Source organism: Cygnus atratus, chromosome 1 (assembly GCF_013377495.2).
Source record: "Cygnus atratus isolate AKBS03 ecotype Queensland, Australia chromosome 1, CAtr_DNAZoo_HiC_assembly, whole genome shotgun sequence".
NCBI lineage: Eukaryota > Metazoa > Chordata > Aves > Anseriformes > Anatidae > Cygnus > Cygnus atratus.
In genome coordinates this window covers 21,152,045-21,224,133 of record NC_066362.1, presented here as the reverse complement: position 1 = coordinate 21,224,133, position 72,089 = coordinate 21,152,045, and the positions used below count along the sequence as shown (strand labels likewise).

At 38.5% G+C, this 72,089-nt stretch overlaps 1 protein-coding gene across 4 annotated transcripts; it reads left to right on the top strand.

The window, feature by feature from the left end:
* Positions 1 to 16,713: 16,713 nt before the first annotated feature.
* IL17REL (interleukin 17 receptor E like) lies at positions 16,714 to 68,269 on the top strand. 4 transcript variants are annotated; one of them, XM_035559339.2, is made up of 17 exons: positions 16,714 to 16,915; positions 38,671 to 38,698; positions 44,328 to 44,477; positions 47,315 to 47,424; positions 48,895 to 49,009; positions 50,450 to 50,494; positions 51,316 to 51,455; positions 51,619 to 51,690; positions 54,344 to 54,398; positions 56,202 to 56,365; positions 58,689 to 58,733; positions 59,975 to 60,032; positions 60,397 to 60,542; positions 63,032 to 63,091; positions 64,166 to 64,223; positions 66,256 to 66,310; positions 67,271 to 68,267. In XM_035559339.2, the coding sequence occupies exons 1-17, from the start codon at positions 16,814 to 16,816 to the stop codon at positions 67,287 to 67,289; spliced, it is 1,422 nt and encodes a 473-aa protein (XP_035415232.1). In that variant the 5' UTR covers positions 16,714 to 16,813; the 3' UTR covers positions 67,290 to 68,267. The 4 variants fall into 4 exon arrangements, with proteins under 4 accessions (XP_035415232.1, XP_035415231.1, XP_035415234.1 ...); XM_035559338.2 differs by having other exon boundaries at positions 16,755 to 16,915; positions 58,686 to 58,733; XM_035559341.2 differs by lacking the exon at positions 63,032 to 63,091 and having other exon boundaries at positions 16,755 to 16,915; positions 67,271 to 68,269.
* The last annotated feature ends 3,820 nt before the right edge of the window (positions 68,270 to 72,089 follow it).

The following is a 72,089-nucleotide window of genomic DNA, read 5'->3' as shown; positions in this document are numbered from 1 at the left end:
CTTATGTGGTAATGCCTTCATTAAACTGAATCTGTATCTTCAAGAGGTTATCGTTTTTATCAAATGATGATTGGCTTTGGTTATGCAGAAGGTAAGATCATACTTCTATCACCAAGCTCAATTGGAAAAGAAATTAGCAGGAAGTGACACATTCTTAGGGAATTTCCTTTCCACAAAAGGCATCTACTTACAAGGCAAGGCACTGAGCGTCTTTAATCTCCTTATGAGTCCAATGATTTGAGATGCTCTCTCCCAAACAGTCAGAACTGAGTAAACTGCTGCTGATCTTCATTTTGCTGTCAGGAGTGCTCAGGAAGAACCTGATGACAGAGTGTAATAGGTGCTATCTACCTTTCTTTTGGGAAACTGAAGAGTTTTAATAGGTGAAGAAAACAGCATTCATCAAAAAGAAAGGAAAACAAAATGGGCTGTGGATATCGCTCTGGAAGTCAAATTTTCTTATCCCATGCAAGAAAGAGAATCGTGGAGACTTTTAAACCATAACCAATGTAGCACTGGCAGCTGACATGAAGAGCTTTTCTTAGGCAGACAGAGCTTCACTGTAAAACCTCACTCTGTGGGTAAATGCTTTTGTAATTCAAAGCAACACCCACCCTGTGGCCCCTGCTATCCCCAGCCAAAGGATTTGTGCGTTGGTGTTCACCACAGAGCAAATCTCATTGCTTATGGTGTAAATTAGGGTGTGCTGGTAGATGATCTGCCTCCGTGGCCCGTCTGGGAAGCTGATGGCGAGCTGTGGATCCACCTGCACAAGGATGTAGCCTGTGTAAGGTCACAGAGGCAGCAGCCAGGTGGGCGCAGGAGGTGCCAGGGGTGGGAAGCCCCCCAGCCCTGCCAGCTGGGGCAGGACAGGTGGGCTGGGGGCTATGAGCTTTTATATGTGCGCGGATAGCTTTGAGTTGGTATGAGTTATTTAGATCTTTCATACTGTTCGTCTGCAGCAGCTGAAAGTGGAGAATTTTGCGAGATACCCCAGCGCTGAAGGGAATTGTCTCCTCTGGCCTTTTCCCTTGTGCTCGCAGTGACTGGTATTCGATTAAACTGGCAGAAAATTATCGATTAAAAAAAATGAATAGTTTTCTGCTGATCTAGTTAGCATTCTTAGGACATTGAAAACTCATAGTGGCCCTTTTTTAGGTGTTAGATATGACTTCACTGGAGGTAGATCAGCAAAGTATTTGTTTTGTTTTAGTACTTTCCTTCTCCCTTCCCACCACATTCCTTATCTATGGTTTGCTTTAGTCACATGCCCCAGTTCCTGTTCCCCAGGAATGTCCCCCATTTGGAACTTCCCCTGTTCCAAAAAGCATGGTTGTACCTGATCCATACCAGGAACTACAGCTTTTGACTGACCATGTAATCAGTTGGTTTCTTAGTTGATGACTATTAATGCAGTTAGAGTTAAAGGAATTTCTCAAGTAAAAAATTGCATGGTTTCTGATCTCACTTTTGTGTTTCTGAAGAGAATCCATCAGATCAAAATAATAAAATCTAAATTAGTTTCAGAAACTGGAGTAGTCAGGCTTCCCTGGCAACTGATTTGCTTTTATAATAATTTCCTGTTTTTTCAAATGTTAGAAGTACTTTTTGTTTGTTACAGAGTGGGAAGTCCCTCAGGGAGAAACTGACAGTCTGAAGAAAATACAAGTATCGTTCATTTTATGACTAACTGTTCTTTAGGTAAAGTATCTTTGAAAGATGAATTTTGGATTTTTTTTCCCTTACCTTTTATAACCTGTGTAATACCAATATGAGGTGTTTCACAGTAAACTTTCTCTACGCCTAAATTTATAGGTAAAAGAGCCAAGGAGTGAAGTAACAATGCTAGAGCTGAGTGTGTCATGATGAATCAGATTTATGCAGAAGTAATGAAGAAAGAAATTAAGGTGAAAACAGTTTGTATTAGCCAATTAATTTCTAATCAGTATTTTGTTAATTTCAAATTATGAACATCAAATATAATCAAAATTTGCTTTTCATACTTCCCTTTTCAAGGCAGGAGAGGTGTCTCAGTATAAAATATCCTGGTGTAATGCTTACTGGAGCTTTCCCTGGAGTATTTTTTTAACATTTTTTTCTGAATTAACTTTTCTGTTTACAAGTTAGTGTTCATTCTCTTGAAGGTTGTACCTCTGTAGTGAACAGGTTATCATTTTTCCTTTCTGTCCTGTGAAGATAAACTGTTGCATGAGGAAAAAATATAAAACTGATACTTATTTTTTTTCTTTAACTTGAATGATTTTTCCCCTAGTTCACTCAATTTAAATATCTGATGTCGCTCCTAGTTTGAGAAAACACCTTGTTACATCAGTGCTTGGAAGTGGCAATTCCTTCAAACAAAGCACAGAGTTTTAGGTTTAAACTAGCCCTGCTCTTTTCTGTTCTGCTTCTTGTGAACTGGGGAGGCAGAAATCCAAATATCCAGAATTTTTAGGGATTCTGGTATCAGAAACCACCTGTGTGTCCTGCAATGGGAAAATAAATAGTTCAAACAGGAGGATTGCTTGGTATTGCACAGTTCTGTGCTTTACACTGTCAGGCTCTGGGCATCCAGAAGGAACTTGGAAACGTGTTTCTGTATTGCCAGCTTTGCTTTCCAGCAGCTACAACAGGCCAAGGGTTTCTGCAGGGGTTGAATTGCTAGAGGTTGCCCAGCACTGGTTGCTTTCAGAAGCCCCATCAGAGAGGAAATGCCGATGGCATGCCCCTGCCTCCCCTGTATCATCTGTGGTAGGGTGTAGCCTGTCTTTCTTACTGGCCCCAACTGACAGTGCAGGGATCACAACTGATTCTTGCTTGTTCCTGTGCGCATGGTTTAACAAATAACCAGGATTAATATCAACTGCTGTGGTATTTGTTTTTCTAGACACAAGCCTTGACTCACTCAGGCTCAGCGCTGAGGATATGTACTCTTCGCCAGCAATCCTGTTTTAAGTTATTTATGTTCTTCTGCTGCTCATTTACCCAGTTTCATTGAAGTCTATGGAAAGAGTCTTTTTTAATTCAATATGGTTAATCTTTCAGTCGTTGTGTTTTTTTAAATGGTCTTTCCAACATCTGATTTATATAAAAAGTTACAAAAAAATCAGAATAATTTTATCTGCATTATGTAAACACTGAAGTTCAAGACTGAAATGGAAAAAAGAAACGATAGCAGAAAAACTCTGACCTACTCTATACTGCCTGCTTCTACAGTTTCAGTTCCAGAAAGACACCTCTGATGCTTCAGCCTGATCTGCCTAAAAATACCCAAATCACTTAAATCACACAAGATCACTCTTTGTTCTGAATAAGTTTTAAAGCTGCATTGGTTTCCTTGTATAGTTTACAGTGTGGTTCAACACCCTCACTTCAACTGAAGGATTGACATGCCACAGCCCAAGAAAGCAGATGTAGTAGTATCTTAAGCCAGCATTGTTGCTGATAACTTTTAAAACCCTATCCTAGACTTCCTGTTTTTCAGGCCTGCATAACATCACTTTGTTGATAGTTGCTGCTCTGTCAATCTTTCCAGACTTCTCCGTATCACTGTCATCTGCTGCTCCATGTTTTTCAATGCAAGATGTTTCCCAGATTTAGTGAGAAAAGAAGAACATGATGAGAAGCAGCTTTCCTTTTTTCTGTAACTCAGTTCATTTTTATTTCTTCTTTGGTCCTGATGTTAATACAGCCTAAAAGCAGAGATCCTACCTTGCTGACCTCAGCTAAAATTTTGATAACTGGGAAGGAGATTTTATTTCAATCCTTCCACATTAAGGGTTACTTTCTATTCTAGAAGCTGCTTCTGTCCTCACGTGAAGCATCTCTCTGTGTGTATTATGACCCAATACTTCAATATCTGTTTTATTCATAATCTAATCCATAGATCTCATACCTAATCACAGAGTATGTATTTCTCTCTGTAACCTCTAGTCTGTCCCAACAATGATGCAGTAGGACTTTAAAGGCGAGTTGTAATCTACTCATGGACATTTCAGAGCACAAGGGAATTTTGGAGTTAACCACCTCCCCAACTTCCCTCCCCACCTTCCAAAACAAAACAAAACAAAACACCAAAAATCAAACCAAAACAGAAAAAAAAATAGCATCACCAGAATGAAGTAGATTTTTTTTTTAATAATCCCAGAAGATTTTTGCAGAGTTTTTTTCAATGAAAATAGCACAACTGAAAAATTTTAGTATCTGGTGAGGTGGAGAACTGAGAGGTTTTGGTATAACTGGATCCAACATAGTTCTCTACAGATGCACTTGGGTCTGTTGATTCATGAATGTCACTCATTGCAATTGCTTGCACTGGGGAGGGTATACTATTTAAATCTTTGTGCCTGCAAGACTTGTTGACAGGTGGGATTTTGTACATTTGAGAACAAGTGGGCGGGACAAGGGGCTTCAGCCTATGTGCTTTCTAAATCTGTGAATCTTAAATGCACTAGAGCTGTTTAGGTAAGGACAACTTCTAACTCACTCAATAGCCATATTCCTTTAAGCAGACATATATGAAGAATATTTGTGGGCATACAGAAAACCACAATCAGATAAAATTTTTTATTGCTAAAATCAAAGCACCAAAGTATTTCAAGTACTTAGTTACACTCAGAGCTCTGGGCTGGTGAAAAAAAAAAAAAAAGAAAAGAATGATATTAAGGGTATTTCGTTCCTAAGAACTCGCCTTCAAATGCTCTTCTTTTTCCATGTCATCTAATTTTCTTTCATCTGTTAGGAAACTGGGTTGATGTGAGCACATAGTAAACTCAGGACATTGTGTTGTATATTTTCAGTGTGGCTTTATTTATATTTCAATTTTATAACATTATACAGATGTCAAAATCAGAGATGATAACAAAGTCAGTATATCTATCTGAACTCAAGTAAGGTAATATCTTTTTAGGTTTTTAGAAAGTTTAACACAGACTTTACGAAATTGATTCATCACAAAGTTTATAACCTTCCCTAGCTATCATTAGTCAGCAGCCTCAAAGTCCAGGTGAAAATATTTTGCATCAAATCTGAAAAATTCTGTCTTTTAGTACATCAGTATTAATGCAAGCAATAAATCTGAATAAGTAGATAAATATACTCCCTCCACAGAAATCAGAGGAAACTTTCCAGTACTGCATTCATTCATTGCTGCTTGGATTATGGTTGCTATGTTAAACATAGTTTGGTATTTGTTTGGTATTTCTGATTGAAAGGACTGATGGTGAGGGGCTGCTGAGAAATTCCAATGGTCCTGTGTGGAAAACAGGAGGTACATGTGACTGAAGGAGCAGAAAAGAGAGAAAGTGGTTTAGCCCTTCATCACCATCCCGTGGTAGCTGCTGGGAAGTCAAAGTCTAATGGGCTAGATGCAGGATATGTCTTCTGTTTGGAAAGGTGTCTTGAAAGATCAGTGTTAGTAAACGAGTGTTGCTTTAAACACCTGTGCCCCTTACAGAAGAATTTTCTAATTTGTTGTATGTGAAGAAATTCATCTCCTTACCGTTCTGTAGGAAAACCATGGGATTGAAGACTATATATATAAGATATATTATGCCCAGCTTGATTTAGAAGTAAAACTTTGCAACTTGAGCCTGAAAAGTGGAAGAACTCAGTCCTGTCCTTTGGTATAACGTTTTGTATTTTGATGTGGGGAGATGGAACCCTAAGGGAAATAAAATATGAAGTGTCTCCTTCTGAGCAAAATACTGCTAGTTCTAATCATAGCCAGTGTAGGCAGATGTATATATATGGCAACAGACCTTCGAGTGGCAACTGACCTCATGGTCTCTGTGTTTCTTCCAGGGTCATAGAATACAATCTATGCCCTCTTGAAATGATTTGATGTATTTCGGACTCTTGCTTGCAGGTGATGTAGGTAATTCCACAAAGGCAGCAGCTGAAGGGTGACAATTTTGTCTGTCCAAGGCTTTGGCATCACAATTCCATCTCTTTCTATGGCAAGAACAGCCTGGTTCCTCATGCTCAGGGTGACAAAATCAGTTTTGTCTGTGCTCTGAGATACTTTGAACTCACTTGGGTATAGTCACAATGGACCGAACTCTGAGAATCAGACACATGCCACAGAGCAGGTATTTGCCTGGAGGCCAGCAGAAAGAGATGCCAGTAAATATGTATTTACACTGGAAAAAACTTGGCACCGTATAAGCGCAACATGTAGTTGTATATTAAAGGAGTCACATGTAAAGATAATATTAATAAGGATGTGAAGCCTTGATTAATCAAGTATTGCATATCAGATTGCATTAGATGGATAAGTACAGAGTTAGCAATAAAGGTCAAATTTCTGCTTAATTTTCAGCAGTTAAGAAGTTAGATGATGTTACACAACAACCAAGTCACTATCTGTGGCACATGCTTTGTCTTATATACTTGCAGAAGCCAATGTCAGTGTCCCTGTTATACACAACAGGAAATGGAAGTTCTTTGCTTTTTCTCTAGAAGTGAAGATTTATTGTGCCTGGGAAGCAGACAGAACTGAAAGAGTTCCTTTGATACAACAGACCATACGTAGGCAATACAGTGTGCTATATAGTATTTAAAATTAGCTCGAGCTTGCTTCATAGTCACAATATTACTGCAGCAAGCGCAGGAACACCTAGCACAAGAAAGATGTGGACCTGTTAGAGTGGGTCATGTCGTCCTTTCTTGCAGTCAAGAATGAAGAGGTATCTTCATTTCTTACCATCCAATAATGATATAAAAAGAGAATTTGTATTATGATCACATAAATATAAGCCCTTGGAAATTGCTAACTGTATCAGTGTTAGACTAGAAAGTTATGCACACTATTTCTGCACAAAGCCACAGAAAGTATGAACTAACAATCATTTAGTCAGAAGAACATGTTCTTTTCCATGCAATATTTAGCTGGCTTTATAACATACATTAAGAGCTCTGATATATGGGCTCTCACTCCAGAGTACAGAGCAGCCAATGCTGCCAGAAGATAACGTTCACCTTGCCAGAGGTAGGATGTCCACAGATTATACACATACAGTTACACCCTTATAAAGACAGCCCAAATCTGAGTTGGATTCAGAAAATTTAGCACCTCACGACATCAAATATAGTCAGATACATTCTGCTGTTTCACTGTCTGTCTTCACTCCTGCAAGAGAATATGTGTAAACAGAATCTACTATTTGAGATCTACTGGTAACGTGCATCTTATCATGGTATTGGAGAGTACGGAAATGTTAATCTTCAAGACACCTCATTTACCCCCAGGGCCTTTCAGAAAGGTGAAGTAGATTCATTAGTCATTCAGTTACTTAACTCTAGCATTTAAGCATAATTTGCATAACTAAAGAGTTTGGCCTTAAAGATGCATTCCATTTCATTGTATGAGAAGAGGATGAAATTTTCTTGCTTTTCAAAATGAGCTTCTTTTTATTAAGTTGCACATATTCCATGGCTGTTGTAACTTTTACAATGCATGTAAGATGGATCAGCTAATGGATCATAATCATAACCTGTGTTTTATTTCAAAAGTGCATACATACTTTTTTTCGTTATTTTTCTAAAAGCTATGCTGCTTATGTGTACTAAGGCTGAAAATAGCTGCATCCTCTGAAGGCACGGTCTTTGTTTTTAAATTTTTAGAATAAGAGATTCCCTGCCACTGAAGGATGTTGCTGGCATGACTGATATTCCACACACAGCAAATAATTGGTACTGCAAGGAAAAAAAGTATTTTCATTTTGTACTTGGGGAGCTAATTTAAAGTAGTTTTATCTTACTGATATCACATGCAAAGGAAGATCAGTGATACATGAACATGCATAACAACTACACAGAGTAGTGAAAAAGTCAAACAATTTAAAGGGGTACATACTGCACTGTAAGCGTAATTTATGGAGTATATATCTTTGCTTGAGGCTTGTCCAAAGTTCCATACCCTATCAATCAGCTGACTGGATTATTAAAGCATCTGATGTTTTTTAAAGCTTTAGACAGAGTCACCAATGCTGATTTTGCACCCCTAAAATGTTTTGCTGTACAGGGAGAATAAGTTCCTGCTAAGTTTTCATTGTTGGTGAAGTGGAAAATAACCACAGTGTGTAGGATGATCTTAGGAGATATACACAGTCTTAAAAAACAAACAAACAAACACGGCTTGTTTTTTTTCTTTTTATTTTCTTTTCCCTTGAGAAAAACAAAGAGGCAAAAAAAAAGAAGCTTCTAATCAGAATAATAGGTTGTTTCGCTGGACTTCCCCAGAGTCTAATTTCCTCCCTTTTCAGTAGGGGGATCGTTGTTAACTATAAAAACAAAGATTATGCAACAGTTCAGAAAGTATGGGCACAGATTTACTGTCTTCTAAATGTGCAAGACCACACATACAGAAGATTTTAAGTGAATGTTATTATTATCTTTTTAAAGTGTCATGTGAATGTCATTCTCTCTCTTAAAATGTATTTCAAATGCCTGAATGTTTGATGATATGATCAAGAGGAACTTGGCAGGGTTTCAGATTTAGAGATTGATATAGTTCAGACAAAAGCTACAGTAAGGAGGCCAGTGCCACTGCCCAAACTAAATATGTTTTCCCTGTAGTCTAAGGGTTAGTCAAAGGATTGATTTGCCAGTGTTCCATTTCCAGAGGGCAAGTAGGCAGAGGAATTCCTTTAGAGTTATTGAGGTATTGATTAGATTTAATGAAACAGAACTGAGAATAACATGATTTATTTTCGAAACTTCTAGAATAGAGCAGCTTCTGTATTCTTCTTCAAGTGGGTTGTTTAAATGCCAGCAGTAGAATACCACAGGAGGCTGAAGAAAAAGGAAACAAGAGAGATGTGCACACAGATAAAGGTATTTATTGAGAATTATTATATTTTGTAGCCAAGGCATAGCTTGCAATTAATACATTTTTGAGGGACAAATACTGTTTTTTTTCTTTCTTTTTTTTTTTTTGTTTTCCACTGATGAAACTAAAATGGTTGCAATTTGAATTTATTGCTATCACAGCTGCTTACACAGTTGTACACACTTACTTATAACAATTATGGTATAATTGCAGTGATATACTGAGAACTGTAGTGAGGGAGGAAGAAATATCAGAAAAGTCTAGTGAGGGTCCTGAATCCTGTTGTAATTAAAATCTCATTTTTGAAACAAAAAGGTTGAATAAGTTTAGTTTGTCTGGTGTATCTAGTCCATTCTTTTGCAATCCATTGGGTAATTTTTCTGATGAGAGAAGACAAGAGTTATGGGAACAATATAACTCTTACCTACTGCTGGCATGTACTGGTGTAACTCATACTGCTTTATAACATAATGTAGTTGCACAGGTTGCCCTTGGCCTAATTCTATTCCTGCCTTTTGTGTGGCTTTAGTCTTCTTAAAAGCTTATACGTAAAAATGCCTTCTGACTAAGCAAAGAATTCTTTAGAAAGCTTGAGGAATGAAACTTGCTTCCATTGACAGCAGCACTAATCCTTGCCATCAGCTCCAGTTCAGTTAGATCAGGGATGATGGCTGGGTATTTTAGAGCTGGATAGGCACAGAAACTTGGTGTTTATGCATTTAATCAACTGTATGTGGCATTGGTTTATGACCTGGCGCTTCCCACAAGATAATGAGTTAATTACATGTACCTGGGTACTGTGAGGTGAAGGCTTGTGTTTTGGATATAACCAGGATATAACCCTGCTGTTTGAGAATTTTTCAAATTTGATGGGAAACGGGGATTGGTGGCAGGTTGCTGATAGAGTAGGTGTCCAGGGAACTGCAGAAATAAAACAAAAATCTACTCAGGAGAGAGGAATATTGATCCAGTGAAGGGCAGAATGAGGCATGGATATCTGAAGAGGTATGTATTGGAAGAAAATTATGAGAAAGAGAGGTTGAACTCCAGTCCTGCCATAATCAGGCACATATTGAGCTCTTCACTATTGGATTGCCAGGACAAATTTGTGTTAATGTTTTCCTATTGCTAGGCAATCCTGTCTTTCAGTGGATGGTCAGGAAGGGCTTGGCAACTGTGAATATTGTCTTACACCAGCAAAATTAGAAATGTGCACAGATAATTTATCGTTAATCTAATCGTGCTTCACTGAGTCAGGAAGAGCTGAGTGGATTTCTCACTATTTACAAAAGCTATTTTTATGCACTTGATATAGTCTGTAGTCAATATATATGCCTCAAGACATCCAACGTGTGAAGAATGGTAAACGTTTGTCATGTGTCAAGTGTCATTTTCTGGGTGAAGGATGGGAGTATGAGTGTATTCTAATTTTTCTCTCAAATTTGGTGCTGAATCTGTTTTGTATATGGCATTCTCCTTGTGACTTTCACTAATGGATGTTATGAAAAACAATGTTTTTTTTTTCCAACTGAATTTATTTTTTACAAACCTCCTGAACTAAGCAAATTATATACCTGCTTAAACAAATTGTTGAAAGATGCTGTGAATATCACTTTTTAAAAGTTTATTTTTAAGGTTCTGAATGCTTTAATGAGAAGAAGGTTGAAGAGCTTCTGGAATACCAGTAGACATGGCTTGCCTTGTGAGTGATAACTTACCTTGAGCAGATGGTGTTAACAATTCTGTGCAGCATTTGCTACATTTCTGTGTGCATGGGTTGCACAGAAATGCACTCAGAGGCCCCCTGGGTCACAGAATTTTTCTTCTTTTTTCTTTTGTGCTGAAGACATTTACAGAGTAGCTGGCTGTTCTGCCATACTCAGTGAAAAGAAATTAATTACTTGATCATTACTATTCTCTTGTTCAGTAAGTTTTCACTGCTGCAGTTAACTGCTTTAAATTCAAGTCCTGGCTAGAAATTAGATTAGGACAATGAATAGGACTTTACATGGCAAATGTTTATAAAAACAAAACAAAACAAAAAAGCATAAAGAGAGATTCTGGCTGTTTTTAAGCATGCTGAAATTGTTGGTATACAAACTTTATATTAAATTTGTGTTGCTGTCATTGTTCCCTTGGGATTTACAGGGGGGGTCTTCTTTCTAAGTATATTACCAAGTATACCATAACAATGTGTCTTTTACGGCAGTTTGCCAAGACCAGGAAGAAGTGAGCTGATTTGTTGCCATCTAAAATTTTGTAGTGGAAGATTTCCTGTGCTGTTGAGATTCCCAGAGTGATATATGATACATGCGTAGCAAATGCATTATTTGGGGGTTCTGTGCATGTAGCTGAGGCATGTAGGGAAAAAAGTTATGTGTAGAAACTACTGTTGACCAGGGATAGATCAAAATAAGAGGCTTATGCCCCTGCTGGAAATGAGGAGCATAACATTTATCCAGGCTAGTGGTGGGTGTAGAGTTTGTTTCCCTGTATATTTGGATAAACCCTTTTAGGATACCATGTTTCACCAGATAAAAAGTAATTTAAGCATCTGTAATTTGGCATCCGTTGCAATGGTTCAAAAAGATCCATCTGAAAGTCAGCATTTCTCAAGAGTCTAGGAAGAAATAGGTGGTGTTCTGCCCCCAAACCTTATTCTAAAAGCATGTTTAATGCACTGTTTGGATCAGGTCCTGTTTTAAAAGTGTTTGTATCTGCTTTAAATAAAGTGCCAATGCCCATGTATAAGTCTAGGGATTAGAGCACTCATCTGAGAGGAGGAACACTTGGAGCCAGTGTTGTTCTTACCTTGGAGGGGTTTTTAAATTTCTGTCTCCTGTCTCCAGACGGTCAGTCCTTTGGTGACTAGGCTGAATCGTATGCCACCATGGAAGTATGTATGTATCTAGTCTCTGCTTTGATATTATTTGTGTGTGGTTTTGTATTAATCCAGTCACTATTAAAGCAAAATGTCTCGCTTCCATTGTTTAAGTGCTTGAAGGGAAGATATATTTTCCTTTTAAGAGACAAACTGTGGGAACAAAGTATATTTTTACAGTCATCATCTCTTGAGGGGGCAAAGGGTTTAAACACACCATCCTAGCATTTGCTGATAGACTAGCTCTAGGCAGTTCTGTTCAGGATGCTTGCAGATTTGAACACTCTTCTCAACCTTTACACAATCTTCATACAATAGAAAAGGAGCCCTGGTATCTAACTCAATTTATTATTCCTTTCTGATGAAAATGTGCCTGAAATGCTGCTTAAGCAGCCACAGCTATTGAAAGTCTAAGAGCACTCACTACATGTAGGCTGCTGTCATCCAAACATATTATGCCTCTCTATAACAAGTATTTTCAAGCTGTAGAATTCAACTGACACGAGGTTTCATGATTCCTTTTTCCTCTTTGAAGGTATGCAGAATAAGCAGAAGATGCCATGCTTTGTATCTGGATGGGGAGAAATGAATACAAGGAGAATACTCCATTAGTTGCAGGAGAGGCTTCCTTGCTTTTACAGGGAAGCCACAGCACTGGACACAATACTCCGGTTAGTAGTTCTGCCTGGAAGTAAATCACTTCTTAAGTAGGCTAGTTAAGACTTAACTGCTCTTACCCTCCACTCAGGACCTGCCCTGGCTGCGCAGACTCATTCAGGGTAGGAGATAAACTGTAAAACTGCAGCTCCCAAGCAGCTCTGAATTATTGTGAATATTTTGTTGTGATGACAGTAACACCCAACCCAGCTCTACTGCGAAGCTTGCTTAACATGTCAAGAAGCTGTTAAGTTATAAACACTCAGCTGTCTTGTGGTTGGTGCAAGCGGCCCTGAGGCGAGGTGTCTGTGGCCTGGTGCAGGCAGTGTGACTGCACACCATGTTCAAAGGGAAGCCATGGGGCTCTGCAGGCCACGGCCCTTGATCTCAGGACAGCTGGAATAATAATAAGATATGCGTGCCTGTGCTGGTGAGACATGAAAGTATGTAGTGCTGTACCACAGGATACTCTTGCAAAATGTAGCGTGAATGTGGCTGTTGTGCCCTGAAGAAGGCTGGGACTTCTCCAGTGTGGATATGACAGGGACATGCCTCCCAGCCCAGGCACCTAGGCACTGACATATTCATCTCAACAATGTCAATACATATGTAGCCAAAGTAGATATCTATGTAGATTTCAGTGCCTAAACTCCTACAAAAAAAAAAGTCACAAAATCCATGTCTGGATGCTTGGGTATGTCTGGTGATAGGTCTATCCTAATATTTATTTCCAGATAATGCTGCTTGAACACACTTGAGCTATGGTGGTCTCTTGAAACAGGCCCAGTGTGTAGCCAAGCATGCAAAATTTGTAAAGCCAGAAAGGAATTAAGAAGAGGGAACCTGAGCTGATGGTCCACAGATGAAGCCTGACATGAGAGAGTGCAGAATGGGAAATACTGGATTTTGCTCTGCACTCCAGAATCTACCTCTGCATTTTATTAAAAAACAAATCGAACCAAACCAACCAAGACTGAACAGCCAGACTGCCATTCTGAAATGTGCAAGGTCTGCACACAAACTCTATATGGACTGAGAAGTGTTTAGATTTTGTCTTTTCTGTATCCTTGACTAGTGCTCTAATAAAGCTTTAGGGTGCAAATTCTCTATTGCCAAAGTGCAAAAAACACACTTCCTATTAAAGTTTCTTTTTTTTTTTTCTTTCTTTTTTTTAAAGAGTTTTCATTTTTAAGGCTGAGGGAAAGCTGGTAGAAGCAGGACAGAATATAATTTGCTATTATGTGTTCTTCAGTGGTGAAGTAATAAAAGTCTTAAACACAAGACAAATGTTGACTAAAATGTAGGTAAGGTATAGTGAAGGCCAAAGAATAACAGAAAATTGTTATCAAGAAACTTTCTGAGAATTATTATGGACAGTCAAAGTCCATTTGAGCAGGGAGAAAAGAGGTAGTGCCCATATAAATTTCACATGCATAGATGCTTCTACATAAGTGATAGTTTAAAAAAAAGCAAACAAACACATGGTATGGGTCTATTATACTGCCCAACTTTTAATGACAATATTAGCCTAATGAGTTTCAGTAACCTGACATAATAAAAACAGTGAATGAACACTGTAATTCCAGGCTACAAATTATGTAAGAATGGAAAAGTAAATTGTTCCAGTTGAGGCATGATTTTTAAAAGCTGTCAAATAAAGTAAATAACAACAAGGTTGTTGCCTGCTGAACCTAGTAGTGGCTATTACAGAAAATTCTGGGACTTAAAGAGAATACTGTCAGAGCAGTGCTACTGACTACTTTACTCATAGGGTGACAGAGGTGTGTTAAGAAACATCAGAGAGAGTGAGAGAGGAGAGAACTTAATGATAGAGACATCAGTCTTTTCTATGGAAACTGAAGGAGTGTTACCACAGGGCTTGATACAGAAACTTAATTTGTAAACACTATAAATGACTGTTGCTTGGAGCAAGTAATCACAGACCCCATAGGAAGAGAAAGAACTCTTGGTCACTTTCCAAGCAGCCACTCAAAAAAACACTCTTCAATAGTGGCACAAGTTCAACATCCAAAAAAATGTGCTATGCTAATCTATAAGGAAAAAAGAAACTATATAAAATGAACAAGTCTCAAAAAGGAAATTAAAAGGAGCAATTGAAAAGATAGAAGCTTTCTAGGCACAAGAAACTTGTTTAAACATAATACAGAGAAAAATCAGAAGAGAACATAAGATATCCCCCAAAACTCCACCAGTAAGAGGATATCTTTTAGCAGCTCTCAGGGCAAGAATAGTTCTGAGAAAGGTAAATACCATCATTTTTTAACCAAAAATGAGAGGGAAGACCCCTAAAAAGTCTATGGAGCTTACTAGTAATGGAGATATGAAAGGACACCTTATGCTCAAGGCATTTATTAACACAATAAAAAATGAAGCAAGTTCATTACAGGGAAACTTACCGAAGTTGGAGGAAATGTCTCACAATCAAACAGTATTCTACAGGGTCCCATAAATTGCAGTTGAAATTGAAGTTGCAAAACTATTAACAGTGGTGTGTGCTGAACTGACTTGTCTGCAGTAGACATGCTGGTAAATGTCTAAGGGAGAAGCAAAATGGATTTTTGGTGGAGGGAAGTCATGCTACTGATGATTCAGTCAACATCAGTCTGCTATTGTATAAATGATTGTCAGTCTGGTCGCTCCTTGAATACTGTGTGCAGGACCCCCTCTCTTACAAAAGCATATAGTGAAAATGCAGAGGTATGTTCTTCATCTTGAAAAAAAAAGGGGGTAGGGGGGCATACTAGAAATCAACAAAACCGTGATTGTTTTGGCAAAGGTGAGATGACAATGAATGTTCTCCATTACTTCCAATGCAAGAATAAGGGGGGAACTCAACTGAAGTATTTGGAAGCACTCATAACTCAAAACAAAGCAAACAAACATAGTTTAATTGTGTAACTCATTTCCATGGGATGTTTTGAAAACCAAAAGGATAAATAGATGCAAAGTGTTATTGTACAAATTCATGTAAGAAAGACCCAGAAATAACTATTAAAAATAGTGACAGGCACATGGCTTTCAGTTCAAGAAATCCATAAGCTGTGGGTCACTGGAATTTGGTAACATTTATGTAAAAATAATCCATGGAAGCAATGTATTATATTTAACTTATTTCTTATTTTGTCTAAGCATATACTATGAGCCTCCTTGTCACAGGAGAGTGGACTGGGTGGATCTTTGGTTTGATGTATGACAAAATGTATTATTTTTTTAACCAAAATAATTTAATGACAATTTGTTCAGTACTGTGACAACATTCGTCTTCCAAAAATAAAGTGTCATTGGAAAATTGACATACTGGACTCACATGACACTATCTAAAATACAAGAATAGTAGATACATTGGCAGAGTAGACATTGTCTTCTACCTGTTTCTTAAAAGAAATATTGGTAAAGCTACATCCTTGCAGATGGTATTAATTGTGCATTCCCTACTGTAAATGAACTGAAAGGTTTAACTTGAGCGCTGAGGACTTGGTTTCTGGCACTGACCTGCTGGAAGATCTCTCTCAGTTGTAAGCAAGCCATCTATGGAGGAATTCTTCCCTGCTCCACATAACACACCATGTAGCCTCTATGTGAACTAGAGAGTGTGGTTTTCAGAATACTTCTTCCTTGTGATTGGTACTGTGTAAGATAGCTCCAAGAAATGCATTCCTGATCTAAGTAGTGTTGAGGTGCTGTAGCCCTCATACCTTGCTTTCAGAGCTGGAGGCATTCAGCTTTTTTGGCAAAGCACTGTACTTCCCAAGTATGATGAAAATCAAAAAACTGGAGATAGAATAGAGAATGGAGATAGAACAAGAGGCTTCAGTTGATAAAATCAAATAATAATAATAAAAAAAATCACAACAGATTTCTAGGATAAAGGAGCTGGTTTTCTTGTTGATGAGAAACAAGAAACCAATCTTCCAAGAATACTGACCTCAACACAGATGCATTTTTTTTTATTTTTATTTCTATCTTTATTTATTTATTTATTTATTTATTTTTATTTGGTTCATTAGAAAACCAGGAAGATAAACAAACACAATAATGCACGTGGATTTCAGTGAACCTGTCTGCTGCATCACTGCTGGAAACAAAATTCCCATTTATAGATGGAATTTACCAAAAAAAAAAAAAAAGAAATTTACTAAAACTCATCCAAATCAGTCATGATGAAAACCAGAAGAAAAAGGCTTTTATTGTGATTGTCAGAAATTCATATTTCCCATTTTTCATTAAGGAACACAAGAAATGAGTTGAACATGATTTTTATTTCCCACAACTAGCAATTTTCTGTCTTTGCAGAGGTTTAAAGGGAGGAGCTCAGAGGTGCTGTGGGAGGGACTAAAATTCTTACTAAAGTTTTGGCATGAGAGAGAGAATTGTCAGAGTAGAAGACTTCTTCTGAGGTTTTGATTTTTTTTTTTCAATTTAGGATGATAAATATTCATGTTCAGATTCTTCTAATAATTCTTTTGTGGAATTCTGATTGTCATATTATTCCCAGGATTGAAGAATGTGGACTTTCATGTTCTCAGGTAATCTCTTACTTGTTCCTATTTGCTATCTCTTAATATAATAGTTGTATGCTGCTAAAATAATTGTAAACAGAGCAAGAAAGCAGAAACTGAAAAAGTATTTCAGCTGTCCTGACCATTTGATTTATATTCCTGTCATTCTCAATTAAGTATACAAAGTGGCAAAGATGACTGTTGTAAGGGAATAAGAAAATGCATTTCACACTATTTCCAGCTGCTGTTGTTGTTAGTACCTTTTAAAATCTGTCTTTTGTATTTGAAAAACAGTAATGAAAATGATTTAGTTTATATGAAGTACTTTGAAGATTAAGTTTTTACAATAAGTAGTGGTGCCAAATAGATGACAGGGAGGAACGGGAGGTTTCAGAAATTGCTCATTATGTTAGGAATATAGGAAACACTGACTTTTCTGTGAATAAATGAATTAAGCTTGAGAAAGAGTAAAACCTGTTTTTCATTTTGTGGAATGAATGTAACTGGACTATTAAATTTAATGACTTATGTATGTGCATAAAAGTGGAGTTGGAGCCATACCATCTCTTTAATAGCTTTGAATTTTGGATGTTTCCAAATATCCCCACAAAGGGGCAGTATAGAGATATTTTGCTTCTGTTGGCATTCTGGACGTTCAAGAGAAAATATTGGAAGATAAATAAAAAATAAGATAAAAAGAATAGGGTGTCTGATATTTTCAGTCTGAATAGGGGATGATAAGTATGTAGTTACTTTGGAGAAGTGGAATTCATAGCATGAGAGAGTTTGGCTGTATGTACAGAGTCCTGCTTGAAAATGTCACAGTATTATGTAGCCCCTAGGATAGGCAACTGAGACTTATTAAACTTCGTCTACATGTGGTGGTACTACCCAGATATTAAGTTAGTATGTTATAGCATTTTATTCTATATTTCATGTGTATCCTAAAATGTATCAGGAATAAAGATGCTTATAAAATACTAGAGTTGAGGGGAAAAATATTTGAAAAGTTGTCTTATATTTCTGAATTCAAATTCTGCAGTCTCTCCCCACTTAAATAATAATTTAAAAATAATAACATATAGTAATAAGAGATTAATCTCTAGATGTACCTGAGCACTTTTCAGCAACAGTTATGTACTTAAGTTTATGAGTGCAAGAACACAAGCATTTTAAGTAATTTATTCACCTTGCAATGGGTCTCCTTGGTCTGCTGCCAATGGGTGGCAATGGGTGTTTAAAATAGATCTCATTTACCTTTCTAATTTATTTCTCCAGAGAGTGCTTAACTCTCAGACTCAGAATGTAAAATGCAAGAACAACTTCTAAGGTGGGATCCAGCCTAGGGGACAGGTTTCACCTCTGTAGACCTTGAAAGGCACATTTCTCTGTTGTGTCTTAGGTATGTATGTTAGGAAGACTGATTCACGAGTTGCCTAAGATGTTGGCAGAGGTCTGAGGTTAGGAAGACTGGATCCCTTTCTTTGCTTTCAAGATACTGTCTTACTTTTCCAACACTGAAGGCTGGATAAGTAAGAAAGACTTTTTTGTTGTTGTTTTAAATTTTCAGGGGAAATGCATTATTTCCAGTATAATAGAATGAAGTATCAATGTCATTTCTGATTGTAAAAGACAGAATTCAGTTTATGTTCTGTATGTAATGTTTCTGCTAGATGTATTCAGTAGAATCTTGAATGCATTAATGACTTTTTAAGACAAAAATGTTTTCTCACTGGAAACAATAATGATCTCAACAGGGCAAATTACTGCCAGCTTAGGATTTTCAATCCAATGCAAAGCATTTTAGCCACATGAATGTTAGAGTCTCATGACTAGGTTCTTAAAGAAAACTCCTTCCTTTTCCATGGGAAGTAACCTCAGTTTCCCTACATAACCCATCACAATCCTATGGCCTCAGTCCCATTCCTACCTGAGTTACTTTAAAAGGGAGCAGTTTACCTTCATAATTCACAACTAAATGTTCTTTATAGGGGCACCAACCAGAGGTTACAACTTATCTCTCAGTATATGCACAATATATGTCTGCTGCCTTCTATTCTAGCATATCAGGTCACAAGTTAGAGAATTTAGAGTCAAAGGAATTGCCTTTTCTAGCAATTTACTTAATGAGATAGTGAGATATTGTAATTTTAAAGCCATCAGAAGTTTTCTGTAGCTACTATTATTATAAGTGTATGTTACAGGGTTTTTTTCTTCCTTTATGAAGTTTTCCTGTAACTCTATATAGTGAGTTTCTCTTCTGCAGAGTCAATACTGAGGTTGTATGGTTCTTCATAAAACAATAGGGGAATTAAAAACTTTTGGATTTTTCTGCATTTTTCAATCTGTAGATATTGCCAGAGGGTTTTTGAGCACGTTTAGTAACTGAAAATGTTGAGTTTGATCATCAGACTAGATTTTAAGGTGACTGTGCCCCTTGAGTATTTGTAAGCAACTTCTTGTACTTAGCAAAGTAAAGCATTAGTTGTACATAATAGGGAAATAGTGACATAACTGTTTTGAGGTATGTGACCTAATAAAACCTTCACACTCAACTGTTTAGATTTTGGATCCTATTACAACTCAATGAATCATTCTTAGTTTACCAGGAGTATTCAGCAAGACATCTTTGCATTGGCTTATAAGATATCCAGGTTTCATTACTATACCACAAATTACTTTACTCCTATCCAATACAGAAAAGGAGAAAACAAAAGATCATTGGATGTTTATGCAAGTATCACACGACAATTTAAACAGCATGAAAATATACAATTGTGGATTGAATGACAGCAAAGAAAACACCAAGCTTTCATCATGTACTATGTCTTTTTTTCTCCTTCCTTATTTTAGTGGCTTGGCTTTAGAGCATGTATGATATTCTGGTATTCAAAGGTTAACTACAATGGGCTTGGTCTCCAGGCCTCATCCAATAGCAAATAGAGTTATCAACCATGCTTCCCTGTAAAAGCATAGGGGAATCCCATACTGCAATTGAAATTGGGTTTGTGCCCTACTCATTTTACAATCCACATTGTTTGCAGGCTGTACAGAAAGAAACAGGCCTACGCCAAATTTGACTCAACAGCTGGTAAAGATCAAGTGTGCTACATTAAAAAACAAAAAGAAAAACAACAAAAAAACCCCAAACCTTTCCAGAAAACTATGAAGTAGTATTTGTATTGTCTGCCATTAAATGCAGTAGCATTTCCAAAGTCTGTGAATAAAGAAGAAAACCCTAAACTGAATGTGGTATTCCCCTGCAATTATAAAGATTATTGGCAGCAAATTCTTGATATAGCTGCTGCCTGCTCGTGCTATTCATAGATGAAGTGTGTAGTGTTTCTTGACTGGATATTTATGCCATGGATCAGACCATTCTGACTGAATACTACACATTGCAAAACCAGTGTTACAATACAGCTCTCAGGCTGCTAACTCAGCTAACATAAATTGGCATTCATTCTCTTTATCATGGTAAGCAATTTGTATTTTAAAAGTAACCCCAAGACTTTAAACAATGCACGTGAGAATCTAGGTGACATAATTCAGTTTTTCTCTAAAATCTGTTTGAAAAACTGTTTTTAGACATGGTAAATGGAGATCAAGATCAGAGACCTGTTTTTCTCAGAGCGACCAAGTGAGGGAGATACCACTGTGAAGTCCCAGGAAGGGAAGATGGTTTACCACAGGCTTTTTTGTGTATGCCAAGATATACCTAATGACTGGAGGAAATGCATAAAAATGTAAAGCATATCCTCTGCTAAAGTTTACAGTGATGCAGTGCAATCTATGGGAGCATACCCTAAATAGAAGGCCTGTGTTTTGCATCCCTGCCTGTCATTGACTTACTTGTGTGGGCCTATTCAAGTAATTTCACCTCTCCGGTTTTCACAAGTACAAAATAGTGCTGACCTTCCTGTGTGATATGTCTTAATTACAGGTTTTAATTAAGTGCTTTGAATACTATAATTAAGTGTTAAGTTTTCATTAGTCAAAGCAGTCATACTTAAGGGGCTCAATCATCTTGAGTCACTGTATTGGAGTGATATTAGCCCATTTGCTTAGATATCCCGGCTTGTCTTTTCTGCTGGTTGTCAGGAGAGTAGCAGTTTAGCAAGTTTAGGTGATTTATCTCTTGGTCTTTGTTTTACATGGTCAAAAATAGCTTGGCAATGACATGAGACACATTGCTTTCATGTTTCCTGCTGTGTCCTATGCCATTCATTGGTTGCCACCCCATTTCCTCACCCCCAACTAAGAAAACAGCCAGTAACAGATACATACAAAAACTTAAACTCTCCAATGTTTCTCATAGTTACAGCATTTACCACCACTTCTTTCAGGAGAGATGGAGATGGAGAAAGCTCTGCAATTCAGGACTTGCAAAAAATGCAATAGTAGTTCTTGTTTTTTCTTTCCCACTTCCCCCTTCTTCAAGAACTCTAGAAAAAGGTTGCAAGGTCTGGAAAGAAATGAGCCACTGGAGTACCAAAAGCCAAGGCACTACAGATAGTTATTAAAGTTGGGGACTCAAAGTCAGCTGATGTTGGCACTGGACTTTACAAGGTGTCCTGAAGTTCAAACACAAGGCAGTGCTAGAAGCTTCATCACCATCAGACATCAACACAAGTGTGTGCAATCAGTACCTGTACCAGGAGGTAGAAATAAATAAATAAATAAATTATCCAAGCTCAGCAGAAGATGGGAGCAGCTGACCTTTATTATTGGCAGGGAATTCTAGCTCATGAATATATTTGAGCCCTGAGCTTAGGGAGGGAATATATGCTTCAGCTTCATTTGGACTCAAATTTCAACAGGGAATATCGAAATTCAGGAGCAAGTGCTTTCCACATCTGCGTAATATTGCTTGTTGAATGACTGCTTTGCAGTTGGAAAGCTACTTGTAACTTGGTCTAAACTGTACCTTTTAATCACAAAATCACAGAATGGCTGAGATAAGGAGGGACTTCTGGAGGTCATCTTGTCCAACCCCCCTGCTCAAGCAGAGTCACCTAGAGGAGGTTGCTCAGGACCATGTCCAGGTGGCTTTTGAATATCTCCAGGGAAGGAGACAACTTAAGCAGGAAAAATTGTGCAGAGAGAGGTAATAATTTGTACTAGACCAGGTGGTGTTACCTTGCTGGAATTCTTGCAGAAAGGTCTAGAATTGGCTTAATTTGTACATCTGCTGGAGCTGGCAATGCTGTACCTACTACTTTGTCACATTGATTTATACAGTCTCATTCTCCTACTCTTGCCAGAATACTTGTGCTTGTGGAAGAATCAGGAGTGATCAAAAATGAGAAAGAACAAGAAGATGTTTTAAAGAATTTATTTCTAAGGATAGTTTTGGATAGTCTCCTGTCTGTTTGGTGTTTGCCTCAGCATTGAGGAGCTGGGCCTCAGTCCCAGATAGGTAGGTAACTTGGACCTAAGGAGGTCCAATGTTTCTATCCCTGACTAAAAATCATTTGATTTTTGGGAACCATGAATTCCCAGGTGCAATGCTGTGGCTACTCAGCTGTAAAAACCAGGAACACATTTAAAGTTATATGTACTATGTTACCATCATCCCCATGAGCTGCATACGTTTTATACATCAGCTTTGGCACTGATCAGTCATAGAATCATAGAACAGCCCAGGCTGGCAGGAACCTTGAAAGATCATCAGGTCAATCCTTTGGGAAAGGGAGCCTAAATGAGATCATCTAGTACTCTGTCCAATTGCACATTGAAAACCTTCACTGATGGGGACTCATCATGTCCCTGGGGAGGCTGTTGCAGTGACTGGTTGTTCTCACTGTGAAATCTTTCTTATATCAAGATAAAACCTTTCCTGGTAAAGTCTGTACGTGTTGCCCCTTGTCTTCTACATGTGGCTCCTTGTGAAGAGAGAGCCTCTGTCCTCTTTGTAAGCATCCTTTAAGTACTGGAATACTGTGTTGAGGTCCCCCATGAGCCCTCTTTTCTCCTGGGCTGACCTAACTACCTCAGTCTTTCCTCATGGGATGGGGTCTCCAGCCTTTTGATCATCTTCATAGATATAGTTTTTGTACTTTCAGGAAAATATTTTTCTTTGTTAACATTTACTTTTTGCTTTTTGAAAACCATAGTTATCTGCCTTCATTAAAAGTGTAAATAAAACACAAACTGGAAAATGTTCCCAAGCAGAAGTTTGTTACAAAGGAAGTTCCAGAGTAGCTCTGGCTAGGAATTAGTATACTTGGCTAGGAATGATTCCAGAACCAGTAAATTAATTTATACTGAGATGTGATATGGACACGTCACAACCCTGACTCTGCCTTCACAGATACATGAATTTACTGGACCAGAATTTTGAGAAGTCGTGAATGAGCTGGAAAGTCACAGTAAATAATAATGCTGAGCACTAGAATAGGTTGCCTGCAGAGTTTATAGAGATCTCCACACATGCTTGGAGAATATCTCTCAGATATGTCTCAGATAAAAATAATTCCTCCTAAGGCAGAAACTTAGAGTAGATGGCATCTTGAGTTCTTTTCTAACCTTAATATCTCTGCTTTTATGTGCAATTTCCTCTTTTTTGATCTAAAGATAGTCTTTCAAGTCATATTTAACTTACTGCTGCTTTGGAACAGTCAACGGAGCCAAAGACTTGCCTTACTGTATTGCATATGCTGCCCTTTTGGTATGCAAAGTATGGGAAAGTTCCAACTTACTGGAAAACTGTATGGAACCTACACTTTCATTCAAGAAGCATCTGTGCAAAAATGAGCAGAGTTTAAGTTTTACTTAGCAAATGATCTGTGGCTCTTTCTCCTGCAGAAAAATGTTTCAGCCTTGTTGCTTTGAATATGTGTGGTAAATTTCAATCACTTCTGGAAAACTGATGGTCTTGGTGTTGCCTCTACTTGCCTGCATATTTTCAGAAAGTATGAATCATATAAACACCATTGTATGGTGCTAGATGTACATTCATTGTCTTTTCTTGGAAAAACATTGAGGAAATAGAATTTATTGCAGTTAATACATTTCACTGTCTTCAGTTTTGTTTTCCCCTTTCATTCCTAAATATGCAAACTTCCTTGATCTTTTTCCCACTTCCTCATCTTCCTGACCTGCTGTTCTTCCTTCCATGACTGCAATGACAGGTTTCTCCATTGCTTTTTAAATGTTGATATTGTTGTACTGTAATTTTCCCTGTTTATAGTTTTTTTCTTGCATTTTAGCAATTCTCATTAGAGTATCAAGTTTCATGCTAAGTTTTGGTCAGTAGCATGAGTTCTTTTAATTTTTCCCCCTAGTTTTTCATATATTATTTTTCTATAGGATATAGCATAATAATTTTATAGAGTGTGATCACATCAGTGTTAGCATTCAGTCTGCCTCTGTAGTTTATTTTTCTCATCCGCTTTGGGAAAAAAAAATGTATATTTTTTAGGAGAATGTGTGGCATAGGTGGTTTTTAGTGAGTAAGGGCTATCATTAAAAATGAGACATAGAGTGAAGCAACGTATGAAGGTACTGAACACTGATGGGATTATTAAACTGAGGCCGCGCCCAGGAATTATTGCTGCCTCTAGGGACAACTGTGCGATCAGGAGAGTCAGGTGAAACAATGTGGCTGTTGTAAAGTTGGTGGAATCCTGCCTCTTTGGAACCACTTCTTTTGGACCTCTGCCACCTTTAATTGGACCTGTGCTAACTTTAGCAATCTACAGTATGTGAAGATACGCAAGATAAACCTAAACTAGATGATTATCCCTTAGGTTTTTTTTAACCCCCCTTCCCTCAAAATTATGAATTAACAGTTAAAAGAGAAATAGGCTATGTAATGACTTTTAAAGTGATTACTTATTATTTTATATTTTATAAGATTTATTCTTCCTTAGAATCTCCAAATTTATTTATAACTAGCTCCTGTATTAGTTATCTCGAACTGCAGATATTGCAACTAAAATTCATAGTATAGATATTTTCATTAGAGCTTTTCTACACAGCAAATTTTGATTTTTTTTTTTAATTTTTTATTTTCCTGTACTCACACAGTTTCAGGGGAATATTTTTTTTGGCTTTTGTTGCTCCTGACAAGAGAGGCATATATGCAGGGGTTCTGGTATAAGTTTCTGATGTAGGATTAAGAATTTCAGATGCCATAAAAATCCAAATATTAATATTTAGGGAATAAATCCTTTCTCTCCAAGATTTTCAAGTGTACAGCTAAAAACAAAAAAAAAGTTTCTCATCTACATGCAGTAAGACAACTTTTCTCTCTCTGCTGTGGCTAGAGAAAGAAAAGCAAGCACAATTATAACTACTCATATATCTTGGATGCCATCCAAAGGGACATGGACAAACTTGAGAAGTGGGCCCATGTGAACCTAATGAGGTTCAACAAGGCCAAGTGCAAGGTGCTACACTTGGGTTAGGACAATCACAGACATGAGTTCTCTAGGTGGAGAACTCATTGACAGCAGCCCTGCAGAGAAGGACTTGGGGGTTCTGGTAGACAAAAAGCTCAACATGAGCCAGCAGTGTGTGCTTTCAGCCCAGAAGGCCAACTGCGTCCTAGCCTGCATCAACAGAGGAGGCCAGCAGGTCAAGGGAGCTCTGCTCTGCCCTTGTGAGGCTCCATCTGTACTGCATTCAGGTCTGGGGCCCCCAGCACGAGAAGGATGTGGACCTGTTCAAACAGGTCCAGATGAGGGTCACGAAGATGATTGGAGGACTGGAGGAGCTGTCCTATGAAGAAAGGCTGAGAGAGCTGGGGATGTGCAGTGTACAGAAGAGAAGTCTCTGGGGGACACCTCATTGTGGCCTTTCAGTACTTAAAGGGGGCTTATAAAAAGATGGAGAGTGACTTTTTACACAGCCAGATAATGACAGGTAAAGGGGGAATGGGTTTAAACTAAAAGAAGAGAGATTTAGATTAGAGGTTAGGAGGAAATTCTTCACTCAGAGGGTGGTGAGGCACTGGCACAGGTTGCCCAGAGAAGCTGTGGATGCCCCATCCCTGGAGGTGTTCAAGGCCAGGTTGGATGGGGCTTCGGGCAACCCGACCTAGTGGGTGGCATCCTTGCCCATGGCAGGTAGGTTGGAATTAGATGATCTTTAAGGTCCTTTCCAACCCAAGCCATTCTATGATCCTATCATGATGATTTTATCATCTTTATCGTGAAGTCTTAACGGAAGCAGTTCCTTAACTGATGATATGGCACCAAGGAGGAATGCAGTGGCCTGTCAGGACTGCCGTCTGAGACTACTCTGCCACTGCTTCCAGTATGGCCCGAGGGATCATTTGCATGGCCTTACATCCTTACACAACAGCATAACAAGCTAAGGCTAGAATAAAAACAAAATCAACATTTAAAAATACTTAGCACTAAGAGCTGTAATCAGGAGTATTTCTAAGCTTATTTCAATTTAAAAAATTTCTGTGTCTAAGGACAAGAGGGAGAAACACCATTTTTATGAGAGCTGCAACCAACAGAAGCATGTGCTCCTTTGTTTCTCTCCATGACTTTGAAGTGTGTCTCAGGACTGACATATGGCCTCCAAAGTCTTGAAACTTTTACAAGGAATATTGCCAAGTCTGCTTTCTTGTTCTAAATTTTGATATAACTTTGTGAACCACACTGGCAGGGTTGGGAAGGGATTAGGAAGCTCATTTTTGTTTTTAAGAACTACTCCTCCCCCCTCCCCAAATACAATAAAATAAAATAAAAATCAGTATAATATCTGTGTGACATTCTCACATTCCGTGACCCTGTCCTTTTCCTATGGCTCTAGGTTATTAAATGCAGATTAAATGGAGATCATGAGATAGCATTAAACATTTGTCAGGGCAATATGAGAAACCTGCATGCTCAGCGGGGTGCTGCCTCAAGTGAGCCAAGGGAAAAAGTTAAGCACAAGGTTAGTTTTAACTCCACTCTCTGGAGCCCAGACACCCAAGTTAGAGTAGCTTCTGAGACCCACTCTTCCAAAGTTTTTTTTTTTTTCTTGATGAATGCTTAAAATAAAATGTAAGTAGCCTTTGAAGTAGGAAAAAGATCTCCCATTTCAATGTTGAAAGCACTTGACTTTAAAATTTCACTCTCTCTTGCCTGTCCTTCTTTCAGACCGTTAGTCTTTCATTTCATCTCTATACAGTATCACTGCTTTGACAGGAGGCCTGGGAAACTCTCAATTACTGGGCAGCATGGCAAAAAGATAACTTGTGTAGAGTTAGAGCAGCTTCAGGTTAAGGAGGATGTGGCTGCCCCTTGAGGTTTGGACTTGAACAGCTGGGGTATAACAGTTGGAACATGCCCTTATTCTGCTTTTCTTCTCTAACACTTCCCTTCTGAAAGGGAAGCTAGGCTTGAGCTTTGTTAATTTGATCTCCGTTACTATTAAATCTCCTCCAGCCACCTGCTACACTGGGGGGACATGGTTGTCTCACAAGTGGATGTACGCTATCCCAAATAACTTTGGTGTGAGGTAGGTGTCATTCCTGCTCTGTACTGGTCTTGAACTAGGTACCAAGTCCCAAACATCCAGGGAGCTTTCAGGTCTGAAAGAGAGCTGCCTAATAAGCTTAGGTGCCTTTAGGGTTAGGTGGCAATTAATGGGGTATTATGGATCATGGTGTTTGGCTGAGATAATTACAGCTTGCTTAAATGATGTTTCAGGTATCTAAAGCCTCTTTTAGATTTGGAACACAAAGCTGACTTAATCTCATTTTGCAAATGACTGCAAACCACAGCTTCATTTCACTATCAGTAGTAATGTAAAATCCACAAAGAGAAATTGACTTACTTGGAAATGGTGTTAGTGGCACTTTTCTCATGAGCAGAGCTAAAGGTTTTATAGGCAAAAAGTTCTTCTCACATTTGGATCTGATCCAAAATTTATTCAACTGAGTGGAAAGATTTTAACCGACTTTCAAAGGTTTGGAGTTAAAACCAGTCTTCCACAGTCGTGAATGTGAGGAGGATGACATTTATCATCTATAAAGGCCACAGTGTATTTCAGGGCAGTGTTCTGCTCCTGGAACTGACTCTAAGCACAAGAAAAATGAATAGCTGCCCAGAGCAAAATGGTGAGGGCCTTGCTGTGTATGCCAGAGCATGGGAAAGCCAGGCCTGCAACATATTGCTTCTTTTGCGGAGGAATAGTGTTGGGATGTATGAGAAGACAGTAAGTGGAATGTAAAAAATGTTAAGGCCTTCCAAAAAAAAAAGCCACTGCCTCCAGCAGCAGCAAGAGGGGCCAATCTAGCCCATGGGGTCTCTTTTCATAATCTTCAGTTCTTGCTTTTTTTCTTTTCTTTATTTTTTTTTCTTTTTCCTTTTCTGTGGAATCTCACTGCCCACTGGTTCCAATGGCTGCAAGTCACAGTCTTGTCTGTGCTGCTGAGGGATCTGTACTAAACTTTTCTTGTACCCTCTTTCGGGCAGCAGAGATCATTATATCGTCCTAACTTCAAAGTACTGGGCACCAGCAATTATCTGGAGAGGTTGTGGAACCTATGTCCTTGAGTTTTTCAAGGACTGGTCAAATTCATGCCTAACTTGATCTAGTATTGGCCATAATACTGCTTCTAGCAGGAGGCTAAGCTTGGTGACCTTCAGAGACCTTTTCCACCCAAAATTTCCTTGATTCCATTTTATCGTCCTCTGTATGAGAACTTCAGTCATTCATTGAAATAACCATTAATGCTGTGTTAGAATGTCCCTGTCTCATTGTTAGACTGGAAGTGCTGATTTGGTACATTAGTTTTCCTTTCAAGTAGCTGAGTGGTCTGAAATTTTTGACACTCTATGTATGCGATGGTGCTGATTTATACCAGCTGAGGGTATGGCATTCAAAGTGCATTTTAATTTTACTTTGTCTATTGTATGCAATTTTGTTTTGTTAACAACTTGTATTAATATTTTAGGAAACATGAAATCAAAATGTTTGACATTATTTATTTATTTTTTAAAAAAGAAGAAGCTAGAGCATGCTGTTGCTCCAGGCAAATCCTGCTTCTAGTCCTGGAGTTGAAGCACACAATAGATCAGGCAGCTTTTATTTCAGACTGTCATAGCTCCCTTTGGTCCAATAATTTTAAAAGCAGTTGGCTTGTGTGTAGGCCCTTTTAGTATCACAGCATTATTTTTACGTACAATTCCTTTAAACAAAATACAAGGGGGGAATATTCTTCCCAGTTGTGAGACCTCAAAGCAATACTATTTTGACTGGACGTTCACTTATAGGATGATTGCATGCCACTGCAAAGAGTTCCCAGACATACAATTTCTGTGCTGCCAACTTTCACTTGTTCTGTCCTGCAGTAATGGTCAGGTGAAGTTATATGCCACATGCAGTCCAGTTAAAATATGGGGAAGTCCAGTTAAAATATAGGAACAAAGTTCTTCTGCATCAATATAATGCAGGAGGAAGTATATGCTGTCTTGACACAAATCTCTGTTACACTTGAATAGTAAAAGTTAAACGGACAAAAATCTAAGGGGCCTGAAGGTCTTGTGTTAGTCACATGCTCCTGCATTACTGAAGTACTGGTAGGCTGTAAGGGAAATGCTGGCCTTCAGTTTTGACAAACAAGAAGTTGTGGGGTCATTGCCCATTTGCGTATACCACTTAAAGGGCAAATGGTGCAGCATACAAAAATTGGTAAGATGCTATGTCTTAGATCCCTGTGAAGCCTTGCTGAGGATTGTCCAATATTCTTCAATAAACCCAATAATTTATTCCCTGTTTGTTCATTGCCAGCTCAATGTTTAATTGGAAGCATGTCAACGTGGTATTAACGCAGGCAGAATTTAACTTGTGCTGTTGGACATGGAACTGCTCTTATCCAAAAAATGTGTGGCCTCAATTAGCCCAGTTCTGAGGCTGAGCTTAACATTCCACTTCTCAGTTGTGCTTATCCTCTCAGATTCATCGCTGCACCCATGTGATGGGATGTTTTTTGTTCAGTTTGGTATGTTTGCAGACAAAGTTGCTGCTCAGAGTTGGATAATATGTAGTCATGACTCAGAGATGCTTTGTTTTTAGCATTCTGTAATAATATCTGGCAACATCCAGGTGGTCTTGTAAAAACAGTAGTCCAAAATAATGCTTTGCCTTAACTTCTAGTGCCTATTTCTTCTCTGCATGGATAACAGTCCAATTGTTTTCTTAGCTGATCCCACTATATGCCATTGATGTGTATCTGGTTACAGTGTCAGTAGAAGCTGAAGAACAACCTTGTTTGCCAGAAAGATAGTTTTACCTTGGCAACGAAAGTAATTACAGATGACATCAAGACAAAAAGACAAATACAGATGCTCCTTTTGAGAAAAGGTCTTTCAGGGACAGTGTATCAGTAGAACTAACTGTGAATCCTTAACAATTCTAAGTGTTCATATTAAGCATATTAATTCTTATAATTCCTCTAGTTCTTTGTAAATATCCTCACAATTTTATTCAATTTCCAAGTGTATTCTGTTGGCCTATTATTTTTCATTTCCACCCATTTCTAATAACATGCTTTTTAACATGAATACTTGACCTTGATGTATTTAAGACCTTTTTTTTTTTTTTTTTTTTTTTTTGTGGGACAGGAACCATTATATTATCCCTGTGCTTTCTCTTACTGTAAAGGTTTCTGTTTCCTTACATATGGTAAGATAAATACAGGAGTGATATTTAAACATGGCTTAAAATGAAATAAAATAGAATGGGGAAAGCCTTCTGAGGTTCCAGTTCTCACCAGCATCAAGGATATGTAAAATGCAAAGTCATTATCTCCTTTGTGTACGAAAATAGCTCTGTGAAAAGCTAAAGCATACTCAGTTGTTTCCATTTGTGAAGTTTTCCCCAGATGACTTCTGTATCTGAAAGTCTTTGTAAGAAATTATGGTAGTGTGTTGGAAGGCTTAGGAGTTCATGATACAGCTCTGAAATTTATCTGTTTCTATCCAAATTTCTCAGGCTGCATAGATCCACAGCACTTTGGCTGTGGCTGTCCACCTCTCAAAGACCTTGTCTTTATGGAGGTGACTGAGATCATCTTTGTCCAGTTTTTCACTAGAGGCCATGAGAAATCATTTGGGACTCTTAAAGCCCAGCACATCTGTAGGATCTTCCTTCCACAAATTGAGTGGGGTAAGCTGATGGACAAAAGAAAAGCTGATCGTGGATTACTTACATGTAAAGGGGTAAGCAGCTTCCTGTCAGTATTGCAGGATGGCTACAGATATAACCATATGTTTGTGGTGCTCCTGGTTGAGACAAAGAGCATTACCACTTTACAAGGCACTGAATAAACCCTCATAGAAACTGTCTTCAGAACTGCACAATGGCTCTGGCCACCCCATTAGAGGAACAGAGTGGAATGGAATGGAATAGGATAGGATAGGATAGGATAGGATAGGATAGAATAGAATAGAATAGTTCAGTTGGAAGGGACCTTCTAAGATCATTGAGTCCAACTGCCTGGCCTCAGGAAATACGTGTTAAAATAGAAATAAATGGTGAGGAGGATGATGGTAGGAAGGAAAGGCTATTTTATTAGAGGAGAATAAAATAGTTTGGCTCTTACGGCCTTGCAAAACAAAATCTGAGAAAAGATGTTTTACTGGCTGTGGATAAATGGGAAGTAAATTCCAGGGTTGAAAGCATCTATTTAAGTGAAAAGGTAATAAACACAATCAGAAGTCAATACAAACTAACCATTATTATGTTTGCCTTCAAAAATAAAAGTTTTGTTGTTGTCAGAGAACAGGGCTTCTGGAGAAGCTTTGGCATTGGAGCAGTACACACAAAAGCCTGTCTTATTTTAAAATGTTTTTGAAAGGTATTAGGTGATGTGGCACCTGTCGTTATCAGGGGACTAGGCCCAGTGATCTGAGAGATCCCTTCTAATTCCACGTATTTCCATGAATTCCATGGAATTTCCATGGAATTTCCATGGAATTCCATGTATTCCATGAATTTGTGCAGAGTATCCCCTCTTGGCAGGAAATAATAATAATAATAATAATAATAATAATAAAAACAACAACTTGACTAGGTTTGTCATCTTCATCAGCCTTTTGGCTACTATTTGAGCATTGGTTCTTGCAGACCACACTGCATTAAGACAACCCACTCACTGTGCTGTAAGAAAACATACAGCCTCTTGCTTGTTTTTAATGGTGATCAAACAACATAAGTTGCTCGAATAGAGGGAAACTTCAGAATATGATCATGTTCCTTTTTCTCTGCCCTCTCCGACAATTTGGCTTTAGATAGTAGTGTAGGTAGTAGCTTTTCTGCTGAGGATATCTCAAAAGGGGGAAAATTTTTTCACTTTACATTCACTGACATTAGTGTAGGCATTTTGAATCATAGAATCATAGAATCATAGAATATCCTGAGTTGGAAGGGACCCATAAGGATCATCAAGTCCAACTCCTGGCACCGCACAGGTCTGCCCAAAAGTTTAGACCATGTGACTAAGTGCACAGTCCAATCGCTTCTTAAATTCAGACAGGCTTGGTGCAGTGACTACTTCACTGGGGAGCCTGTTCCAGTGTGCAACCACCCTTTCGGTGAAGAACCTCTTCCTGATGTCCAGCCTAAACTTCCCCTGCCTCAGCTTGACACCGTTCTCACGGGTCCTGTCACTGGTGATAACGGAGAATAGGTCCCCTGCCCCTCCACTCCCCCATGCGAGGAAGTTGTAGACTGCGATGAGGTCCCCCCTCAGCCTCCTCTTCTCCAGGCTGAACAGGCCAAGTGACCTCAGCCGATCCTCATACGTCTTCCCCTCTAGGCCCTTCACCATCTTCGTCGCCCTCCTCTGGACACTCTCCAACAGTTTAATGTCCTTTTTGTACCGTGGTGCCCAGAACTGCACACAGTACTTGAGGTGAGGCCGCACCAGCGCAGAGTGGAGTGGGACAATCACTTCCCTCGACCGACTAGCAATGCCATGCTTGATGCACCCCAGGATACGGTTGGCCCTCCTGGCTGCCAGGGCACACTGCTGGCTCATATTCAACTTGCTGTCAACCACAACCCCCAGATCCCTCTCTGTGGGGCTGCTCTCCAGCATCTCATCGCCCAGTCTGTATGTATAGCCAGGGTTGCCCCGTCCCAGGTGCAGGACCCGGCACTTGCTTTTGTTAAACTTCATGTGGTTGGTGATCGCCCAGCCCTCCAATCTGTCCAGATCTCTCTGCAAGGCCTTTCCACCCTCATCAGAGTCCACAACTCCTCCAAGTTTGGTGTCGTCGGCAAATTTGCTCAAAACACCTTCTGGTCCTACATCCAAATCATTTATAAAAACATTGAAGAGGACTGGTCCTAAAATGGAGCCTTGAGGGACCCCACTAGTGACCATCTGCCAGCCAGATGTGGCCCCATTTACCACAACCCTTTGAGCCCTGCCCGTCAGCCAATTGCTCACCCATCGTATGATGTTTTTGTTTAGCTGTATGCTCGACATTTTGTCCAGTAGGATCCTATGGGAAACCGTATCAAAAGCTTTGCTGAAGTCCAAAAAGATCACATCAGCTGGTTTCCCTTGATTGACTAGATGGGTGATCTTATCATAAAAAGAAATCAAATTTGTTAGGCAGGACCTACCCCTCATGAACCCATGTTGGCTGGGACCAATGACTGCATTGTCCCCCAGGTGCGCTTCAATAACTTCAAGGATCATCCTCTCCATAATTTTACCAGGCACTGACGTGAGACTGACAGGCCTGTAATTGCTAGGGTCTTCTTTCTTACCCTTCTTGAAAATTGGCACAACATTTGCCAGCTTCCAGTCTACAGGGACCTCTCCAGATTCCCAAGATCATTGAAAAATGATTGAGAGAGGTCCCGTGATGACGTCAGCCAGCTCTTTAAGCACCCTGGGATGAATCCCATCCGGACCCACGGACTTGTATGGATCCAGGTGGAGCAGCAATTCCCGCACATGTTCAGGGTCTGTTGGGAGTTTGTCATTCCCACCGTCATGGTCCTCCAGCTCAGGGTACCCTGGGTCCCGAAGCCCATCATCAGTGTCGAAGACAGAGGCGAAGAAGGCATTAAACATCTCTGCTTTGCCTATGTCATTGTCTGTGAGGAGACCCTCCCCATTTAGTAGCGGACCTATGTTTTCTTTGGTTCTCCTTTTTCTGTTCACATATCTAAAAAAACCTTTTTTATTGTCTCCCACAGACATGGCCAGCTTCAACTCTAGTTGGGCTTTGGCCACACGAATTTTCTCCCTACAAACACGAACAGCATCCCTGTATTCCTTCCTCATCGCCTGACCCTCCTTCCAGCAGCCGTACACTTTCTTTTTTCGCATAAGCTCCAGTAGAAGTTCCCTGGTCAGCCAGGCCGGCCTTCTGCCCCGCCTGCCTGACTTCCGATATTTTGGAATCGCCTGATCTTGTGCTTTTAGGAAGCAGTGCTTAAAGTGCTTAAAGCACTGATGGACGCCAATGCCTTCAAAAGCAGTTTCCCAGGGGACCTTGCTGACTAGTTCCCTGAGCAGCCTGAGGTCTGCTTTCCCCATATCCAGGGCTGAAGTTTTGGTGACAGTTTTCCTTCTGTCACCATAAATTCTAAACTCAACCACTTCATGGTCACTATGACTGAAACAGCCGCCAATTGCCACGTCTCCCACAAGACCCTCTCTGTTCTCCAGCAACAGATCTAGGAGGGCACCTTTTCTAGTTGGCTCAATGATCATGAATGAATGTTGAGTATCTGTTGTCAACATGGCCCCAAATTATGATCAAAATATATTTTAAGGCATTTTCAGGCATATTACTACTCCTTACAGAATGAACCTATGAACCAGGTACAACAGAGCTGGCAGGCGGACTGTGAAACCAAATTTGCCTCAAACTCTTTCCTGGGTTGATAAAACATTCAGGGAAGAATTTTCACAATACTGCTTTTGCTTCAGTGCCTGGAGGAATAAGAGAAAATGGAAAGCAGGTCTAATCTTTGTTTCTTTCCCTCAGCAATTTCATTTCATGAAAATATCCCCTGTGCCACAAAATCCTGGTCTTCCTCTGTTGGTCTCACTTTCTTCTCTACAGTCTTTAAACAACACAATGTGATATTACAATTGACTTAGATTGAGAAGTTGCTGTGCTAGCTAAAAAGTTGGCACCACACCTCCTATTCAGAATGCTGCACGTTGGTGGTGTCTGTTCAGATAACCTCTGGCTACAGTTGAGTAATACCACAAATGGGGAAAACCCTAGAGAAATAGGAAAATCCCTAACTGTTTGTACATTGTGTAAGTATATTTTGCTTAGGCTCATTGCCAAAGCAGATATGAATCAAAGATGCTCTCTGTATTGGACTAAAATGTACTATCATGTTCAGGATCTCATTTTTGCATAAAAAAACACCCACAGCATTTGTGAAAGGGGAAGAAAATTTCCATTCTGGTTTTAGTGTGTTACGTTTTTCTATTGCATTCATCACTGAAAATTCCTGAAAACAAAAGATATAGAAAGTGGGAGAGGAACTTGGTTAATTTATTTGAGTTCTTCTTTGAGACAAATGGTCTCTTTTGACTATTTTGCAAAATTATTATAGAAGAGAAAAAAACAAAACACTATGGTATTGTACAATAAAAAGAAATCACTTATAAAAAAAGGAATTGTGCTGTGACCAAATGCTTGCTGTAACTGGCAAGTGTTTGTGCAAATGCTTGATAATTTATGTAAACCTTCCCAACAACTCTACACCCCGAAAAAACTTAAGCACCCAGGATCCATTATATGTTTCCCTACCAGAACCAAAATCAGTGCTGGATATCTTTCTTTCTTTCTTTCTTTCTCTTTCTTTCTTTCTTTCTTTCTTTCTTTCTTTCTTTCTTTCTTTCTTTCTTTTTCTTTCTTTTTTTTTCTTTTTCTTTTCTTTTCTTTTCTTTTCTTTTCTTTTCTTTTCTTTTCTTTTCTTTTCTTTTCTTTTCTTTTCTTTTCTTTTCTTTTCTTTTCTTTTCTTTTCTTTTCTTTTCTTCTTTTTCTGATGGAGAAGATGTGAAAATAAACACAGGATGTTACTGTGTGATCAGAGACCAAGACTGATATGAGCAGTAGTGAAAAACAAGAATTAATTTGGACAGACTAGAAGATATAGGAGGTTTTCTTGAACATCCTACAGCCTCAGAGAAACTGGTGGTTTGTTTTCTTGTCTGTAACTTAATTGATTTACATATGATTTGCTTTTTTAAGGTGTCATAACAGGGGATCTGAAACATTGGTCTTCTTTAAGTGAAGGTTGGATCTTCCGAGTTTTTTGAGATTTATGTTGTTTACTGCGGTGGAATCTTGATTTTTATCTAATACATTTTTGTACTACGATGGTAACCAGAAAGAAGGGTTAAAGAGAAAGTAATAGCCAACTATTTTGAAGACAATCTAAGAAATTTTTACTGGCAATTGGGAACTCTCTCAAACCACCTGACTAGAATATTTTCAATAGTCTGGCTGTAAAATGGCAAATTAAAAATACGGAAGTAATTTGCTAAATTATCAACCTCATGAGAGATTAATTCCTTCCAGTGAGCAGTGGCTCAGCAATTAGCTGATCCATTAGTTAGGTTTTCTTACCAAGAAAGCTAACTCCCTAACTCACTCACTCACTGAATTTTTTTGCATTGTTTGTGTATTTGTCTGTTCCATTCCCTAAGGCCACTGAGGACCTCAAGTAAAAGGCACTGAATTCAGATTGTCCTTCTGCATACTTGTGCAGGGTCTGGTTAGAAATAACTCACAATTAGATCTTTGAAACTGCAGTTAAAATTCCAGTGGAGTTTTATATGAGCTGGCATGTTCCACTTTTATTGGATTAGTGTTGAACTGAGATAGTCAGAAAGCTATAGTCTTCCTTCTACTGGTGAATCTGCATCAGAAAAATCAGCAAACTACAAATGAAGCTTTTCTTCAGAAATAATATATAAATGACAAATATTTCTATGAGCTCATTGCAGCAGAAATGAAGTCACATCAGTTAAATATTTCAGCCCTTCAGGGAGAAATGAGGATTCTCAGGGAGAAATGAGGATTCTATGAAACCACTGAATCAGAAATACTGTTTTAGAACAGTTATGTAAAGAAGTTTGATTTTCTTTAGATTTCCTTCTTTGAGTGTAGATGTAATGTTGTATAGAAGCAGCCAAAATAATATTTTTAAGAATATCACAAATAGTTTTTGTAATTTGCAGTCTATAAAAATATGTTCCACCTCTGTCTTATTATAAAAAGTGACTTAAGGTACCATATTTTATGCCTCTACAACTTTTATGGGTCATAGTGACAAACTGCCAATTATAAAAGATGATAACCTACTCCCAGAAGAGATTATTAAATATAAAAGTTCCAAATGAACAAATGAATAGAAGAGAATAATAACTAGTACAGGTTAGATACTGGTCAAAGGTGTTCTAAGAGCCTTCTTTGAAAACAAACTTATTTAGCTAAAAACTCAAATGCAGCCATGAAGGATAGAAGTGTACATGAAGCGTACACTTATCAGCTAACCCAGGGTAAGATCATACGCATGTGCAGCCGTCACAAGGCTGTAATTTCACACCTTTAGAAATAACATGATTTTGCTCTAGAGCTGTGTTTATGGGGAGGACAAAACTACCTGTGGATGACGGCCACGTGGAAGACAAAGCAATAGTTGTTTTTATGTCACGCTAATACTTATCCAGGCTGCCAACTCTGTATTTTTCTACAATTTGAGAACTTGCAAATGTCCACTGAGAGACTTTTGCTGGCTTTAAAACTTGCAGATTGTTGACTTATTGATAAGGTTGTGAAATGCTTTAAGAGGACCAAGAGCTTCCTGTCCATTTGAGAGCAGAGGAGTCCAGGCAGTACCTGCTCCTTTTGAGGGTGTGACAAATGCATCTCTGTGAACGAGACACTGATTTTAAAGGAAAGTAATGGGGAATATACTTTATGCCATATAATAAGGAACACTGGTATAAGTGTTATGTCAGAAGCTTGAATGTCAGAACAGGAGAAAAATATATCTGTTTGTTTAGTTATAGGCTGTATTTAGCACTTCATGCATAGTATTCAGAATAAGATTTGCTATATTTATATTCTATAAAATTTTCGTTTGTGGTTGAGTTTTTATTTTACTGGGAAAATGGACACAGTTTGTCTGAAAGATAGCTGGAAACCTGTTCAGATCTCAGTGTCAGCTCACTTTGCCTGTTACAAAAACACTTGCCCACTTGAACGTGGAAGCACTGTGCCTGAGTAATTTCATTTTCAGGATCCTGAGTCAGATAGTTCTCAGAAATAAAATGACGATTCTTATTCCTTAAATTCATTTGCAGTTGCTGTAATAATTCCTTCTATTGGCCTAGTGTGATCTTCTAAGACTCATCTAACATTCAGAAGAGCTATAGATATCTTCCATTAAAAAATCACTTAGCTTCTTTGCCTGATTGTGAAACAATAAAAAAACTATTGGTCAATGTAAATGGCAGTGCACGATAAAATTATGTCTTTATTTGATAGAACGTGAGACTTGTTATAACAGTTACACCTCAGCTGAAAATTCATGAAAATAAGATTAATACTGATCTTGTGTCCCTATACTTATCAGGCCATCATATGAAGTAGTAGTGTGCATTTTCACTGTATTTGAAAATCTTTTTTCATTTTGAAAGTGATTTCTGTTATGGTCTGTGAATATGCTTACTTGTTTAAGGTATGTTTATATTTGTGTGTAATTATTAAGTAATATTTATTTTTATCATTTCCTCAGAACAGTTTATATAATAATATTTTTGTTTCTGTTTGCAGGGGATTCATTGTAAAAGCAAACCTTCCAGTGAGTATACATCATTCACTTTCTACTACATTTTTTTTTGGAAAATAAAGATAATTTATTGCTGATAATAAATCCGCGTTCCTGGTCATGTCACATCACCGTGCCATTTGACAGGGTATTTTCTACAAGTTTCCTTGTACAAAACACTGGAAATTGGTAGGCCTTTCCTGGATCCATGTGGCAGTGTCCACAGACAAGGAGAAGCTCAGGCACTGAACTGCAAGTGAGTGAGATTCTGGTGCTGTGGGGTGGGACAGTGGGATACGAGCTGTCCTGAGTCTTATTCTGAAAGCATGATGTTTGTGGGGCACGTACTATTGAGGTGGAGAGAAAGAACATGGCTTTGAAAGAGATGCAGTCAAAAGTCCCCCATGGAAAAGTCATTAGCTTTCTACTGGTAAGCAGAGTGAACCATCAGTGGCTGGTTCCAGGACTGTGAACGAGTCTTATTTGTATTAGACAGCTGAGCTGATAGTTACACAAACTGCATGGAAGAGAAGAACAGAGAAACATGGGTGTTGATAGAATAAGAGAGAAACAGGGGTATTGATCTTTACTCTGCCAAGCTGAAGCATGCCTTCATACCTTTGGGCAGCACAGGCTGAGGAAACCAAACCCTTCAACCACGGTCTGAAAGGGAAGGACACTTGCAATACTGTTGGTTATGAGTTAAAATCATTGCTAGGTATTACACAAATGCAGATCTAGATAGTGGGGACTCACTACTGGTACCACAAGGTGGTGATTCATTCCACCTATCCTAGGACAAGGTGAATTACATGCTGGGATGGAAGTGAGAGGGGTTCTCTGTCTTTCTGACTGCCAAAGGTTCTTAGGTGATGCACATAAACTTAAACTAGATATTTAACTCCTAGCTGGATATAGACTTTAGGCACTTAAGAATTTGTAAACTGAAGATACTTATCTTGCAATATGATGTACATGAAGCAGAGCTGGTTGTGGGTTTTCAGTGCTGCCTGAAAATGACTTATCAGCTATCTTTAATACAAGTAACATGTAGGATGGCTCAGCCTTACAAGAGTGATGAAAAAAACATATTTTTAGTTTTTATCCTACTTCACTTGTGCAACAATGGGTGTGTACTAATTTCCATACTTCCTTTTCTACAGTCATACATTTTGTTGTTTATTTTTTGAGGTAAAATTACCTCAAAAGACCTTAACTATGTAATAAAGCATCTTTGCAGTAGTCAATGCTTTTAGCTGCACCAAAAAGATGACTTTATTCTGCAGAATGTACAGCTATCAGCTCTGTAGCTTTTGGCAATGGAGCTTTGACTGCCTTCTCCCTCCCATTCTCCCAAACTATTAGTAGTACGTAATGGCTACTGTAGTATTTGAAATTAACTGTACTTTATCAAGACCCCCTGATTTAAGAATCACTCAGAAAATATATTTGGCACAGTATAACACCATGTTATTCACTATCCTTGCAAGTTTGAAATGCTTTCTGGATGCACAACTTTGAAACTCTTTGAATTTACTGTGCATTGAAATCTATTGTAAAAGAGAGGCTGCATTTTAATCTGTTTCGTAACTGGTGCAAGTACTTTTAAGTTGCAAATGTTGGTATTTGTTAACTGAAGTGCACAGTGTGGTTATCTTAGGAGAGTGTATCTAGTTTGTTTATGAAGATGGTTAAATCATCCTAATGCACAGATGCAGCAGATACTGTGGTAAATCATATGCAAATAGGTTTAAAATGCTACTGCAATTTATACTCATGGAATGATGCCCCAGTGAAGCAATTTTAGTGCACAGCAGAGATACTAACAGATTTAGCACTGTCACTATCCTAAGTAGTTCAGATTCTTACAATTCTTGTAGGGTACAAATAGCAGAAAAAAAGAAAACAGTTAGGAGTTTCTACTGGGAGTTGCCCCGGGCCTGTTATTAACGGGGTTTCTCTGCATTTTTTTTTTCCTGTTCTCCAATTTCATCTTCTTTCCTGAGGCTTCAAATTATCCATCTAATCATTTCTATTGCGTATCCATTGCTCAGCTCTGGCTTCTATTATACAAGGATACACAAGGTGTGTTTTGCTGTCGTGACAGTTCTGGGTTGATTGCTGCATCATCAGATAAAAAAATAATCTGCTGTGGTTAAGCTGATGGCAAAAGTACAAGGAAAGTGATGCTGAATAATAACACTTGGCTTCTTTATGCCTGGGTTTATATGTGTCCATAATTAAGGATTCTTTTATTACAGCAACAATCCCTCTCTCATGTAGGGCTAATTACAGTTACAATTCACAAACATAAAATTTAGGCAAGATTTACTCAGCAGATGGTTTGTGTAGCAAGATATACCTTTATGTCTTCTGAGGTGTAGATCAAACTACTTGTGAGAAAAAGAAGGAGGTGTGTGCTCCAGAGGAAACTATTTAAAGGGGGTGGGGGAGCGGAGGGGTATTAAAAGATACTAAGGGAAGTTTACTGAAGAAATAGTCAGAAATGAGTCCTCTTTTGTGATTACAGAAGTGTCTGTGATGATTTATAGAAGGGAAATTATTTTCTGTAAACTCTTCCTTGTATTATGTATTAATTGAGATCCAAACTAATATGTCCATGCACAATCTGATCCATTTAAATTATTATTAATGAATTTTGGAGCATCTTTTGCAATTCTCAAGATGTATCCTAAAATTAATGGAAAGAAAATCCAAAGTGAAAGAGTCTTTTCATTTTATCCAGTGTATTACTTATTTGTTCTTGGTTTGAAGGTAAAAATCATGACCAAGAAAAAATGTCCCTGCTTACAGTCAGGCAGCAGTCCCTAAAAGTTTGTGCTCCTGTACAGGTTAATATACTTTCAATCTTTACATTTAGAGCACTTTCTGTCATGCTTGAAGGGATAAGTAAGGATGTGCTTTGTCCCTCCATCCTACTGTCCATGCATCCTTTCCTTTGGGAGAACTTTGGATGCATATTTTATGTGAGCCAACGGGCATCTGTGTTTGACAATAATTCTTGGCTAGATGTTGAGGGATGCACCCTTTCCTCATGATTTGAGGTGGGAGTGTTTGGATGCAAGGAAGCAGTCTCAAGTTGCATGACAGGGGCGTTTAGACTGGATACAAGAGTATCTTCATGGAGATGGTGGTCGAACATTGAAATGGGCTGCCAAAAGTAGTGCTAGAATCCTGATGTCTGGAGGTATTTAAGAGACAGGTGGACATGATGCTAAGGGACATAGTTTAGTGATTGGACTTGGTAGGTGTGGTGGTTTTACTTAGGTGGGCAGCCGAGCTCCACCACAATCACTCTCCAACTCCTCCTCCTCAAAGGGAAAGGGAGAGAAAAGACATGAAAAGGGCTCAAGGGTTGAGATAAGGGCAGGGAGATCACTCAACAATTACCGTGATGGGCAGAACAGAGTAGGGAGATTAGTAAAATTTATTGCCTATTACTAGGAAGCTAGAGAAGTGAGAAACAGAGAAAACAAACTAAAACACCTTCTCCTCATCCACCTTCTTCCACATCCTCCCCCGAGTGGTGCAGAGGCATGGGGAATAGGGGCTGCAGTCAGTCCCTAATGCTTTTCCTCTGCTGCTCCTTACAGTCACTCTCTGCTCCTGCTCCATGTGGGGTCCCTCCCATGGGATGCCGTCCTTCCAAAACGGATCCTGTGTGGGCTTCCCACAGACAGCAGCTCCCCCCAGACCTCCTGCTCCTGCGTGGGCTCTTCGCCATGGGCTGTAGCTCTGGCCCAGTGCCTGCTCCTGCGGGGGCTCTCCATGGGCTGCAGCCTCCTCCAGGCCACATCCACCTGCTCCACTGGGGGCTCCTCCACGGGCTGCAGCGTGGAGATCTGCTCCATGTGGGACCCATGGGCTGCAGGGGGACAGCCTGCTCCACCAGGGGCCTCTCCACAGGCCGCAGGGGAACTTCTTCCTCCTTCTGCACTGACCTGGGGTTCTGCAGGGCTGGTTCTCACTCCTTGCTGCCCCAGCTGCTGATGCCCAGCAGTTCTTGCCCCTTTCTTAAATTTGTTCTCACAGAGGCTCAACCAACATCTTTTATTGGCTCAGCTCTGGCCAGCAGTGTGTCCCTTTGGAGCCAGCTGGAACTGGTTGTTTTCTGACATGGGGCAGCTTCTGGATTCTTCTCACAGAAGCCACCTCTGTAGCCCCCCCACTACCAAACCCTTGCCACGTAAACCCACTACAAGTAGGTCAGGTTGATGGTTGGGCTTCACGATCTCGAAGGTCATTTCCAATCTAGATGATTCTATGTTATCCTGTATTTTATGGCAAACAGGCAAACACAGTGTCATGCCATTGCTGTTTCATACTATGCTCTTCATAATAGTTGAGCACTTTCTAGGAGTATGTTAAACAGTATGACTAATAAGGTCTATTGCCTTTTTTTTTTTTTTTCCTTTTTGTTCTTCCAGAGGAGAATGGGCAGTGAAATACTTGGTTTTACTTACGTGTCTTTTAACTTTCATGCTATATACTGAAGTTAGTAGGGTAGGAAGTATTTCAAAGAAACTGCTGTTGTGTAGTTGCAGCTAAAGTGAGGTGTGCTGCATTGTAAACCACACAGCCAAGGGACAAAACCCAATTCCCTGGCTATTCATTAAGACAGTTTCTTCAGCTCTGATTTTTGGGACTACAAACAATGTATATGAGATCGATAAGCCTAAGGAATGCATTGGGGATTAAATCCACCGTATTAACATACATTCATAAATGACAGAAATAAATTCATAAATGACAGAAATAAATTCATAAATGATTTATTTTCAGAGCAGTCTGAGAAGTAGAAAGAGTTGAAATATGGCTAACTGATGAGATCTGGAGCCTTAAGACTGTTTTTTCTTTTGCATTAGTCTACAGAAATCAGCTGTATGAACCCATGTCCCAAGCTTTTGAGCATGACCAAATTGGCATAGGAAAATTAGATGATAATTAGTAGTTCTGTTCAGAGGTTCTGTTTATGCCTTAAAGAAGGCCTGGATAATATATATATATATATGCACATTTATATGTGCATATATATATATATATATATATATGTATAAATCTCTTGCTGTGCTTGTGTAAAGGGGAGAACAATTCCATAGGTGTGAGGGATTTTTCCATGACTAGGAATGCAATGGTGCCCTCTTGTGTGAAAATTATATTTTAACAGCATCTGAGACCATCAGGCAATCCCTCCTAAAATTGAAAATTACGTATGAGAGTGCTCACAATATGCAGGTAATGATTTTTTTTTTTTTGGGGGGGGGGGAAAAAGAAAGCTTAAATTATTAGTCTAGTCATGATCTAACAGATCTGGTTACTTAGAAACAGTATTAATCTAGCTGCACTCTAGACTTAAAGTATGATTCCTTCCTGTTTTGGGTTAACACTTCCCTAAACTAGGAAATTTATTATGAAACCCCATCTGTAACATAGTTCTTTCCCACTTCATTGCTAGAGAAGTCAAGCAGCTATGTACTTGCTCTGGTCTCATGATATCTTTGGTAAAGTACTGGCTTTGCTAAAGTCAATGGTGACTTTCTTACTGATTTCAGTAGAGTTGGAGCTTAACTTTGGTGTTTTCTCCCCCTGAAATATCCTGTATACAATGAGATTTCTCTGTCTTTGTATTTTACATTTGCAGATGGCATTTTTAACAGCTTCTGCCATGATGCTCCTACATCTTTATCTTCTATGATACTGAAAAGCATGAAGATCTCAACAGTGATTAAATGTGTCCAAGGAAGCCCATGCTCTCTTCATTTAAACATTAAAGGATCTCTGAGTCTGGATGGTAGGAAGCAGATTTGCTACTGAATCATTCTTGTTTACTTTTTGCTTATAGCTGTTCAGCCAAATTTTGTTCCACAGTGTAATACTTGTGTCCAAGGTGTTTTCATGTAGTTGTGTCAGAAAGATTTTTAGTGGAACCGTTTAACTATAAACCAGGAAAAAGCCCCTGAATTTCTCAAGGGAATGAGAACTGAGATGAATTCAATGCAACTAAATTTTTACTTCTAACGTACTATACTTGTCCTCTACCAGTGCCCCAAGAATACTGCTGTTATTTTTTGCTCTCTCACATGCAAACATCTACACACATATACAAACACAAGTTCCATCTGCCCCAACAGAAGAAACAGTTTTTGCTTCTGAAAGTTACAGTTCCCTCTCCAGGAGGGAATTGTAAGGAAATGGGAGACCAATTTACCTGGGATATGGAGAAGGTTGAGGTACTCAATGACTTTTTTGCCTCAGTCTTCACCAATAAGAGCTCCAGTCACATAGCCCAAGTCCCAGAAGGCAAAGGCAGGGAATGAGAGAATGAAGAACTGGCCACTGTAGAAGAAGATCAGGTGCACAAGTTCATGGGACCTGGTGAGATGCATCCATGGGTCCTGAAGGGAACTGGTGGATGAAGTTGCTAAGCCACTGTCCATCATATTTGAGAAGTTGTGGCAGTCCGATGAAGCTCCTACTGACTGGAAGAGGGGAAACATAACCCCATTTTTAAAAACAGAAAAAAGGAAGACATGGGAAGCTAGAGGACAATCAATCTCACCTCTGTGCCTGGAAAGATCATAGAGCAGATCCTCCTGGAAACTATGCTAAGGCACATGGAAAATAAGAAAGTGACTGGTGACAGCCAACATGGCTTCACTAAAGACAGATCATGCCCAAAAAATCTGGTGGCCTTCTACGACAGGGTTACAGCATTGGTGACAGGGGAAGAGCAACTGATATCATCTGCCTGGACTTGTGCAAGGCATTTGGCACTGTCCCTCATGATATCCTTGTCTCTAAATTGCAGAGACATGGTTTTGGTGGACGGACCTCAGTGGGTAAGGAATTGGCTAGATGGTTGCACTCAAAGAGTTGTGGTGAATGGGTCAGTGTCCAGGTGGAGATCAGTGGTGTTCCTCAGGGGTCAGTATTGGGACCAGTGCCCTTTAACATCTTTGTTAGTGACATGGACAGTAGGATTGAGTGCATCCTCAGCAATGTTGCCAATGACGCCAAGCTGTGTGGTGTGGTCGATAGTGCTGGAGAGAAGGGATATCATCCAGAGGGACCATGACAGGCCTGAGAGGTGGGCCTGTGCAAACCTCATGAAGTGCAACAAGGCCAAGTGCAAGGTCTTACACTGGTCTGGGTTAGGACAATCCCAAGCACAAACACAGGTTGGGTGGAAAATGTATTGAGAGAAGCCCTGAGGAGAAGGACCTGGCAGTTTTGGTTGATGGGAATCTCAACATGAGCCAGCAATGTGTGCTTGCAGCCCAGAAAGCCAACCATATCTTGATCTGAATCAATAGAAGCATGGCCAGCAGCTTGAATGAGGTGATTCTCCCCCTCTACTCTGCTCTCATGAGACCCCACCTAACTGCATTCTGCTCTGGGACCCCCAATATAAGAAGGACATGGACATATTAGAAAGAGTCTAGAGAAGTGCCACAAAGATGATCAAGGGGCTGGAGCACCTCTCCTATGAAGACAGGCTGAGGGAGTTAGGGTTGTCCATCCTGGAGAAGAAAAGCCGCTGAGGAGACCTTATAGTGTTCTTCCAGTACCTAAAGGTGGCCTATAGGAAAGCTGGAGAGGGAATCTTTGTCAGGGAGTGTAGTGATAGGACAAGGGATAATGGCTTTAAACTAAAAGAGGGGGAATTTAGATTAGCTATTCGGAAGAAATTCTTTACCATGATGGTGGTGAGGCACTGGCACAGGCTGCCCAGAGAAGCTGTGGATGCCCCACCCCTGGAAGTGTTCAGGGCCAGGTTGGATGGGGCTTTGAGCAACCTGGTCTAGTGGGAGGTGTCCCTGCCCATGGCAGGGGGTTTGAAATTAGATGGTCTTTAAGGTCTCTTCCAACCCAAGTCATTCTGGGCCTGTTCAGCCTGGAGAAGAGGAGGCTGAGGGGGGACCTCATCGCAGTCTACAACTTCCTCGCATGGGGGAGTGGAGGGGCAGGGGACCTATTCTCCGTAAACACCAGTGATAGGACTCGCAGGAACGGTGTTAAGGTGAGGCAGGGGAAGTTTAGACTAGACATCAGGAAGAGGTTCTTCACCGAAAGGGTGGTTGCACACTGGAACAGGCTCCCCAGTGAAGTAGTCACTGCACCAAGCCTGTCTGAATTTAAGAAGCGATTGGACTGTGCACTTAGTCACATGGTCTAAACTTTTGGGCAGACCTGTGCGGTGCCAGGAGTTGGACTTGATGATCCTTATGGGTCCCTTCCAACTCAGGATATTCTATGATTCTATGATTCTATAATTCTGCACCAAAATAAAATAAAAGCACTGAAATGTTTTGGCGTAGTTTATTTTTACTAACATCCTGCCATTCATGTGCTTAGTACGTTACCATTTAGATATTTCCTGGTGTTATTCACGCTTAATCATTTGCATGAGAGTTTGCATAACTAAAGCTTTAATTTATAGCAATCTTTAATCCTTGTTCCCACCTTCATTTGTGTGTTATATATAATGTCCCTCTTTTTTTACAGAGGTAAAATACATGTGCCTTTCACTTGCAAAGTTTAAGATACGCTTTATTTTTTTGCTGTTGTTTTGTTTTTGTTAAAGTTGCTCAAATTACATTTTTGTAATCTATTCTTAACTCATTTCAGAAAATATTCGTGGGCTGGAAATATGTTCTCTTTCACTGGACACACAGCAATCTCAGTGCACAAATGTGAGATTTGCCAGGAAAAAAAGCAAGATGCTTAATGGAAAGAAGGTAGACTCCTTTTTTTGGGGGGGGGGTTGTTTTTCATGTAAATGTTTATGAGCCTTTGGAAAAAAAATGTTGTATTTCTCTTTATTCTCTGATTGACTTTGTGGAAAACTGCAATGAAATATACTCTTCATCACTGTCAAATGATATTCCATGACAAAATGTCCTTTTATAACCAGACATTTGATTTTCTACTATTTTTACACTTCTTCCACTTTCCTTTTATCAAGAGAAGCTGCTTCTGCAAAACCTAGTTTTCACATCAATCTTGTTAGCTTTCTTTTTGTGACTACCAAATTGTGGGGAAGCTTTGTACCTCCGATTGCTAGGAAGCACAATTCCACAGGGACCATTAAGTGCATACAGATTTAGTTTGGTCCAACCACGTCAATGGACTTCACACATCTAGAAGACAGCCAAGTGCCTAAGCACTTGTGCACATCTGTCCTAAACTCATGATAATAATTGCAAAACCAGAGTACAATTTTGTGCTAAACTAAACGCAGAAGTCTTTGTTGTTAAAATTTGCAACTGAAAAAGAAAAAAAAAAAAGCCATGCTTGACCCACTCTTTAAAATACAAGAATTTTTGTTTTCAATTAGTGGTGGATAACTGTTATTAATCCCATACAAAATGTGTTACTTCATGTGATCTGTAACGTTATATTGATTGCATGTGCAAAACAAAGTTCTCCCAAACTCCAGTTGCGTTTTACACTCTGTATCACTTGATGATCAAAAGTCCTTATAGACAGTGCAGGGCTGACAACGAACAATTGGTAGCTTTCAGAGTAAGGTAAGTTTTATAGGCACGGTTCAACAAACATATTTAGTAACATTTTCTTAGTTTCAGTTGAATGAATATAAATGTGACTTAATGTTACCCTCTAAAGGCATTTGTACCAAATAGGAGTATATCCAGGTGAAAACCAATATGGAATGTAGTAGTTACCATTATCAGTGAGGGAATGACCTACTGTAATTGGACATCAACTTTTGCCTCCTAAAATACTTTCTGTCTCAGAAACTTACTGGAATGAATAAATTTGCTGAAGTTGCTATTAAATGTTTAAGCAGACATTTTTTTTTTCTTTTTCCTGTTCTGCAAGTGTTTGTGCTTGTAAAATGCTTGCAAAACTAGGACTTCTGGTAGTACAAAAGACCTTTTATCCTTTTGAAGTTCATTGAACATTGGGCACCTGTATTTCTTTTAGGATTATTTGATAGTTTGTAGATATTTGGATTTCTGGAAGTGAAGAAGATAAGAAGTAATGATTCTTTTTGAAATCCTTTAATTAAATGTCATCTGCTCCTTTTACGTTCTTAATGCTACAATATCTGAGGATGCTTAATGCTCATTGTAAATATAAATCAGTTTAAATAAAGAATATTGCTCGCTTAATTCTAATAACTAGTGCTTTTCATGTAGTATGGAGTTCACACACAAACCTGACTTTATAAATGTTTTAAACAGGTGCAGGTACAATTCAATTGCTTTGAAGTCAATGTAGCACAGCACATCTATGTGACCATGAAAACAGTACCAAATTACTGTGACGTCAAGATGAGTCAAGAATACTATGTTGAAGGTAGGAAACCATCTTTAAACAGATGTTTTTCAAGAAACATCTTTTCAAAGAGAGAAAAAAAAAAGACAATATCACAAACAAAACAAACAAACAAATAAAAAACCTACCCCAAACCCAAATGCAAAGCCAACTCACTTTCTGGGATAGGCTGATATAAATGGTACTACATTATGTATGCCGGCATCAATTTTATTCTATATTTTGATAATTTATTTAGTGCATGTAGATGTCTGACTTGCTATAAAAAACATGCACATAGGCTGTCTTCTGTTAGGCCCCAGGTGGTTTCAGAGATTGGGGAAAGCTTAATAAGAAAGTGTAAAGAAATAACTATTTATGTTTATTAGCTAGCTGTTCTATCACCTGTTTTAATGTAAGTGGGTAAGATAAGATAGCATTGGTCCTTTTTTTTTTTTTTGGCGCACAGTGCCTACCATATAAAAGTAGATTCGGCACTGTGGTCCAACCAGTGTGGCTGGTGCAGGAAAGTGGTGGTGCAAAAAATGAAGCGAGACCCCTTGCTTGATCCACTGCCCATAACTGTCCTTCCTTCCCATCACCACAGCCTGTAGGTGGGCTGCTCTTGCTCATGGCCCTTGGTACAGGATCATCCCTTGCACACAGTATCAGGCATGTTATGGCTGCTCAAGAAATCCTTCCATTTTCTCGATAACCCCATAATTCACTATTGAAGTAGATACGTACTTTGTGAATGAAGAGGAGAAAAATAAGGCTTTATAAATCCTAGTTTTAAGCCATTTTACAAGGAGGAACAAACAAATGAAAACACAGGAAAATATTTCCTCAGGGAAATGGCAGTGTGGGGAAACGAAAGCAAAATACTGCTCTGAGTTAAGAGCACTTTATGAACTCATTTAGTTTTTTAAAATCAAGATTTAAATTTCAGATATACAAATATTAGATATTAGTTCTGAAAATGTTGGCTAGCCTCTACTTCTGGCAAGCTCCCTAGGAACTAAATACTGTAATTCTTTGCAAGCCTGGAGGAGTCAGAATAATAAAAATACACAGTTGTTTATAGCAGAGGAATGAGTCTGGTAAAAAATTGGAGTGACTTTCAAGGAAAGAATAACTGAAATTATTACTTATATTATTATTAGGTACTGGGTAAAGAAGTGCAGTGTTATATCCTAGTTTGCCACATTAAACTGCTGATGAGGTTTTACAGTAGAAACCCCACACTGGTGAAATAGCTCCTTAATGCTCGTTAGGGTGTAATCAGTGTGTGTGGTAAAGGTACTTTTGCACTGCCCCCCTGCCCGTGCACGATTTGTCTGGAAATTGATGTAAATCTGTCTTTAAAAAGGGGTGTATGAGATAGGTTTACTGTTGGTAAGCTATTGGATAATCTGGCAGCCTTAATTACACATCTGTATCAATAAAGCAGCACTGAAGAAACTTCTGGCTTCTATTTTACAGATTGCAAAAACAGTGATGTGGGAAAATATATTCCAGCTTGTTTGGGTGAGCTGATCTTTTATATAACTTGAAGCTGTGAGATATTTCTGGTGACCTATATAATGATATGTTTTCATAGCTGAATAAGCAGAAAAAAAAGATGATTTACATCTATTGCTACTTATATATTGGATAGTTAAAATCCTGGAAATATCCAGTGTTTCTTTGTATTGACTTGGAAATGCTAGATAGCAGGTAAAATGCTTACAATCTATTTAATACTTAAGCTTTTGGAAATAGGTTTTTGTCCTTATCATGCACTTTGTATTACTAGTTTCATATTTTGTCTGTAGACAGATTTCATAATCAGATTAAGATTAATTTGCAAAAATGCTATCCTAATCTTGGTGTACCTGTGAATAATAATAAGATACAAAAAAGAAATTGTATTTATCTGACATAATTGTACATATTTTCAAAGAAACAAGATTGCAGCCTTAGGATAATCAGCTTTTGAAGTGGTATTAGTGTGTCTGTTTCAAGTATTTGTACATGATCTACATAATATTCATGTACTGAAGTTGAAGTGCAATCAGTAGATGCCCTGGCTTCTCAGTATTGACAATGTTAATTAAAAATTAGTAATATTGAAAGTTTTTCTCTTGAAAATTATTATATATTATAAAATAAAATGACCTCTAGGAATAACAGTATACAAAAAGAATGAATTCAAATATCTTAGGTAAGAATCTATAAATGTTGAGTTTCATCCCTATCAAGTTAGAAGATTCATTCTGTATCTTTTGTAAAACAATAATGAAGTCAGAAATATATAAAGTAATAAAGAAGCAGGTGTAGTAATTCCATCTTTGACTTTTCTTTTTCAGCTGGAAAGTTAGATTATAATGTAGAAAGGGCAAGGAAAATCATATCAGTGAATGTATCCAACTTTCTTCGAGATCAAGATTATTATGTTCGTTTGTGTCACAAATGGTTTACTTGTGAAGATGTGGGACAATTTGCTGTGGTGAGTTAAAGCTTGAAGCATTCCTTTCTTGAACTGGTGTGAGAATTGTAGGTAGGAATGCTCATTGAGATCATACATATAGGAAATAACCTTCTATGTATTTATTTAACTTTATTGAAAGTTATTTACTGTCCTGGATTCATGACGATCTTTTTCATTTCAGATAAAAGGGAAGGACACGTTAAAATCGGTTTCTCTGAAATATTCTCAGCTACTTCCTTGTCTTTGCATTGAGGTAACAGTCTGGATTTTATATGTACTTGCGTTTCTAATTAAATAAATTTTATCTGGGATTTGTGCTAAAAAAAGGAGGAAAAATCTGTAGGAAAAGGCTCTAGACCTATGTTTTTGACTAAGGCTCGTCTGACCTTATAGTTATGTAAATGCAGAAGAGATTTTTCAGAAAACACTAATTAAAACATGGAGATAAAAGGAAAAATGAATACAATTTACATTAACTTATGGAAAGTATTGTGTAAGGCTAATTTGACTGATTTTTATAAGTGATGAAAAGACAGAAATTTTTATCTGAATTTCAGCAGAGCATTCGATGTAGTTTCATATGAGAAACTAAAAGATGAACTGAGGAAGCTGGGGCTTACAACAAGATTTGTATGGTAGATAATACCTCATTAGAGGGCTAATTCAACTACTTCTGTTGAATAGGGCAGTGCTTGTAGAAAGGTTATTTAAGGATAACACTTAGGTCTTATATAAATGTTTTGGGTGATCACATGGGCACAGAAGGTGGGAATGTGTTAATGAGATTTGCTGAAAATGCATTTGAGTGGTGTAGTCAAAATTGAAGAGAATCAAGAGACTAGAGATCTTCATATATGAAATAACTAAAGGAGGATGAAGTATAATGGTATGAAGTGCAAGTTCATGTACTTGCTCTGATAAAACAATTCTTGTGAATTGTGAGTCCTAATTTAGAACTAACCGTGGAGGAAAAAAAATCTAGGTGTAATAGTTCATTATACAATGATTTAAAGGAACATGCTTACATGACGTAAATTTGAATAAAGGTCTACTGGGCTAGATTATTCTAAGATGTCACAAAAGTAAAGGTAAGGCTTTCTATGGAATAATGTAGGCAATTCTTACATCTGTGTTCAAGAATGATTAGCAAAAATGGAAGATGTATATAAAAATCTAGACTGGTTGGGGAATGGAAAGTCTGAAAAAGCAGAACAAACACGTGTAACAACAAAGAACGTGTAAGGTGCTGTGTAAGGAGAAGAGAAGGTTTCAGGGAGACCTCCTTGCAACTTTTCAGTATTTAAAGGGGGCATATAAAAAAGATGAAGAACGATTTTTTACACAGGCAGATAATGACAGGACAAGGATGAATGGGTTTAAACTAAAAGAGAGATTTAGATTAGAAGTTAGGAGGAAATTCTTCACTCAGAGGGTGGGGAGGCACTGGAACAGGTTTCCCAGAGAGGTTGTGGATGCAGCAACCCTGGAAGAGTTCAAGACCAGGTTGGATGGGGCCCTGGGCAACATGATCTGGTGGGTGGCATCCCGGCCCATGGCAGGAGGGTTGTTAGAACTGGATGATCTGTAAGGTAGGTTCCTTCCAACCCATGCCATTCTATTATTCTATGAACATGTTTTCATTACCGTAGTAAAACACAGGAAAAGAGAAAACATATTTGTTGACTAAATATTCATCAGAATGGTCACTTATAAGAACAGATTTTTTCAAGATGAAGGGATTCTTGCCACAAGAATGAAGGATGATAACCTTCATTCCTTGAATATATTCAGGATATATGCAGATTTTTTTCTGATAATCTGATAAGCAAGGTTCTGGAATATCTTTCAGAAAAAGAAATAAAAAGTCACCAAACCAATTTAAAATGACCTTGATAAGATACAAAAATACTATGTGACCTAGTTTCTCTGTGAATTTTGGGGTAAGTTTTAGTTTCTGGATTAAGACAATAAATGTAGATGTCCAGATGTAGATATCTACATTTGTATTAGATGTCCAAACTCTTTAGTCAATGGCAATCTGGCTAATGCAATCAGTGGAGCCTATAAAGTTACTCAGTGAACCAAGTGTATTTGCCTATTTTGAGGTGAGCTGGATAGCACTGTAGACTCCACTGGCTGCATTGTCTACATCTTCATATGGCCACTGTAATAGGAATTTGGGCATTTAATTCACATTCAGATGTATACATTTTAGGCACCTAATATCATATACCTTAATATGCGAAATATGTAAGTTAAACCAGGAGGTCTCTTCCAAACCTAGTGTGTTTTTTTTTTATATATATTTCACTCTGAAAGGTAGGAGATCACTAGAAAGATATTATTTCTCCTATCATATATATAGAAAATCCCACAATATGATTGCTGAAAAAACAGATAGGGACTGTGAGTAATAAAAATATTTGCACATGAATCTAAATAATTAGGTTATAGTAACAGACATGCATAGATACTTGCAGGACTGGGTTAAGTATTAGTCCTCAGATTTTAAGGATACATTCTTAACCATAACAAAAGCCATGAGATCTTGTATTATGATTCTCTAATGTTTTTGGTTACCCCTAGAATATAATTACACTGTAAGAAACAATGAAAATCAAACTGTGAGACTTTCTAAATGAAATTGGACTAAAATATATGACTTAGAAATAGTAGGAATATAGGGGGAGAAGAAATCACCTTAGTTTATCAGCTCCAATCCCCATGATGATGAACAATAAAATAGATATCTAGTGCAAAATATACTTTAAAAAAATGTTTCCCCAAACTAATAAACACAGCATATGTGTCTTTGGTGGGATGTTTGTTCTGTCACATTCTTTCTGAAATGTTAAAAACTGGTGTTCCTGAAAATTTCTAGTTAATGGCAACTTTTTGGGTTATAGGGTTGGCTGGCAGTTCCAGATGCAAGGAGGATACAACTTTGTCCCTTTGAAAATGGCAAGTATTTTGTGATTACTCTTTATCTCAGTGTTTTTCAGAAGTTCTAGTAATATGTCACAATTTGAAATTCATCTAAGGTGAAAACCAGGCATTGCAACACCACAAGGAAATCATCACATTGGTTTGTTATATTGTGGGTAGATGAAATAACTTACTTTCAGAACAAATTGTTTACAAAATTCATGCCAATATAAACACTAAGTAACTTTCTAGTCATTTCCCACATTTTCTGAAGTCACATGCAAACTGGTCAGAAGGAATGCTGACGTGAGGAGAGGGCTTTGAAGAAAGATTTGAAGAAGGTTTCTGACACCTAGCTTAAAGGAGAGACTGGAGAGATGAAGAATAAGACACTTTTTTTTTTTTTTCCCTGTCAAAAAAAATCTCAAAATGTCTTGCTCTTGTGCTGATACAAAAGGAGGAGTATTTTTAAAAATTTCTTCTCTGGTGTCAGTTATAACACATAGGAGAGTAGATAACCAGACAATAAAATCAGCGTGCCTACTTATTTATTACAATAGATATCTCAAGCTAGTTCATTAACAGCAAGAACAAGAAATGAATGAAGGTGAAAACAGGTTTTTAAACACATTTTGTTATCAAACAGGAAACCAGTAATAAATGGTTTATAATAATAAATTACCAGTAATAAATGGTAAATAAATTGAGAAAGGGAAGTTAAAGGGAATTGAGAAAGATGACAGTTAACTGCATATGGAACTTCCTATACATAATGGGAAACTATTTGCATAAATTGTTCCAACAAAGTCAGATTTTGGTCTGAGATGACAGCTGAAAATGAAATTCTCATATTGTATAGGTCTTTACCAGAAGTTCTACCAAGGAGATAAACAAAGTACATCCTGAAAAATAGTTTTATTTTGTTTAGTCCAGCATAAGTACAATTATATTTTTGTTCCAGATGATGCTGAGAAGTCCAGTAAGGGATTTTAGTATTTGATTTAAAAAAAAAAAAAAAAAAAAAAAAAAAACAACCTATGAGAGCAATTACAAACATCAACCTCCAGCACTACCTCCAAACTCCATTAAACTGCATAGAGATCCATTGCAATGCTTTCACGTTCTTGCAGGACCAATCCATTTGTGTTAGAATGGAAGCAATTTCCTCTTTAGTTAACCCAAGCTTCACTTTTGTTTTATTTTGTTGTGGCAGAATGTAGTGACTGTGACACTACCATCCCTTTGCAGCAATGGAGTGCAGTTTGACTAAATAAAAAGGGAAAGAACACTATTTATGCAATAGAGAGCACTTACGGGAACACTCATGCTCTGTCTATAGCTTACACATTCATTGTGTTATGTGCATGTAAGTTCTTCAGAACGCTCATGAAGCCTGAGCCTCCAGTTCCAGGACCTCCAATCATTAGCGTATGAATTTATTTGAATGTACCATATACTGAAGGTCCTTGGCTAGAAATGTACTCGCATTATACTCCTTCTATGACTGATAGTCAAGGAATGCAATTCCAGGAGGTTATGTGACCTACTTAAGATCTAAAGCACCATTCCCTGGTGATGCCTATCTGTCATCATAGTAGGAGACTGGTCAGGCTAAGCTCTCAGGTTGATGAGATGATCTGTACAGTAAATGCCAACACTTTGGTGGGATGAATTACTGTTTTACACTGTCACAGCATGAAACACTGCTGATTGGTGTAAATGACAAGGAAACAGAATAGCAATGGTTTTAGTTTTAAGCACATACATAGGTACCAGTTTTAGGAAAAGTTTTTATTCATTTTTAGACATTTTGAATAATGTTTCTACTTTTTCTCACAGATACAAAGGTGCTATGGGAAAATATTGTTTATAATCCAGCAACACAAACCCTAGCTTGGGAACCAGCCTGTCCTGTGCTTGTCATGGTTAACCTATGCAGATTAATGAAGTTTAATGACCACTGTGAGGATATACAAAACTCTTCCAAACATTTTCCTGAGAAGGTAAGAGCTATGCAGATATATTCAACCACCGAGAGTGAAGGCCATGACCAAATCAATGCATAATATGAACAGCTAGACTTTGGAATAAGAGCAGTTGCAAATTCCTCTCTTCTTGTTTGATACTTAAAACTATTTATAGCCACAGTCTGTTCTTGTACTCTAACCACATAATTTATTCAGAAAACTCAATAATGGCTGACTCACTACTTACAAATAAAATGTGGAGATGACTGTAAAGCTAGTAATGTTTACTAAATTCTTTGGGGTCAATAGGGTCTGCTTTTCATTTATAGTAAAGACATGATTCATCTTCCCTGACTTTGCTGTCTAAAAGATAGGTGTTCAAGTCTGAACTATTCATCTCAGATTCCCTTTAAAGTAAGCAAATGAAGCAGACATATTCAAAGGACAACTCGTCTCATCTGATGACGGGTATATAAAAAATTTCAGAGGGATGCATCTCTGAAGGTACCCATTTCTCTTCACTGACTATAACAAGGGTCTATTGTGATTGGATTGGATATTTAACATTTAGACATCTAAAATATAAATGAGATGAATCTAAATCTCCTTAGATCTTACTGGAGAGGTAATGGTACCTTGATAGGTCATGGTAGTTTTATACTCTATTAAGATCTCTTTGAAGTGCCTGCCTCAGCCTGGGTTCAATGTCTTGAAATTGTGGGCATTGCTCAGTTCTTTCAACATTTATATTCTAAAGTTGAAAAGAACTTTAAATGCAATTATCTTGAACTGCTATATACTTCAACCATAAATCTCATGATCCTGAATGTATTGGATTTATGAAGTTGGATAGAATTCCAGCTTTCATCCTGAAAGGTAAGTTTCAGGCTTTCTTGATTGTGGAGAGGAGCTAGTAAACTTTAGGTAACAATTCAAAAAGCAAACCAATCAAATTCTTAATTTTTGAAACTTTATGAGTCTTATTCTGATGAAACAATCTGGGGGAGTTGACTCAAAACTTTTGAATGCTTTTTTGATTAGGAACTCTTGGCCAAGTGTTCAGTGATTGTTCAGTTTCACCATATTATGTGTTTCAACAAAGCTTTGATCTTGCAAAAACAAATATATTTAATTTTACACATGTGAGTGGTCCCTATGGGATTCATCATCTGCTGACAATGAGCACAGCTCATTGATTGCAGGAGAAAAAAAAAAAAAAGGAAAAATAAGCCTATAATGAGGTTTGGCTGGTAATGGTCATATCTATTGCTCAGAACACAGTCCAAGGTTGGTTTATTACAGACGAGTGTTTTCCTGTACTTATTGCTTTTAATGGCTGAACAAATATTATCGGAGAGGATGAATTTTTCTATTCCATTGCAAAAAGTTTGCTATTACAGAATCACACATTACATTTAGTCCATTTCTTATACTGTAAACCTTGAAGAACATTTGTATACTGCGCTGGAGACAATTGCAGAGATTCCTTAAATAGTGCCAGCTTCCCCAGTAAATCCACACTACGCCACACACTCTACAACTATGCACTTAGGCCCAAATGCTACGTAACTCTTCTCTCTAATGAGGGTGGGGCTTTATCAATGGCAATTCTGTCTCCACTTCTGAATGGACTCTCATGGAAATATCTTCTGTGAACCTACTGTAGATAAGCCTAAGGACATCCGTTGTGTTGTCCTCAAAAAAGTTACATGAAAGAGGTGTTACTTTGGTCATGATACTATGTTTTTTGTGTTGGATCCATTGTGCTCAGTCACTTGAGCAATGGTGTTTGTTATAGTAGCATCACTTACATAGATACTAATGTTTTATATGAGACAAGGATTTTTATGGTGAAGCCTTTGGGGAGGTAAACAATTATTAATCAAGAATGCAACATTTTTTTAGGTTTCTAAAGTTTGGTCTATGTTTAAGTTTTTTCTTGAATAGGGATACTGAAAATTGAGAATTTTCTAAACTGAAGGTGGAAGTCTTCATTCAACAACAATTTTGAGTATGTGTTTAAATGTTCTGCAGTGCTGTTGATGAGTGGTAAAAAAGGGACTGGAAGGAGACAACTGTGTAACCAGAATTTTGTACACGAGTCACCACAAAATCAATTAATTAAACTCTAAAGGGTCAGGCTGACTATAAAAATGCTACATTACAGATAAAAAGAAGATAATTATTCAGTAACACAAAGTAGCAGTTTCTTAGTATTTTATGTGAGTAACTTACTATGATGTTTATAAAGCAAATAAACCAGTTCCTTTCTCAGTAAAACCAAGAAAATTTGGGGTAATTAATTTTCTGAAACTAGCCAATGAAACTAGCTAATGACAAGTGCTGTCTTTTCAAGCAGGTTAAATATTCTCGTGTGGACACTCACCCGAGACTTTGCATGAAGGTAAAGTGATGTATTTGTACAAGACATCTTTCCTGTCCTCTGTCTGTCAGCTTTAAAAAATGAATTGCTAATATTCTTTAGGATTAATGTTTTGTTTCATAGCTCTGATGAATAGGAAGTAAGAATGAAAGAAATGTGAAAGATTAAATTAATAAGAGTGTGGTGGTTTTACCCAGCTGGGCAGGTGAACTCCACTACAACCACTCTTATTCCCCCTCCTCAGAAGCAGATGGGGAGAAAAAAAGTACGCTGGCAAGAGAAAAAAAGCTCATGGTTTGAGGTTAAGATAATTTAATTAAAGGGAAAAGGAAGAGGAAGAAAACAAGACAAGGCTGCACAGAAGCACACAGATAGAAAAAAAAATTCTCTATTTCCCATCAGCGAGCAATGTTTGGCCACATCCTGGGAAGCAGGGCCTTGATACATGTAGTGGTTGTTTGGGAGGACAGACTTCTTCATAATGAGAACCCCCCCTTTTCCTTCCCCCTTCCCACTTTTTACTGCTGAGCGTGACACCATATGGTGTGGAATAGCCCTTTGGTCAGTTTAGGTCAGCTGCCCTGGTGATGTCCCCTCCCCACCTCTTGCCCACCCCCAGCCTGCTGGCTCTGAGGCGTTTGGAGGGAGTCCTGGTGTTGCCAGCACTGCTCAGCAATAGACACAACACTGGTGTGATACCAGGGCTGTTCTAGCTACAGGTGCAGAGCACAGCACTGTTTGGGCTGCTGCAGGGAAAGTTAACTCCATCCCAGCAGACCCAGTACAAGGAGGTTCTTTGGAAGTGCAGCAGCAATGATAGGACACGGGTCAGATTGTGCCCTCCATGTTCACCGCTTAAGAAAAGGTTGTATATGCAAACTCTGAAGCATGCGTTAAACTTAATATGGAATATTTGCCATACTGAATATTCAATAATAAAAATGATTGATACACTACATTTGCTGGAGTACTGTTTATTTTTCCTGGTGTGAAAAAATGCTACGTAAGATTAATACACGCATATTATTATTTTCTTTTAGGCTACTTATAAGTCAATGTTTCTGTAAAATTTAGTGTGTGTGTAAATATCTGAAGAATTGTGGACCTAATTTAAATCAAGTGTTGGAAGATACTATAAAGCAGGAAAGCTGGGAATTCTTTTTCTGCGCCTTTCTGGAATGCATTGATTATCTCTACTTGAATCTGTAGCCACAGACTGAAATTTAAAAATCAGTTTTCCTAACAAATTTCTCTGGTTTCAGTTTACGACCAAGCAAGGCTCTTGGGTTAAATGTCCATTCGCTCATGGAGAATTTCCAGGTAAACACATTTTTTTACTGCATATCATTAAATTAAAAAAAAAAAAAATCACTCACTTGCCTTCTCCAGTAAGTAACTTTTTACTTTAGAAAAGTATTCACATCATTGTAGCTTACAAATTATAGCAAAGAGATTTGACAGCTTATTGTTTTTACATATAAACTTCCCAGTAGGTTAAGTGTTTATCAGTATGAAGAAGTAATGAGAGAATAATAATGAAAAAGTAATGAGAAAAGTAATGAGAATAGTTACTTTCTCATTAGTAATCAACTAACTAAAAAGGTTTTGTTTTAAATACACCAATTTGAAATATAAAATATGGTCCTTGTACATCTAAAAATAAGTATTTTCCCCCTAATATCAGCTTGGAAAATGAGAACTGCTGCAGTTGCAGATCAGATACAAGTTTTCTTCACGTCCCAAACCAAGGCACACTTCTCAGTGCTTGTGTGTAACAAGACGCAGCTGGCCTCATGTGACTCTCTTGGGATGTACCATTCAGTCTCTGCGGTTTGTATATATTATTTCTTCAAGACTGTGATACTTTTTTTGAAATCTAACTGCATTTGTTTATTACTCCATTTATTGCTCTGCAGCTTGAAAACATTGCTAAACACATGCATGTACTTATTGGAATAATTACCAGAACATTTAAAGCATGTAGTTCTAATTCTGACCTCACTCTGTGCAAAATATAAATAAGGATGCTGAAGTCAAATAAGTCGCATCAAAGAAAGTGACTATTGAGTGGAACCTTCTTATTCTTTTAACATCGTTTTGGTGGTGTACTATTTGTATTATGGATATATGAACTATTAGCTTTTCATATATGGTCACTGATACAGCTGACCTCTCAAATCTCACATCATGAAATTGAAGACTTGAGGCATACTTCCACAATGATCTTGAGCCACTCTAAATCTCATGGCTGCCAAAAAAATCTCAACACAGAAAAAGGTGAGTTTTCAGCCAAATTAACTTTATGAGCCATCTGACTGTGTGAGTACACAACTGCTTCTTCCAGCAAAAGGAAGGGAGAGAGGGAGAAGATTGTTGGAGGGTGAGACTGCTATTTCAGGCAGCAGTTTGTCATGAAATGGGAGCCTCATTCCTCTCCTGCAAATAAGCATGTATCCCATATGTTTTCAGTGCAGCACTGTGGCTTGCCCTTGCCCTTCAGGCCTGCGTACCAGTTACCTTGTTGGCCTGACCTGTGATCTATTGGGAGGTACATCTGGAAAGCGGGGTCAAAGAGCAGAAGAGTGCTCATAGCATTATTTTTCTATTAGGAGAATATTAGCAAAATAGTTTGTAGGAGCTAGTAGACACCCCGCTGTTTCAACTGCCAGCTTCTCAGTAGTCTTATGTCCACCCCCAAAGGTGTGCTTCTGCCATTGCCCCACCTACCAAGTGTATGAGACATCACATGCCAGATTTTGAGAAAGTTGAGAAATCTGGATCTTATGATTTCTACTGTTATTCATGGTTGTGTCCATTGACTTCTCTTCATGGGGCTTTGCTGTAGAAGACACAAGCATGCTGTAGCTCCTACACCTGTCCTCTTTAGGATATATTCTAGCTGTACTTACTTTGTCATTATCTGCAGGTACAAGCTGCAACTGATTTTTGAAGTACCTCTGATCCTTTCAGTGTGCAGGGTGCACATACCAAAGGGTAGTTGATAAGCAGGCAACTATGAATTAGGACTTCCTAAACTCAAAGGGGTGGACACTGAATTTATTTTCTGATGAATCAGTTTAGGTTTTTAATGACATCTCTAGTTCCGAGTATAACAGACCAGCTGTTAAAAGCAGAGATTTCCAACTCTGAGTTTTGTTGCACAAGCTGAGGATGTGCTGAAGTGGTAACTGCTCTGCCAAGAGATTTGAGAGTTGAGAACACAGGTGGAACTATCAAGAGTCTGTTCTAATAGGGCAAGATATCTGGGGAAGTGCTGTATTACTGGCAGAGACGGAGATCTGTACAGTACCAGAGTTGTCAAACACTATGTTCAGTGAACACTTACCAGTGGCACTTCCTTTCAGATGGCTTATTTCAAATAAAATCTGTGGAATTTAGACTTTCAGTTTTAAAGGTTCCCTGTGTGAATTGCAAAGTAAGAAAGGTAATGGTAGAGCACTGATAAGTCAGAGACAGGTGTTACACTGTGTCTTTCGTGAAGGGCAATGCTGCATTTAGAAATGCTTTTTCCTTCCCTCTGTAACAAAGCTGTGATTTCCTCAGCTACTCTGACACTATGGGAACCAACGTAAATTATGTACAGTTCCTGTCTCACCATTGTGAGCAATATACACAAAATTTTCATCATGATTTAGCTTTGTGTTCCCAGAAACCGATGTTCCTTCTAGTAATCCCTGTTCAGTTGTTGTTGAGTAAGAACACATTCACCTAATTTACCCTAAATTATTTTAGGAGTTTGCCACACTAAAGAAAACAGTGTAGGATGCAAAGCTATTAGTGGACAAACTAACACTGTCTTGAGGACAAACCAAAAACAATCAAATGTTAAGTGTCAGAACAGTCATTTAGGACAATTTTACCCTAAGGCCGAACTTGTTCTTGGCATACAATATAATGGGAGACCCACAAGAACTGCAAAGAAAGGGTCATTCCTTCAACTCACATACACCAGGGGATAGAAGTGAAGATGTTCAGTGGCTAGCATGGTGTCAGCAGGCTTGGCAGGGAGGGTGTCCTCCATTTTAATATTATATACTTCACAAAATGCAGGAACATTAGCTCTCTTCCTGTGCTGTCCAAATTGTGCTTGGCAAAATGACACCAACTGCTGATGGTTATAGAGAGCTAGAGGTATTTCTGAAAATAAGTAACCTTCCATAATGAATGTATAGTTTATTAATTTTCCAGCATAGTAGAACATGTACCATTATTGGCAAAGGAACCAGAGAGGTGGAAAGACAATATATTTTCTTTGTCCCAAGGTGTGGAAAATAACTTATTTATTTATTTCTCATTAGGGTGATTCTGTATCAATCACTATGTCACAGGAAATGTGTGGGTCAACAATTTGCATTCAGGTATGAGTCTTGATTTTGCCAAGTACTACGTACAAAATAAACAAGTCATCATTAATCCCCCCGCAAAAAAAAACAAAAAAACAAACAAAAAAAACCAAACAACAAGCAAGCAAGCAAGCAAACAAAAAACCAGCAGGCACTCCCACAGCTTCCTCCTCCGAGCCAGATCTGATTACTGTGCAACTGGAGTTGGCAAAGAGCATTATTTATGGCTTGATGTGCTGCTACCACCTCTTGTTGTGATGATATTAATTAATAGAGAAGGTGCTCTCCACAATCTTTCCACTTTGTAAGTGTCAGATAAAGGAATATCAACAGGAAATTGCTAATCTGGTCTTTATAGGTTCCTTTGTAATAGTTAGCTAAAAGATCCAAGTAAATCATAGATGAATCTTTCAAAAATTGACGTTAGCTGAAAAGGTTAGGCAGTTAGTTAACAGTACAGTAAGTACATAGTATGCTAGAATTAGCACTTCTGAAAGCAAAGCAGAGCAAGTTTCTGACATTTATGCACACTACTGCAGCTGAACTTCTTTAAGAAAACATTAATAGAAAATGAGCATGAAGCTGATAGTTTTACTCCTCTCTGGAGTTAATGTTCTCGACAGACACCAGACAAGAGCGACTGGCAGCCAGAGCTATGAGGCTCCAGCAGCTGCCCTGGAAGGCCCTTGCCAGTTTCACTTTTTGCTGTTAGGAAGAAAGGGACAAGATGAAAGTGAGATTGGAAAAAGCCTTCTTGGCAAGGAGAGTTATTTTTCTTTCCCTGGTGAAAAGTCAAATTCAGTGATAAAATTGATATTTTCCAGTATAAATTGTTTATTGTGTAAATAATACATTGTTAGAATATAATTCTCCACAAAAAAAAAAGTCTGATTAGCTTTATTCTCTGGAAACCTAAAAGTGATTGCATCTCACTAGACCACAGTCTCCATATGCATTTATTTAAAAACAGATTAAAAGTGCAATCTGCTGAGTAGACTAACAAAGCAATGCTTTATTATTTATGTCAACAGAAGTATTTAGTAACAGTACTGCTGAAGTGGAATAAGACTCAATTCTTTCTTTTACAAGGGCTGGAGGACAGATGTAGATTATTCAGTTCCACTGCAGATCTGTGATATCCACTGTGGTAAGTATTAATGATAACAAAAGAAAAATTAGGTCTTGATTGTACGGAAGAGAGCATCTCAGGTGAAGCACGCTTTCATTGGGAAACTGAGATGGGATTCCTCTGACTCTATGTAGATGTCTACATGTGAACTAGATATGCTCAGCTTCCTTTATAGGCAATGTACTCATACCTAAAGTAGTTTTTAATTAGCTACTGCATGGGCAACTTGTGTGGCTCTCTGTTTTCTCTGCTTCTTGACTGAATTTTCCAGCCTGTGCCAAGTTCTGCATACCACGCCTATTTTACCTTGCTGTCGGTACATGAGGTAACTGGTTAAAAACAATCCTTGGCAAGTAGGCACACAGTTCTGTCACTGTAGTGATTGCAGCATAGCCCTACTGTTAATCCTCCACCTCTGCAAATGGGATGGTGGAAGTTCCCTCCACTGAAGCACTGTGAGGATATTACTATGATTTGAGGTGCACTCAGATATGCTGACGGTGCCAGAGGATTCTGAATCTCCAAATCCTGACAGTATGGCAGTATAAAAGCTAGTGAATTTGGAGTAAAAGCCTTTGGGGTTTATAGTGAAGAGCACAAGATTAGATTGATTAGAATTAAAAAGTCTAAAAAGAGTCAAGCTGAGAGAAGGCTCAGATTGAGCCTTCTCATTGCCAAAAAAAAACTCCCCAAACCCACCCAAGCAAACACTGTCTCTCCCAGTTCATTGTAAACACAGCAATTTCTATGACATATTTTCTGATACTTAAAAGAAGGGGGCTTGAATTTGTAGTCTAACTGTAGATCTCTGCAAGCACTGGCATACTGCTAGTTCAGTTTTCTTCTGTACTCACAAACTCATAACAAGCCCACTCAAGGTGAATCAATTAAATACTGAGTGTTGTGATTCATGTAATCTGGATGCATTTTCCTTATTCATAGTTTCCTTTTAACAAATGCGAAGGATATGACAAAAGCATCTAAAATAACAGAAGGCTCCAGAGATGGCAGCCTGGGAATTCCCCTCTGCCTTATAGTAGGAGAGAACAGGTCTGTGTATTAAATGAAAATGGTGGAACACTGAAAACTGAGTAAAGAACTTTTTGGACATTATTTGATTAAAATGTGGAATTTGTCATCCTAGCTTCTGTTCTGATCAAGAATTTGTGGAGGTACTGTGAAAAGAGACACTGTGAAAAAACAAAGATGAACTGTGCATATCAAGAACATCAGAACTGTAATATGTGATCACTCTGTTGTATGAAGGATACATACAGCATGCTTCATGGCTTCTGCCAAAATTCATATTTTTGGGATAATGCCATCCACATTAGCAGGTGGATGATTCCACCTCTGCTATCTGATGAGGAGGGGGTTATTGAAACTTCCCTCTGAGACAGGTGGAGCAAGCCAGTGTCAGTGATGGGACACTAAACTGGGTGGCTCCAACTCATTTATATAATTCTTGTGCTCTTAATAGCTCATTGGGAGTCAAAACTGCTTGTTTTGTCGTGTGTAAGATTTTGAATGCAACAGCATTACTACTAAAAGTTTTGAATTCTCAAATGTTTATTTCCTATAAAAAAAATTCTCAAGCATTAGCTTTGCAAAATCAAAAGATGATGAAAGTTTCTTAAAGACTATTTAATCTAAGGTGTAATTCTTACACTGGGATGCTATTTATCTTTGAACCTGAGATGCTAAGAGAAACCACATAAGGGCAACACACAAGGGCTAAGAATCCACATAAGGGCAACATGCAGTGTCAGTGTGCCTGAAAGAGCAGTGATATTATTAACATGCATTTTGTTATTCAAAACAAAAAACAAAAGGCAAAGCTTTGCTTTCCTTTTCAGTGTTTTTTTCTTCTGCCCACTTTTCTGGATTCTGTTTAATGTAGCCAAATATTCTGAGACATTAGTTCAACTATTTAAGAAGAAACATGTATATTCTAAATTAAAAAAAAAAACTGAATCAGTTAATGTGAAAGTAAATATACAAACCATATGGAAAACACAATGGCAACTTACATTTGAACTTGTTTCTTTAGGTTTTCGTGGACAGACGTATGGTAATGGAAGCCCCGCAAAGGCCATGACACACAGGTATTCAGCCATTCTCTTTAATGCATTGTTTAAAAACTCTTAGTAGTTGACAGAGTTGTTAATCCTGAAAACATTCTTGCTAAAGAACAGAAACAATGTCAAAATGGATTTTATACTTACTGTCAGGAATATCAGGTTCCTGTCTGTCCCCTCTTCTTGTCCCCTTGCTCTTGCTCTCTCAGTCTGGCATCAGAGGTAGCAACCTTGCTGCCAAAGACTGAGGACAAAAGGAGATAAATAACCAGTGGAAGTAAGAAGGTTATAAAGCAATGATACAACCTTCAAGAACCCTGGAACAATCTCAGATTTGCTGAGCATGACTTTCATATTATTAGCACCTGTTTCCTACTTTTTCCCTGGCATTTGCAGGGAGATTACAGTCCCCTCTGTGCTCTCACTCATTGGATACATCTGCTCAGCTGTTCCACTGTGTCTTTTCATTCTCATAGCCCTTTGCAAAACAAGGGCATTTTTTTCTTACGCTGTAAAAAAAAAAAATCGGTAATTAATGCAGTCAATGGATGTATGATTTTGGCAGGACCCTGAGATTTTCAAAAACTTTTTCTTTAAGAAGGTCCTTTGGGAGGCAACAGTAAGAGCAACCTAGAGCTCCATAAAGAGTAGAGATGCTCTGAAAAACCCTTGTTTGAAGATGAGGAAAAGATGCAGTCCTGCAGAAGTTATGCAAATCATGTGGTTGAAAAGATGTTACCATCTTTGATTTGAGGCAGTCTTTGCCTTTTGCCTTGCCAGAAGATATCATTCAGAATGAACCATCTCATTTTTGTTCATTTGTTTAAAATGACTGAGTGTGACAGTCAAGTCATATTTACCTGTATCTCAAGGTACAGGTAAATGGTTCGATTTACTATTAACTGCAACTGTATAAGAATGCAATGAAATCTCTCACAGTTCTGAGAAAAGAAAAAAACAATCTCACCTCTTCTGTTTCTCCCCCAGAATGAAGAGTATGCATTGAAGTTGCATTGAAGTTAACAACACACTTTCAATATCCTTAGTGGCTCTGCAACATCAAGTTGTATTTTGGTGTAACTTGCAAACTGGTATCTTTCACCTTAATAAATTCTCCAAATTACTGTGGGATTATTCCAATCGGTGAAGAATTTAGCAAGTTAGGCCTATTTTAATATGTCCAAAAGAAGCTGGATTATGATTCCTCATTTCCCAGTATTTCAAAACAAACCGTGTCTTAGATCATGTAGTTAGAGAACCCTTAGATCATGTAGTTAGAGAATCAGGTTCACATTTGCCTTTGGAATTGATGTTTTTGATATAATGTACTATAAATAAATACTTTCCCAGTACCTCATGTACCTATGGAACAAGAATTTCTGATGTTCTTATTTGTAACTTCCCTTTTTAAACCATAAGCAAAAAGTTTTTGGGAAATGAAGAATAGAGGAAGTTTTCTCATCTTTGTTACATTGTCTTTTTGTAATTTCCTTTGTTTTCTGATGCCATTCAAATGACCTCACCATGACAGACCATATTCCTTAAATATATCTAACTGCTTTCTGTGTTTGCATTTGTATTTGAATTGGAGATGACTTTCCCATTTGTCTGAGGTGGTACATGTCTTTGGTTTGATAGCTATTTAAAACTGTCATGTGAAAATCCAGCCTACCTAGAAGGAAACAGTTTGGTGGAAGTAACTGAAGTATTTTTTTTCCCCATTATATCAGTATTTATACTTAACAGTTGAGAATAATATTACACACTGTACTGATTATCAAACATTTGGGCTTTATTTCAATGAATACTCCTGTCAAGCATACTTACTTCCTGTTGTGTAACAAGGAAATAAAGTCAATTAAAAGATGATTAATAACAAATCCTGAAACCATGTGGAATTGCTCATGTGGGATCAGGAAGATGGGTGGGGAGCAAGGGTCTGGAAGAAGAAGCTGATCAATAAAAAATATTTTCCACCTGAATGTGTTTTTTGTTTCAAGACTTTAAAAGAACAATTTACAGAAGACTTACAAATGGTGTAAGAGATGTATCTGCTATATTGAAGCACAAGTTTTTTGAGGGGCCCTCAAGAGGCCAAATGGTGCTTGGCTCCTTTGATATTAAAACTTAATTGTCCACAGTGCATACCTTCTAGATATATTCTTATTCCATTCAGTGCCACAACTCCAAACGCAGAGGCGGGAAGGCATCACTTCTAAAGCATTTGGTTACTTGCTTTGGCTGTGAAACAGAAGCACCGATCTAGTCAGACATCTGCTTTTCCTTTAATACCCTTCCAATTGCAGCCAGAAACAACACATTAAACAGAGAGATCATTGTAACATTACTCTCCTCACTTTCATCCAGTGGAAAAGTATTTTCTGTAGGAAGGGTTGATTTATGTGGCAAGGGTTTGGTAGCGGGGGTGGGGGACTGCAGGGGTGGCCTCTATGAGAAGAGTCCAGAAGCTGCCCCATGTCAGATAAGGGCCAGTTCCAGCCAGCTCCAAAAGGGACCTGCTGCTGGCCAGAGCCGAGCCAATAAGTGATGTTTGTGCCTCTGTGAGAGCAGATTTAAGAAAAGAAAAAAAAAGAAAGAAAAGAAAACAAAACAAACAAAACAAAACAAACAAACAAAAAACTGCTGGGCAACATCAGCTGGGAGAGAGGAGTGAGAACCAGCCCTGCAGACCCCCAGGTCAGTGCAGGAGGAGGGCAGGAGGTGCTCCAGGCATGGAGTTCCCCCGTGGCCTGTGGAGAGGCCCCTGGTGGAGCAGGCTGTCCCCCTGCAGCCCATGGGTCCCACACGGAGCAGATCTCCATGCTGCAGCCGGTGGAGGAGCCCCCGGTGGAGCAGGTGGATGTGGCCCGGAGGAGGCTGCCCGGATAGAGAGCCCCCGCAGGAGCAGGCCCCGGGCCAGAGCTGCAGCCTGTGGAGAGGAGCCCACGCAGGAGCAGAGGGTCTGGGGGGAGCTGCTGTCTGTGGGAAGCCCACGCAGGATCAGTTCAGGAAGGACGGCATCCCATGGTATGGACCCCATGCTGGAGCAGGAAGTGACCACAGCCCCAATATCCCTGTTCCCCTGCACAACTGAGGAGGAGGAGGTGGAAGAAGGATGGGGGGCAAGTGTTTTTAATTTGCTTTCAGTTTCTCACTCCTCTAGCTTGTTAGTAATAGGTAATAAATTGCATTAATCTCCCTGTGCTGAATCTGTTTTGCCTGTGATTATAATTGTTGAGTGATCTCCCTGCCCTTATCTCAACCCTAGTTCCCTTTTCATTGTATTTTCTCCTCCTTTCGCTTTGAGCAGAGGGAGTGAGAGAGTGGTTGTGGTGGAGCTCAGCTTCCCAGCTGAAGTAAAAACACCACGTTTTTGTCTGTGTCCTCAGACTGAAAATGAATCAAGATTGTATAGCTGCGGTAGGATCTGAAAACCAAAGTGTATCTAAGACAAAACACTACCTCCAATGACAAGTTCGTATAAGGTCCTGAAGTAACAATATCGGTACTGGAGGTTGCTGGATGCTTTCAATTTTAAGATCCTGTTTTGGCTGTACAGATGCTAAATCAGATGGTTAAATCTTCCCTTGTTGGCTGCAGTGATGGTAATGCCACACGGAATGGGACCTGATCCTGATCACTTTGGTGCTGCTTTACAGTAAAGCTCGAATGGTGAAGGTAGCAGACATACCACTTAAATGTCTGAAGCTTAATAGTTCACTGATAGGTAGTAGTCCAGACTCCCATGATGGCCACTGCAGTGATAGGTACTTCCCAAGTTTATTTCACTTAGACAGTATATTCTGCTTAGACACTTGTTTCAGAGGGAGCCTAGACAGCTTAGCCTAAATGCTTACTGTTAAGACATTCCTGCCTATAGCAATGTTTGCAAATAATCCCTAGCTGTATTTCCGTACTTTGGCTCAGATCTGCCTGTTTGCATTTGTAAAGTGAGAAAATTGCTGGTAGCTCTTCTGATTGACTCCCAACATGAACCTCAAGAATTCTGTTTCTAATACACTGCTTCAGGTAAACATCGTCTCTCCTGATTACAAAGTTCTGGCTCCACCTGAAGCCACCTCCTTCAAACTGGACTGCACTATACATGTAGTGGCCTGGAAGGAGTTGCACTCTGATAGTGCTTTTTCTAGAGAAGTTTTCTGCATTAGTAAGCTACCAGACACTAGCGTACTTCTGATGCTACAGATTCAAAAATACATTTAAATTTTTTTTTAACTTTTTCACAAAACATTTTCAACATTGGTAGGCCAGTCCTGAAAGAATCAGGTATGAGAATATTTTCCAGCCCTGAGAATATGAGAATATTTTCATTTCATTCAGCTGAACGCTGAAATGTGAAATGTTTTCTTTTTCTCACCCAAACTATGCAATAGTTTTGCAATATTGACCAATGCACAACTCCACATACTGTAACAATAGCCAAATCCCCAAATCTCCTATGTGAGTGCCTGTAGACTTGACTAATCCTGTAGTGCCTCCATTTTTATTAAAGGAAATTCTCTTCTTGCTGATTGTGGGCCCAGTTGGATCACCCTGTTTTGAGAAAATTCAGTTATTTGGTTTCCATTTCATATGGACATCCTTACAATTATCACAGAGCATCAATGTCCCAGTTCTTCCAAGATATTGGCATATATCAGAATATCATTGAGGTATAGCAAAAGGGATGATGGATGCTCTGTAGTAATCTTTTCAAAAGACTGTCAGTAATGTCTAGTGCATTGCACAAACTTGAAACTATCATTTAAAGATACCGCATAAATTAAAGCAGTTTTCCTCCACTAATTAGGAATTTATTTTCACTTGCCATACCCACATTGAGTCTGGTGTAGGAAACCAGACTGATCCTGCTGCAGTATTTTGGATGTCTTTTGTTTGCATTTCTGGATACATTTCCTTGGTAGCAAGTTAGAGTTGAGCAGCATGTTTGAATTACCACATCTTAGTGAGTAGCTGTGTATTCACTAAGCCTTAGTAACAGCCACAGCAGACCCGATCCAGTGCTCTGCAGGTTGTGTTCCCAACCCATCTCTTTTCTGGCCTTCTGGTAAACTGCTGTTGAACCATTTCAGAGAAATAAATAAGAAAAGAAATAATGACTACTTTTGTATGGTTAGTTTTCTGCTGATTTGAGTCACTGAACTGCAAAGTCACACGTGTGAGCCAGCGCAAGGGAAGCAACCCAGCTACAAGGAAGTGGAAAGAAGGCTGCTCCTGTTAGTTCTTCAGATAGCAGATTGACTGAATGGCAGTGTAACACTGCAACCTGATCACTTAGCTGTTCTTGGCAAACAGGAGAAGCTCGGTGATTTATTTCAACAGGTTTCAAAGAGCTATTTCTCCTTTGCTCATATATTATTAAAAGCTGGCCTTTAAAAATGGTGATTTTGTCTTATATCTCATATTGTCTGCAAGTTTTTTATTGTACACAGAAATATATTTCCTGGATTAAGAAGACAACTTCTCCCTCTTGTCTGGGAAGTTCTTTAGAGAAAACACAATGCTGCTGTGTTTAGTGTCATACTGGAACAAGTCCAGTAGCAGTAGTGAGAGCTATTACTCTCATCCCTCTTCTGATTTTCTACTGCTCTATGCCACTGGCTCAAGTTGCGCCCTTTTATGTGGCAATAGGTGTCACTTTTTCAAAACTTTGACTAAATGTGCAAGTGTAAGTTCCCGTATTTGGATTCACAAGAACAATAGAAATTATAATTTCCTAGGAACCATTGTTGTCAAAACAGATCTCGTCCACTTTTCAGCTTACATTGGACCAAATGACTCCTTA

Bases quoted from the DNA above. Each gene is read 5' to 3' on its own strand.
- IL17REL (XM_035559338.2), top strand. From the start codon at position 16,814: ATGATAAATATTCATGTTCAGATTCTTCTAATAATTCTTTTGTGGAAT. The intron at 49,010-50,449 runs GTAGGAAACCAT...TCTATTTTACAG, and splicing joins TCAAGAATACTATGTTGAAG to ATTGCAAAAACAGTGATGTG. The intron at 60,033-60,396 runs GTAAACACATTT...CCCTAATATCAG, and splicing joins CGCTCATGGAGAATTTCCAG to CTTGGAAAATGAGAACTGCT.